Source organism: Sphaerodactylus townsendi, linkage group LG11 (genome assembly GCF_021028975.2).
Source record: "Sphaerodactylus townsendi isolate TG3544 linkage group LG11, MPM_Stown_v2.3, whole genome shotgun sequence".
Lineage (NCBI taxonomy): Eukaryota > Metazoa > Chordata > Lepidosauria > Squamata > Sphaerodactylidae > Sphaerodactylus > Sphaerodactylus townsendi.
In genome coordinates, this window is record NC_059435.1 from 14,710,884 (window position 1) to 14,782,972 (window position 72,089).

The window sequence follows — 72,089 nt, forward strand, 5'->3', positions numbered from 1 at the left end:
CCAGATTTGTTTCCCCATCCTACACATGAAACCCTGGGCAAGTCACAGTTCTCTCAAAACTCTTTCAGCACCATCTACTACACAAAATGCCTGTTGTGGGAAGAAGAAGGGAAGGAGTTTGTAAACTGCTTTGAGACTCCTTATGGTTGAGTAAAGTAGGGTATAAATCCAGACTCTTCTTTTCATCGGAGAGACAAAAATGGAATAAATGAATACTTCACATTTCATCCATTCAAGGAGTTCAGGGCAGGGTCCTGGTTCCCCATTTTATCCTTGCGACAACTCTGGGAACTCCTTTAGCCTATGAGCTGATACCGAGTCACCCGATGGGCTTCAAGGATGAGTGTTCTTGGAAACTCCTTGAGAACAGTAAAGTTTGTCTTGTTTTAGCAACTGAATCAATGGTGCTGTGGCAGCTGACAACACAACAACTATGACAATCTCTGGTTACTCCACTACCCAGCCAATATGTCCTCCTTTACTGATGCCTAGGGAGGTGGCTGAGGTTGTTCTTTGGTTGCTCTGGCAACCACCTGACCCATACCATCCTTTTGGAGTTGGCAGCTTTCCAAATGTCCAGATTGCCATGTTCTCCCTTGTTTCATCCAGACTTCCACAAAAAGCTTGCTTGGATTTATTCCAATAGCTTTGGACCATCATGTTGGCTGTGTCCAGCTCTTACAAAGGAGAACCTTGAGTCTTGAAATGAAACTACCTAGAAAAGGTGTTACAATACTTCTCAGATGTTACCATTTTTGCTCTCCTATTGCAAATAAGATGGACAGATCAGTCTAGATTCAATTTCCTCCATATACATAGTCAGCTTTTGTGTGAACTGGGCAATGAGGTTCGGTACATACCACACTTTCCAGGGGACATATTCATGTATCCAATCCAATCCAAAAACCTTTATTAGGCATAAACCAGAAGTACCATACATTCCAAGTACAAAAACAGGATCATTGTTATATATCATGTAGAACATGGATTAAAAATGTAGCAACTGCTTCAGAAATTTCTACATTAGGGCTGTTCAATAGCTTAGACATTTTTAGTTTGTCTGAGAGAAACATAAATTCTAGAGGTAGTAAAGCTCCCAGATCGGTTCTAATGTCATTATACCTCGAACAGTAAAGCAGGATATGAGGGATTGAGTCCATAGCGTTGGGACAGTACCGACAACAACGCTCACTTTGTGGGATGTTAAGGAAATGACCTTGAAGATAGACAGAGGGGAATGAGTTGCACCTTCATGTATACTAAAAGAAGAAATTGGCCAGCTGACCCAAATGGAAGTCATGCTTATCAAGAGGACCACCTAAAGGCCTGGCTCCTCTTCTGCTCAGTTGGAGTCTCAGAACTGCAGTGTCTGACAAGGACTTGTGTGATAGACAGATGTGTCTAGAAAGCACTACAAATGGAGATGTCTGTGTGAGGAGATGGTGCTCTAGATGCCTGTGTCATCCACCTCTTCTATAGAACAAGAGAGTACACTGTAAGGCAGGTCCTGTGTACTATGCCACTCAAGTTCAAACATGATGTTCACAATGCAGTCTGTAATATTCATGCAGATTATTATTTCTCATGAGGTAGCAGTGCAGCCAGAGGTGGGATCCAGCAGGTTCTCACAGGTTCCTGAGAGTAGGTTACTAATTATTTGTGTGTGCCGAGAGGGGGTTACTAATTGGTGATTTTGCCATGTGATTTTTGCCTTAGTTATGCCTCTCCTCGCAGCAGTAGCACGCAGAACTTGAAGTAGTCTAGCAGGAGGTGCACCGGCATGCGTCTAGCAGGAGGTGCACCTTGCCACAGCCCCGCCCAGGGATGCCCCGCCCCCGGAATGCCCAGCCCAGCCCCATTGGCGCTACGCCACAGTTTGAATCCCACCACCATGGGAACCTGTTACTAACATTTTTGGATCCCACCACTGAGTGCGGCTGAAGTGCGTAATCACTGCACAGACAATTCTTTATTTCCAGTAAGAAAACAGGGGCAAATCGTATTCTCTGAGAGAGCTATAAATTACATGGACAAATTGAAAGGCACAGCCATTCCTTTTTGTGGCTATTTAATCTCCCTTCCTTTTGTGACTATTTAATTGCCATATCTTCCAAAGTATTCCTTGTTTTCCCTGTACTGGAGAAGACTAACCACCAGTTAAAATTCTCTTAGACATCCCATTTTTTTTATTAGTGTCTCTTTCTGTCACTCCATTAATTTCTGTGAAGGTTGGGCATTGTGTTTCAATTTTGTTGGCGACCCAGAATTGCCCAGAGTTGGCACCTGCAGAGTCTGTGAATGAGTCAAATATCTTCTAACCAGTGGTGGGATCCAAAAATTTTAGTAACAGGTTCCCATGGTGGTGGGATTCAAACTGTGGCGTAGAGCCAATTGGGCTGGGCAGGGCACGATGGGGGCGTGGCTGGGCATTCCGGGGGTGGGGCATTCCTGGGCGGGGCTGTGGCAAGGACGCAGCCACTGCGCCAGACCTTGAACAGGAAATGAATGTTCGCAGGGGCAGGCTGCCATACACGCCAGTGCACCTCCTGCTAGACTGCTTCAAGTTCTGCGCGCTACTGCTGAGAGGAGGGGCGTAACTAAGGCAAAAATCACGTGGCAAAATCACCAATTCGTAACCCCCTCTCGGCACACACAAATAATTAGTAACCTACTCTCAGGAACCTGTGAGAACCTGCTGGATCCCACCTCTGCTTCTAACACTCCCAAGTAAGTGTCCACAAATTCCTTTCTCACATGCTGAAACTTTAGCTTCCTGAGCTGGCAAACTTTGGTAGCTACAAGAAGGGTAATTTATTAACTGCGCTATAAAACAAAGAGGAGGAAAAGAAGGAGATTGACTAGCTTGTCAGGTACGGGTTTTTTTTTATTTTTTGAAAGTGGCATTTATAATTTTCCAATGGTACCTTGCTGATCTGGACGAGATTTGCTATTCTGTCAGAACAGCAAGATTTTATTGTTAACTTACTTCCCCCTGAAGGAAGTCTCCATTCGGCTTCTGAATCTGTTGGAAGAGGCTGCGTCAAGCATGGCAGCCCCACTGGGTAATTTAATACCTGTTACATTTGTCAATCACACATGTCATTTTCATTATGTTTCCCCACCCCCCACAGATTACAGAAATGAGCCAGAAAAATGGTTCCACGTTTCCCCCTCTAAATAATTCAGAATTCAGCACTGAACTGTGAACCTTCTTGTTGTAAATCTATTTTTGTTATTTGAACAATAGGCCGTGCACGCAAGAGAATATCTTTACACAAAACGAGCTAACATAATTATAATTGGGTATAAATACAATGGTTGTAAATGAAAACAAACCACAGACAGATTAGATTATACACAAACACACATAATGCTTAAATTGACCAATCTCGGAATTGGAAAGAAAGGTGCTACTCAAATGGTATAGAACCCCAATACAACTAGCCTACATGATCAAAGGATTAAGCCCAAAAGGTTGGCACTGTGGAGAAAAAGGAGCATATTATACTCATATGTGGATAGAATGCAAAGTGGTAAAAAAGTTTTGGGAGAATATTTTGAAATATGTAGAACAATTAGTAAAAGTAAAAATTGATGTAAACAATGATTTATTAATTGTGGGGATAATAGATGATATAAGAGTGGATAGAAATTTGGAACCAATGTATAAAATAATGATTAGAACAGCACACGCAGTGTTGGCGTGGGGCTGGAAAGATAACAAGAAATGGACAGTCTCAAAATGGTTGGAATATATTTGGGAACAAATACAGTTAGAGATTTTTGAGAGACTGGCAAAAAAATACACTATGGCAAGAGAAACTAGAAGATATGATGAAGCTATGGACATTGTATGAAAAATGGGTGGAAGAAGCTGGATTTAACGAAGAACTATGGAACAAGAGAATAAGAAGAATGAACCTTCTGCTGCTTGCTTGAAATAATCAGTGGAAAAGAGGGGGGGAGGGGGGTGAAAAAGGAAAAATGTACAGTTGGAACAAACATATTGAATGTAACAAATATAATGATATTCTATACAATAAAAAATTATTTTTTTAAAAAAAGATAAATTGACCAATCTCTTTGCGGATAACCAAAACTTCACACTGGGGTTACGTACAACCACTAAAGACATCTCTGCATGCTGAAGCAACCCCCAGGTAAGCAGAGAAATATTTGCATCACCAATGGATCCCCCCAAAGCAGCAAAGAGGACTATGAATGCACAAGCATGTCGCTTTGGCAAGTCAGCAATGTAAAACTGATGCAAGGGTGCAAAGCTATGCTGAGGAGGAACAGAAAACTGGCACATACTGCAGCAGAATGCCACAAACTGGCTGACCAGCTTCCTCCCTTCTCATAACCTCCCACAATGTACAAGAAGCCACCCCCTGAAAAGAGCAGGTACTTCCCTGAGACCCAGCGGCATCCAGCTTGAGAGCTAGAAGAAGAAGAAGAAGAAAAGTTTGGATTTATATCCCCCTTTTCTCTCCTGCAGGAGACTCAAAGGGGCTTACAATCTCCTTGCCCTTCCCCCCTCACAACAAACACCCTGTGAGGTAGGTGGGGCTGAGAGAGCTCCGAGAAGCTGTGACTAGCCCAAGGTCACCCAGCTGGCGTGTGTGGGAGTGCACAGGCTAATCTGAATTCCCCAGATAAGCCTCCACAGCTCAGGCGGCAGAGCGGAGAATCAAACCCGGTTCCTCCAGATTAGATACACGAGCTCTTAACCTCCTACGCCACTGCTGCTCCTCTGCCCTCGCCACACAAAACTGAGCAATCCTGATGGAGGGACAGGGGTCCAACACATCTTGCACTTCAAATCCCAGCTGTTGCTGATACTTATAGGCCCTCTCTGCACAAACCTTCTAAAATATTTTGAGGCAGGGAAAAAAAATCGTTTCCTCCATGGAGTTCCACATTGTCCCCCCCCCCCTTTATGTTTCCAAAAGGTTTTATTTCCAGCCTCATAACATTTTAAATGAATTCCCCTTTTAAACAATTCTGTAGCCTGAAACATTTTCAAAACATTTTCACTGTGCAATCAGTTTATTACGTTTTCTGTTGCCCCCAAACTTCCTCCTCAGCTCCATTTGATTGTGTCACTGAGCTGACTCCGTTCCCTCTCATCTGTTTATTTTAATAATTTCTGTGTATTTTTTTTTTGTGGGAGCGGGGGGGGGGGAGGTTAAATTTTCAATTATACAAGCTATAGAGAATCACAGCAAGAAGCATTGAAACACTGAAGCATTGTTTCAATGAATAACTCAAAAAGGGGGGGAACCTTTTATAAATCTAATAAATAATATTAAATCTAATAAATAATAAATCTAATAAATACATTAATAAAATAATAAAATAAATAGTAAATCTAATAAATAATAAATAATAATAATAACCCCTCATGGCAGTCATGAGGGGGTTAGTGCAAACACGGTAGGAGGAGGATTGAAAGCGTTTTACAAATGTTTTAGGTGATTTGTGTGGAAAGGGCTGCAGTTATGTTACTGCTGCTTGCTGTTGTCAAAATGAATTGACTGTAAGTCATGTTCCCCCTTCAAAGGATGTTTCCCCACTCAGCATGATTCCCCCTATGTTTCCCCACTCAGCATGATCCCTGGCGTGCGCCCAGGTGTCCCCATGACCCCGCACTCAGCGTGGGGTCATCAAAAGGCGCCCTTTGCAAGAGTGCCAGGGATGCTGTGCGCTGAGGGGGCGCGACAGCGGCAGCGTCTTGGTGGCTGCGCTGTCACTGCCCCTCTTGTGGGGAGTGCCGGGGGACCCCGCGCTACTCTCCTCAAGTAGCGCGGGGCTTAAGGTAAGTGGGGAAAGGCCCCAAGTGCCTCCCCCCATTGAAGACCATTTCCTTCTCTTCAGTCCGGTAGGAACTCAAGTCCCTGAGTGATAGCATCTACTTGGCAGGCTGACAGAGAAGCACCTGTCCCTTACTCACTTATGTAAAACTTACAGCAGCCAATCACATTGACGAGCTACAAGGATCTGACACACCTTGCACTTTAATGACAGATATTGCTGCTATTTGTGATTAATTATCAGCTTGCTTGGTTTTTATTGCTGTTGCTGCTATCTGCATTAACAGTAGAAGAGACGGCAGGCCTATAATAAAGAAGGTGTATTAAGTGGTGTTTATTTATCAATGTATTTGTTTGGTATATAAGCCACCCTTCTCCATTTAGGCAAGACATTACTTAAGAAGAAGAAGAAGAAGAAGAAGAAGAAGAAGAAGAAGAAGAAGAAGAAGAAGAAGAAGAAGAAGAAGAAGAAGAAGGAGGAGGAGGAGGAGGAGGAGGAGGAGGAGGAGGAGGAGAAGAAGAAGAAGGAGAAGAAGAAGAAGCAGCAGCAGCAGCAGCAGCAGCAGCACAGTTTGGATTTATATCTGCCCTTTCTCTCCTGTAAGGAGACTCAAAGGGGCCAACAATCTCCTTTCCCTTCCCCCTCCCACAAACACCCTGTGAGGTAGGTGGGGCTGAGAGAGCTCCAAAAACCTGTGTGTTGGAGTGCATAAGCTTCTCTGGTTCCCCAGATAAGCCTCCACAGCTCAAGTGGCAGATCGGGGAATCAAACTCGGTTCCCCAGATTAGAATGCACCTGCTGTTAACCACTACACCAAATTGTCTGCAAAGTATTTTCTAAACTGTTTAATCTCTTCCCTTCTTGAAGCCTTTCATATTTTTTCGATGCAATGAAGGAATGGAAAGTCTGAAGATGCCGATTGCGTGAGGAGGGAGCCACAATCCTAAACTGGCTTACTCAAAATCTTACTCAGGTGCATTCATTGAGGCTTACTCCCAAGATTTCAGTTATTTATCCCAAAGTAGCAAACATCCATACCGGTATTAATTTTCCAATCAAAGTCAAGTAATGCCATATTTTAGCTCAAAACCGTTTTTTTAACCCCATACAGTTGAAACACAGCAGTTGAGAAAATTGTATGCTTCTGCATTAGAATATAGTCCCAAACTAATATGAGAATTATCATTCATTTTTAAGAACATAAGAACAAGCCAGCTGGATCAGACCAGAGTCCATCTAGTCCAGCTCTCTGCTACTCGCAGTGGCCCACCAGGTGCCTTTGGGAACTCACAGGCAGGATGTGAAAGCAATGGCCTTCTGCGGCTGTTGCTCCCGAGCACCTGGTCTGTTAAGGCATTTGCAATCTCAGATCAAGGAGGATCAAGATTGGTAGCCAGAGATTGACTTCTCCTCCAGAAATCTGTCTAAGCCCCTTTTAAAGCTATCCAGGTTAGTGGCCATCACCACCTCCTGGGGCAGCATGTTCCAAACACCTCGCTGCCTTTGTCAAAACCGTAATTTGTGCGCTATTGAACATGGTATTTTGATACATGAGCATTTATACTTCATTGTATTTTTACTTTCAAACTATCAAACAGGGGGAGAGCAGGACTAGGCAGGCACTAGGACCCAGGCGTCCGACAACAAAAAAAGGTCCGGCATGTTGACATCTGTGGTGGAGGAATATACAACCCTACTAACATATTTTTCTGAGACAGAGTATGATCAGCAAACCTCAAGCTGAATCAGCAAACCTCCAACATTCTTTCTTTTCAGTGGTTGGGGGTTCCACATAGATTAGTGGTGGTGAACCTATGGCACGGGTGCCAGAGGTGGCACTCAGAGCCCTCTCTGTGGGCACGCACAAACAGAGTCACCCCCCCCCCCACACACACAATTAGGCTGGCCTGGACCGCTGGGCTCAATTATTAGCATTAAACCTAAGACCTAGTTTTGGGGAAGCAGTGTAGGTAACCCTGTTAAGCGCTGTTAAACATGATTTTCATGTAAAGAACTAAAGCATGATCCTTTACCTGGGAGTAAGCTCGGATGCTGCCAATGGGGCTTGCTTCTGAGTAAACCCTCCTAGGGTCGTGATTCATCCGTTGGAAGAGTTGCATGGTTGATTCAAAGCAAAGCCACCGACTACCACCAAGCTTACTCCCGAGTAACGCACGCCTCGGAGCCAACTGTTTTTTCTGAACTAAAACCTCAGTATTCGGGTTAAATTGCCGTGTTGGCACTTTGCGCTAAATAAGTTTGTTTTGGGTTGCAATTTGGGCACTCGGTCTTGAAAAAGTTCGCCATCACTGACATAGATACACCCCAGCTATGTTGCAGAGTAGCCCCTAAATTTCAGGTCAATGAGAAAAATGTCTTGTGCATGATCTATAAAATAAACCTGGAGTACTTGCAAGGGTATGGATCAGAAACAGCTTCTATAACTCCAGCGAACTCACTCTCATGACCATCACAATATTTTTATCCCAGTTATGGACAATAAAACTAATTTTCTTCACGATCTGTAAAGAAAAATATTTGGCCATGAACACTAAAAGGCTTTGTGCAGCCACCTCTGATGGCAGAATGTGTCCTTCAGAGCCCTCCCGCCCTGGATTTTTAGTTTTTAATTTCTTTCTTTGTCCCCTCCGCCCCTTTTAATCTGTCACCCGTTCTTTGGAACCCTCCCTTTCAAATATTTTTTCCATGCTACAAATTGTAGTGGGGCTTGTTCGATGAGAAAAAGGACACAAAATGTGGTTTAAGAGAAAAAACCTAATAGTAAATGAGTAGCAAAGTATAAAACCGAGTAGCAAATGAGGATAACGTCCTACGACCATATGGAAAACCTCATCTATTCAGATAAACAATAGCCTATTCAAGTTGGAATGGAGGAGCTGTCGGACTTTATTCCCATGGGACCAAGCCCCAGCAAGTAGAGGTGAGATGCAAGAAAAAAAATCACTGTAATTGTAGATCCAGGATTTTGGGAGTGAGATTTTTTATCATGACTGTTGATTTTGTGGCAAGACATTATCAGTTTGGGATTTAAATCCATGTGGTTTCTCAGATTCCAGAGTTTTGGAACCATTGTTTTCAACACGGAATGTATTGGAGGATCTGAGGCAGCTGTTTTTAAAGATGACACCAAATTTATCAGCATCTCTCTGGTACCTTCTGTTGCCTCCAACAAATCTAGAAGGGTATCTCCTATTAATAGTACCTTTGGGGCTCTTTAGTTTGGAGAGGAGACGTCTGAGAGGGGATATGATTGAAGTCTATAAAATTATGCAAAGGGTAGAAAATGTTGTGGTGAAGAAGAAGAAAAAGAGGAGGAGGAGGAGGAGGAGGAGGAGGAGGAGGAGGAGTTTGGATTTATATCTTCCCTTTCTAGCCTGCAAGGAGACTCAAAGAGGTTTACAAACTCCTTTCCCTTCCCCTCTCACAACAAACACCCTGTGAGGTAGGTGGGGCTGAGAGAGCTCAGAAGAACTGTGACTAGCCCAAGGTCACCCAGCTGGCGTGTGTGGGAGTGTACAAGCTAACCTGAATTCCCCAGATAAGCCTCCACAGCTCAGGTGGCAGAGCGGGGAATCAAACCCGGTTCCTCCAGGTTGGAGTACACCTGCGCTTAACCACTCCGCCACTGCTGCTCCCTTTTGGAAGGTCTGGTCTCTTTTGAGGGCTCACAAATTAATCCTTTTCACTAATGGATTATTTTCATGTGTGAATCAGCCTGAATCCATTTGCACACCTACTGAAATTAAAATTCCATACCATCAACTTAAACAGAATTTCAGTAAAAGTTCACAGGGTCAGCTGGGAGTTGATCACTCAAAATGATGGGCAAACAGTAGTTGTGCTTTGGGAGATAGAGCAGTCAGCTCTTAACTCTTCACCAGGCAGGGGCAGGTTGAAGGAGGACTGCAACAACTTCAGCAATAGAATAGAGAATGGTTTCCAGTATATCACATACTTTAGATCTGTTTTTCTTTGGCCCCTTCTGCACAGCACAGGTAGAGTGGGTTGCAGTCGGGATAAAGTCACCTGTTCTCCTGTTTTCACATTCACATGCCTCCGTGCAGGCAGCAACCGGATCCCGTGGAAGCAATGCTGGTTGCCATCGCACCTTTGCATGGAGGTGCATTTTTTAAAAAACTTACCTCCCTGCTGCGTGGCTACGTGGGCAGGCAGGCAGGCAGGCAGGCAGGCATGGACCCCCACAGCCAAATTGACGTCTTGTGGTGCTGCGAGAAATCCCTGTGACCTCACATGGCTACGCAGCTGTAAGGCAAGGACTTTTAAAAAATAGGAAACGCAGCCCAGTAAAATGCCTCCCAGGCAGCTGTTTCCTCGCAAGCGGCTGCAACCTGGGTTAAAACAAAATAATCGCAGATAGCGCAATTCTAAAAAAAGGTTCTGGGCAGCCTCACTTTAAGGGCCTTTTCCTGCCCCCAACCCGGGTTTATTGGCCCGTGCAGAAGGGGCCTGACTGTTCCAGCCAGTGTAATAATTGCTAACCAAAGTAGTTAGCATTGAAATCACTGATGAGCATATTAGACAGCCAAACTGCAAGCAGGAATCTTTGCATCACCACTGGTACCCAATGGTACACTTTAACAGGCTAATGGAACACTTTAACACAGTGATTCCCAAACTTATTTGGCCTACCGCCCCCTTTCCAGAAAAAATATTACTTAGCGCCCCCTGGAAATTATTTTTTTTAAATTTTAATAGCAATTAAACAGAAAGATATATGTATTAATGTTTCTACCTGTGGCCATCACCGCCCCCCTGGATCGCTGCAGCACCCACCAGGGGGCGGTGGCGCCCACTTTGGGAATCACTGCTTTAACATAATCCAGTGTGGCATACTTAGCAAGTTGGGCCTGGCATCTGGACCTGGTCCACCCACCCTAGTGGAGGGAGGGGGAGGGAAGGGAGGGGTGGCATGCAAGGGATGGGGGAGGGGTCCTGCATCTGGATATGGCCCACCCACCCTAGTGGAGGGAGGGGGAGGGGAGGGAGGGGTGGCATGCAAGGGGAGATGATGCTTCAAGTCCTCACTTTTTGCCAGGGAAACTTTGTTGGGTGACGTTGGGCCAGTCACAACTCTCAGTCTAACCTACACCACAGGATTGTTTGAAGATAAAATGGAGGTGAGAGATAATAATGTAAGCCATTTTAGGTTCCCAACGGGGAAAAAGGAGAGATAGATATGACGCAAATGAATGAAACCTTCATGAAGAATCAGCCAAGGCCATAACAAAATGCTTTCTGAAACAGACTGAGAAGCTCTCTGGGAAAATAACTGCTGATCCTGTACTCTTTTTGGAAAGTCTCTGCAAGATTAACAAATTTCCCCGAAGAAGCCTCTTGGCAAAATGCATGGGGAATTTAGGGAATTTTCGCTGAGTATAGTTTTACCTTATTTTGCACCATCTGCCTTAACCTTATTATTATTTTTTAAAATCTTCTGTGGCCCTTTAAACTTCCTAGAACAGCGATGGCAAACCTTTTCGAGACCGAGTGCCCAAATTGCAACCCCAAAACCACTTATTTATTGCAAAGTGCCAACACGGTAATTTAACCTGAATACTGAGGTTTTCGCTTAGAAAAAACGGCTGGCTCCAAGGCATGCGTTACTCAGGAGTAAGCTTGGTGGTAGCCGATGGCTTTGCTTCGAAGCAACCCTGCAACTCTTCCAACGAGTGAATCACGACCCTAGGAGGGTTTACTCAGAAACAAGCCTTATTGCCAGCAACTGAGCTTACTCCCAGGTAAAGAATGGCGCTTCAGTTTAACAGCGCTTAACAAGGTTACCTACACTACTTCCCCAGAACTAGGTCTTAGGTTTAATGCTAATAATTGAGCCCAGTAGCCCAGACCAGCCTAGATGTGTGTGTGTGGGGGGCACTCTGTTTGCACATGCCCACAGAGATGGCTCTGGGTGCCACCTCTGGCACCCATGCCGTAGGTTCACCATCACTGTCCTAGAATGTACCAGTTCTGAAAGCAGGAGGCGAAAAATCACATGCTTGAATATTCCTTTCCCTGTTTTCAAAACGTTAGATGGAGTTTGACATCCACGGAACAATAACAGAGAAAGTTCTGCTGTGGATCATCGGGGAATATTTAACATCTATTCTTTCCTCCGCTGTGCAGTCTTCTGGGTTAGCAAACGAGAAAACATCCAACATGCCGCTGCTTGCCCAAATCTGTTCGTGGGCTGAACTGATCCTGAACACATTCTGCCCGACATTTTTGAGGGAATGGATGAAATCTTGGTAAAGACTGGATCTTGCCTTGACATCCCAAATGGTGAGAGGCTCCAATAGGAAGAAAGGGCTTTTTAAAGCCGCTTTCCTCTATTAATTTATTAGCAGCTTATTAGAAAGCTCTTGTAATTTAATCTGGACATAAAAAGGGAAAAGGACCTCATTTCTCATCTCATTTTCTAATCTAACAAAGCCACTGGGGGCCTGGTTTGAGAAGAAACCTACCTTTGAGTCTTTTTAGCCTCTTTTTAGCCTGTGAATAATGAGACAGAGGCCAGCTCTGAAAAACAATGGAAGTCATTAAAAATACATTAACACTAAAATAATCCTGAGTAAGGAAGGCCTTGGCGTGCGGTTTCCCTCCCTTTCCTTTCTTCTTAAAACAGGCCAGAGGAATTTTAAATGTGCCCTTGTGGGGTTCCATAAGGTCAGTCGCTCATTTAATTCAGATTTCCATCTCCTGTTCCTGTAAAACCGCCATTTCAGAGATTCATGGCTTGAGTAGGCCTCGGCATCCAATCACTGAACACATATATAGGATGGCCAGACAGGAAATAGGGTTGCCAATTTCCAGGTGAGGCCTGAAGGTGTTCCAGAATTACAACTGATCTCCAGGCTATTGGGTAGGCTGACCAGCCGTCCCGCTTTTGGCGGGACCATCACGCCTTTAAACAATTTGTCCCGCGTCCCGCGGGTTCTACAAATTGTCCCGATTTTTGGGAGGCTGCTGCACTGCCTTCTGGGGCACAAGGCAGTGCGGCAGCCTCCCGTGCGCCCGGCCGCAGGAGCGCATGGCCTTCTGGGGCTTGCTGTTTGCCGCTCTGTCACAGGGCGGCAAACGGCAACCCCCAGAAGCCTGTGCGCTTCTGCGGTTGCGCGCGCTTCCCCATCCCGGATCACAAAGGTGACCATCTGGTCACCTTACTATTGGGGTCAGTTCCCCTAGAGCAGTGATGGTGAACCTTCTCGAGACCGAGTGCCCAAATTGCAACACAAAACCCACTTATTTATCGCAGAGTGCCCACATGACAATTTAACCTGAATACTGAGGTTTTAGTTTAGAAAAAACGGTTGACTCCAAGGTGTGCGTTACTCGGGAGTAAGCTTGGTAGTCGGTGGCTTTGCTTTGAAGCAACTGTGCAACTCTTCCAATGGGTGAATCGTGACCCTAGGAGGGTTTACTCAAAAGCAAGCCCCATTGCCAGCAACCGAGCTTACTCCCAGGTAAAGGATCACGCTTTAGTTCTTCACATGAAAATCAGTGGGGTTTAACAGCGCTTAACAGGGTTACCTACACTGCTTCCCCAAAACTAGGTCTTAGGTTTAATGCTAATAATCGAGCCCAGTAATCGAGCCTCCTCCATGCTATCATCATGACAGCCTTGTAAGGAAGGTTAGGATGAGAGAATAGCTGGCTCAAGGTCACAGACAGACCTGCGGGTTTGAATCTGGTGCTGCCAGATCTCAGTTTGGCATGCTAACTGCTACACCAAAGTAGCTCTATGCCACATTGTATTGCCACCCTTTCTGCAGCAGTTGGATGCCCCCCCTTTTGAAACCTGTTCCTGGAGGTCTCTCTCTTCCAATAATATGATTGGAGGGGGAATTTCATGCTGCTTTGGGAGGGGGAAATTGAAGATGCTCTTGTATCTGGAGAAACTTTATTAGGGATTCAATTCTACATGGTGGGCGGCTGTGTTATAAGTTTGTTACCTGTCCAACAGAAAGGATCCTCTTTCTGTCCTTATGGATCTAGTGGGAAAACTTTCTGACCCTGCCTCCAACAGCTAAAGACAAAGGTCGTTTCCGCACGGTCAAAATATCCTGGGTTGAGCAAGAAAAATATTGCTGTGCAGTCGAGAATTCCACACGGTTCCCGGTGCTAAAGCGGGCCTGCCTTGGTGTAGCCCCATGATATTTCCCTTATCCCAGGATTTTCAAAAATTGCTAGTATGGAGGTTCTTTTTAAAAAATCCCGATGTGACCTTGCTTGTGCCTGCTACTGTGCAAAAAGCAATCAGGAGCAGGATCAGTTTATTTTTCCTACCCAGCCACCTGCTCTCTCTGCTTGACATTCATTCAAGCTGTCACTCAAACACAACAGCCAATCAGAATGCGGGACACCGGGCATGCTCAAAAATGCTTCCAAAATTAACAAAGAAGTCCCAGGCTCTTGCAAAATAAATTGGAGTATTTCCTCCCAGTTTTCAATGGATTCCTTCAAAAAGCAGGAAGCCATGTGGATGGCACCCCCGGATAAAATAGACCCAGGTTAAAAAAAAACCAGTGGTGCACAGATATAATTATCTTATGATTGCATAGATGGGAAATTCTCAAAATTTATCTAGTGCCTTTTTAACCTACCCTTCGTACAAGGGAAGCATATTGAATTCTCCCTCCCCCCTGGACTTTCACAACATCCCTGCAGGGTAAATGGGAGGGCAAGAGAGTGGTTGGCTTGTGGTTTACTCAGAGGAGAAGCGAGGGAAACTCCACCCGGGGCATGCCCGTCCGCTGTGCCCCTGCTGCGGTGCCACCCCCCAGAACGCCCCCACCAAGCCCCCTCCACAGCCTGGCCACACCTTCGCCATGGTTCCGCCCAGGGCGTCACTCCCCATCCCACCCCATTGGTGCTATGCCTCTGTGTTTACCCATGCCACCTTCTGTCAAGCAGTGGGTGAAAAAAAAGATTGGCTGAGGAGAAAAGCCATGCAATTCTTAAACCCATAACAGTTAGTAATTCAGCTATGAGAGCTGAGGCTTCTGATAACCCTCATTATTCCCTTAATTGTTTTGTTTATTTCTTGGTGTGATAAATATGAAATTGTAATAGGGGAGGGGGAAAAATCAAATTACCTCTCCAAAAACACAAGCATCGGTTGTTTTGGCCCTGAACTCCCTCCCTTAATTTTCCTCAGCAGGTATGTGCTGTTTATATGCTATTGTTCTTGGAGAATAATTGACTCAAGGATTTGATTATATTGTGTTGTTAAAGGTATACTCATTCATCCTCTAAGCCATGTCAGGAGACATAGCTTGAGATGATCCGTGCAGCCCCCTCTTCCTCCTGCAATCCAAGCAAGGACAAAAATGACACTATTAGGGATGTCATTTAAATATAATTTAATTCACATTTTCCCAGTTAATTCTGTGTGTCTAAAAATAAACACCTTGATTGGGCTTTGTTGAAGCAGTTATTCATGCCGTTTGTTTCAGCTGTTCCTTTTTCACTTGTGCTGATTTTTTTTTGGGGGGGGAGAGAAGCTTTCCCAGCTGTTGCTCTCCCCTCCCATACAGTTGGGATGAGATTATGCAAGGCCCCATTTCACATCAAGAATCCATCCTGGCAAACTTCAGACGGAAAGGAGAAGATATCTCCATTTTATAAGGCAATGCATTCTCACTTGCAGAGCAGTCGTAAGGTGACATTTATACACTGGTGTCTAAAATGGGACTGGGGAGGTCTACTTTTGAACTAGAATTTATACTTGAGACACCCTCAGCGTCCACTGGCTGTAAATTCCACAATTTAATTACTTGTTGATTAAAAAGTGCTTCCTTTTGTTTGTTCTGAATCTGCTTTATATCAATTTCACTGGGTGCCCCCAAGTTTTGGTAGCATTTAAAGGGACAATCCCTCTAACCAGTGGTGGGATCCAAAAATTTTAGTAACAGGTTCCCATGGTGGTGGGATTCAAACTGTGGCATAGCGCCAGTGGGGCTGGGCTGGGCACGACGGGAGCATGGCCGGGCATTCTGGGGCATTCCTGGGCGGGGCTGTGGCAAGGACGCAGCCGCTGCACCGGTCCTTGGGCGGGAAATGAATGCACGCAGGTGCAGGCTGCCACGCACGCCAGTGCACCTCCTGCTAGACTGATTCAAGTTCTGCGTGCTACTGCTGAGAGGAGGGGGGGTAACCAAAATCACGTGGCAAAATCACCAATTAGTAACCCCTTCTCGGCACACACAAATAATTAGTAACCTACTCTCGGGAACCTGTGAGAACCTGCTGGATCCCACCTCTGCCTCTAACTACTTTCTCCACCCCATATATTACTTCCAAAATCTCTATCATGTCCCCTGCCTCTTTAGTCATCTTTTTGAACTAAAAAGTGCCAGGTACTTCAAGCCTTTCCTCACAGGGAAGGTGCTCCAACCTCTTGATCATCATGGTTGTGTTCTTCTGTACCTTTTCCAGATCTGCAATTTACTTTTGAGATACAGTGACTGTAACTGCACCCTGCATTCCACTCCTACAGTACACATGAAGTCTGCTGGTTTACCTTGGGCTAGAGATAGGTCAGGAATTCGAGCCCTTTGTGGGTCAGATATCCTGGCAGCTGGCTCATGGTCAACTCACCCATCCATCCATCAATTTCTTGGTCGGTAAATGAGTATTTAGCTCATAGCTAGGGGGTAAAGAAAAGCTGGGGAAAGCAATGGCAAACTACCCCACAAAAGCAGCTTGCCTATAAAATCACTGCTTGCAGTGGTACCCCAGGGTCGGATACGACTGAAGGGGAAACGTTACCTTTTTTTAGAGACAGGTCAGAAGGAGGAGGAGGAGGAGGAGGAGGAGTTTGGATTTATACCCCACCTTTCTCTCTTGTAAGGAGACTCAAGGTGGCTTACAAGGTCCTTTCCCTTCCTTGCCACACAACAACCTTGTGAGGTAGGTGGGGCTGAGAGAGTTCCAAAGAAATGTGACTAGCCCAAGGTCAATCAGCAGGAATGTAGGAGTGTGGAAACACATCTGGTTCACCAGATAAGCATCTGCCACTCAGGTGGAAAAGTAAGTAACCCAACGCAGCTCTCCCAATTAGAATCTACCTTCTCTTAACCACCCCATCACACTGGGGTTTAACTTTGATTGGCTAATACCTTGAAGAACATTCTGGTGGCCACCCATCTGCCTCCAGGACTTTTCTGGGACGGGCCACTGCTTGATATTTACAAAGCATCCCAAGTTTGTCTACAAAAGGCTAGAGGGCAAAACACATAAATCCCAGGTTAGGGACAGAGACAGAGTATACAAGTGTCTCTATGCTAATAGTAGAAGCATTCGACCTAAAATGGGGGAGCTGGAGTACAGAGTTTTGAAGGAGGACATTGATATAGTGGGCATCACAGAGACATGGTGGAATGAGGAGAACCAGTGGGATGCTGTTATCCCAGGTTACAGGCTCTACAGGAAGGATAGGACAGGGCGTATTGGGGGTGGGGTGGCCCTCTACATCAAAGAGAGCATAGTGTCACATAAAATAGACAATGCAGGGGGAGCTGATTCCTCTACAGAAGCACTGTGGATATCAATACCAGGGGTGAAGCATAGTTTAACATTAGGAATATATTATCGTCCCCCTGACCAAAGCACACAAGAGGATTCTGAGATGGAAAAAGAATTTAGAGAGGCCAACAAAAGCAAAAATATTGTGGTAATGGGCGATTTTAACTATCCCCATATAAACTGGAAAAATGCATGTTCAGGTCATAGTAAGGAGAGAACATTCCTGGATATGCTAAATGACTGTGGCTTAGAGCAGATGGTTGTAGAACCAAACAGGGGAGATGTGATCCTAGATCTAATTCTATGTGGGACCCAGGACCTGGTGCGGGAAGTCAGTGTTGTTGAGCCGATAGGGAACAGCGACCACAATGCTGTCAGATTCAGTATCTCTGCATGCGAACAAGTGACAACTACTAATGTAGTTACATTCGCCTTCAGAAAGGGAAATTTCTCAAAGATGAGGGGGATAGTGCGCAGGAAGCTGAAAGGGAAAATCAAGAGAGTCAAAAAATGTCCAAGATGCTTGGAGGTTATTTAAAAACACAGTCTTAAAAGCTCAACTGGAATGTGTTCCACAGGTTAGGAAAGGCAGCCAGTCCAAAGAAAGCCACCATGGTTAACAAAGGGACGTCGCGGAAATTATTAGGGGAAAAAAGATGTCTTTTAGAAAATGGAAGTCCAACTTAACTGATAAAGAATACCAGAGAGAACACAAATGGTGGCAAACGACAACCAAGTTAGCTGTAAGGGAGGCAAAAGGATTATGAGGAACGCATGGCTGTGAACATCAAAACCAGCAACAAACAGTTCTTCAAGTACATCAAAAGCAGGCAGCCAGCAAGGGAAGCGGTAGGCCCGTTAGATGACAAAGGAACAAAGGGTGTATAAAAGATGACAGGGAGATTGCAGAAAAGCTGAATGAATTCTTTGCATCTGTCTTCACCCAAGAGGAGGTGAGGAAAATTCCTGCACCTGAACCAAGCTTCTTAGGAGGCGGATCCGAGGAACTAACGAAGATAGTGGTAGACAAGGAAGAAGTTCTGGCAGCCATTGATAAACTAAATGCTACCAAATCCCCTGGCCCAGATTGCATTCACCCAAGAGTTCTTAAAGAGCTCCAGCATGAAATTGCTGATGTTCTCACTTTAATATGCAACTTATCCTTGAAATCAGGCTCCATCCCTGAAGACTGGAAGATGGCTAATGTCACACCAATCTTTAAGAAAGGATCTAGGGGGGACCCGGGAAATTACAGGCCAGTCAGTTTGACATCTGTTCCTGGTAAATTAGTAGAATCTGTCATTAAAGATAAAATTATAAAACATGTACAAAAGCAAAACCTGCTGAGAAAGAGTCAGCATGGCTTTGCAGAGGCAAATCCTGTCTTACAAACTTACTAGAGTTCTTTGAGGATGTAAATAGGCATGTGGATAAGGGGGAACCAGTGGACATTGTCTACTGGTTTCCAAAAGGCTTTTGACAAAGTTCCTCACCAGAGACTATTGAGAAAACTCAGCAATGAAGGAATAAGAGGGGAAGTCCTCCTATGGATTAAAAACTGGTTGAGAAACAGGAAGCAAAGAGTGGGTGTAAATGGGAAATTCTCACAATGGAGAGATGTGGGGAGTGGTGTCCCCCAAGGATCCGTATTGGGACCAGTGCTCTTTAACCTATTCATAAATGACCTGGAAGTAGGGGTGGGTAGCGTGGTGGCCAAGTTTGCAGATGATACCAAATTATGTAGGGTGGTGAGAACCACAAAGGATTGCGAGGAGCTCCAAGCGGACCTTGATAAATTAGATGAGTGGGCTAAGAAATGGCAAATGCAGTTCAATGTAGCAAAATGCAAAGTGATGCACATAGGGGCAAAAAATCCAAACTTCACATACACGCTACAGGGGTCAGTGCTATCAGTCACAGACCAGGAAAGGGATTTGGGCGTCTTAGTTGATAGTTCCATGGGAATGCCAACTCAATGTCTGGCAGCTGTGAAAAAGGCAAACTCTATGCTGGGGATAATCAGGAAAGGAATTGATAATAAAACTGCAAAGATTGTCATGCCCTTATATAAAGCCGTGGTGCGACCACACTTGGAGTACTGTGTTCAGTTCTGGTCACCACATCTCAAAAAGGATATTGAAGAGATAGAAAAAGTGCAGAGAAGGGCAACGAGGATGATTGAGGGACTAGAGCACCTTCCTTATGAGGAAAGGCTGCAGCGTTTGGGACTCTTTAGTTTGGAGAGGAGACGTCTGAGGGGGGATATGATTGAAGTCTATAAAATTATGCATTGGGTAGAAAATGTTGACAGAGAGAAATTTTTCTTTCTCACAATACTAGAACCAGGGGGCATTCATTGAAAATGCTGGGGGGAAGAATTAGAACTAATAAAAAGAAACACTTCTTCACGCAACGTGTGATTGGTGTTTGGAATATGCTGCCACAGGAGGTGGTGATGGCCACTAACCTGGATAGCTTTAAAAGGGGCTTGGACAGATTTATGGAGGAGAAGTCAATTTATGGCTACCAATCTTGATCCTCTTTGATCTGAGATTGCAAATGCCTTAACAGTCCAGGTGCTCGGGAGCAACAGCCGCAGAAGGCCATTGCTTTCACATCCTACATGTGAACTCCCAAAGGCACCTGGTGGGCCACTGCGAGTAGCAGAGAGCTGGACTAGATGGACTCTGGTCTGATCCAGCTGGCTTGTTCTTATGTTCTTATGTTCTTAAGTTCCCCAGTCTGCCCAGTTAACTGATGTCTACTAGCAAGGCTGAAAAAAAAATCCAAACCAGGAGAGCCATTGCTGGTTGGTGAAGACAGCTGGGCCAGTCGTATGACTTAGCACGAGGCATCTCAATTTGTCGATAGATGTTTTCTTTAAAAAGAAAGGAGTGAGATGGGGACAGGGCTCTCCTTGCTCGCTCCAGCTCAACCCAGTAGGGTCGGCATTGCTATGAGTGGTGGCAGCTGACTTTATTTAATCTGGGGGAAATCGTTCCTAAGAATGTTTTCTTGGCTGCTCTGAATAGTAGCATTCAGTTTTGGAGAGCAGAAGACTTTCCCAGTGGTAAAAGAGCTCTGAGCAGGCAGGACAGATCCACGGAATTCAGAACAGCAACCAAGATATACCACTAGTCACGTCACCAATGACTGGTCCCAGATGGGCGCCTTGGGCTGACGGTGTGCCACAAAAAGAAGAAGAAGAAGAAGAAGAAGAAGAAGAAGAAGAAGAAGAAGAAGAAGAAGAAGAAGAAGAAGAAGAAGAAGAAGAAGAGGAGGAGGAGGAGGAGGAGGAGTTTGGATTTATACCCCCCCTTTCTCTCCTGCAGGAGACTCCAAGGGGCTTACAATCTCCTTGCCCTTCCCCCCTCACAACAAACACCCTGTGAGGTAGGTGGGGCTGAGAGAGCTCCGAGAAGCTGTGACTAGCCCAAGGTCACCCAGCTGGCGTGTGTGGGAGTGTACAGGCTAATCTGAATTCCCCAGATAACCTCCTTCGCCACTGCTGGTTTTAGTGATATCTGAGGGAGTTTCATGCAGACCCTCCCCCTCCTCCCAAACACGTTCTGTTTTCAACCTGATTTTGGGCTTTACTGATCACCTCTGCTTAAAATGAACCCATTTAGGCTGAAGAGCCCATGCTGCATGAAGAAAGGAATGAAATCGGGTACAGCCCTTTAAAAGCCATTCTGAAATTATGGTGGTCCTTATCTCTTTGTAGTAAAGGCACTGTTGACTGTAACTCAAGCAATGACGGAGACAAACAAATAAATAAATAAATAACCCAGCTCTGACATAGAAGAGCTGTGACACTCATGTTACAACGGGGTAACGAGTTAAGAAATGTAAGCCCAAAAAGCTCAAGCCGACAGAGAATAAAATTATAGAAGTATTTTATTTGGCCAACAACGGGCAAGACAGCATCAGAGGAGCCACACTAAAATGGCAGCGGGTTCTTACTTTTATAGGGTAAAAACAGGTTACATCAAAATGGCAGAAAAGAATACACCCCAAAATGCCCACATCATCAATCAATCATGTAGAAAGGTGGAGATTCTTCCTTTCCCCAAAACATTTGGGGCTGGCTAAAATCCTTATTAGAAGATGTCGGTATTTCACCCTTTGACGTTTGGTAAACTAAGGCCCTGTCTCACCTTATCAGTATTGTTCTTTGTTGCCCTACTTTTCAGACAAAGAGTCTAAACATTTTCTATGTTCCTTACTCTGTATCAGAAAAGGGCAACTTCAAAGTACTATTAGAGACATTGAGACCTCAAAAACAGTTTAGCACACATATTTCTTTGGAATTAAGAACAAGGGGCATTTTTCAGGGTTGCTACAAATCTAGTTAGCAACAATAAAAGAACAATAAGCATTAAGCAGTGGTGGCGAACCTTTGGCACTCCAGATGTTATGGACTACAATTCCCATCAGCCCCTGCCAGCATGGCCAATTGGCTGGGGCTGATGGGAATTGTAGTCCATAACATCTGGAGTGCCAAAGGTTCACCACCAGGGCATTAAGGCCTGCATGAATTCTTTGGTCAGCAGCTTTATGGTTGCCATCTCCCCATTATAGGAAAGCTAATGGGGGGAAAGAAGAAACAGCCTTACTTATAGATGAAATTAAAACCCCTTTCCCTTTCTCTGCGCCTACACTCATATCAGATATTTATTTAAACAACGATCTTTGGTGGGGGAGCTTAAATAAAGAAAAAACATTGACAAGAAAATGAAACAACGAAGTCAAAGCCTAAAAATAGTTATTTTTTTGAATCGTTTGCACAGTAAAAGTTGGCATTAACAAGGGATCCTATCAATTGAGGGTTGGATCTGGCCACTATTTGGAATGGAGGTTACAGAAAAGGATGGAGTCAGGCAAGACTGTGTAAAAAAGCGGGCAAAATTCAACTCCGTAAGCTGCTAGGAAATCAATAATCAGATCTTCTGTGTTCCTACTTTTTAATGCACAGCAAGTGTCAGGGTGGGAAGATGAATTGAATCAGCCTCATGGTGGCTCAGGAGAAGGGATTTTGGATCCCTTCTCTATTTTCCTCATCTTAATGCTTCCCCCAGGCTGCTGTTTGGGACCTTTATGATTTCCCCAGCAGGGGAAATAACAGGTTGGACACAACCAGATTAGGAAAACAATATAAAAGGACTAAAAAACTCCCCCTGTGGCCCCACTTTCCTGGAATGACTTTAGAGCAATCTCTCTCTCTCCCTCAGTCTAACCGACCTTGCAAGGTTGTTGTGAGCATACAATGGGGATGGGGAGGCCACGAGAGTTTTGATGGAAGGATGGAATAAAAATGTAATGGGTCGATTTAGTCTATTCATTTACATTTTGTTCAACGGCTTTAGTTCTCTGCTTTTCATGTTTGGTTTTATGGAGCCATTTGTACTGTGCATGCCTCTTATCCAGTCTCTATCTGCAACTCATATTGCATTTATGTGTACAATATATGTCACATACACATCTATAACACTGATTCACTGGCACTGAAATCAGGTTGAAAACAGAACATGCTTGGGAGGAGGGGGAGGGGCTGCATGAAACTCCCTCAGATATCACTAAAACCAGCAGTGGCGTAGGAGGTTAAGAGCTCATGTATCTAATCTGGAGGAACAGGGTTTGATTCCCAGCTCTGCCACCTGAGCTGTGGAGGCTTATCTGGGGAATTCAGATTAGCCCGTACACTCCCACACACGCCAGCTGGGTGACTTTGGGCTAGTCACAGCTTCTCGGAACTCTCTCAGCCCCACCTAACTCACAGGGTGTTTGTTGTGAGTGGGGAAGGGCAAGGAGATTGTAAGCCCCTTTGAGTCTCCTATAGGAGAGAAAGGGGGGGGGGGGAATATAAATCCAAACTTTCAAAAATGTCTGGCAACACTCTAGAACCTATTTTTAAATGCCAAATAAAGGTGGTTGTTGTTGTTAATAAATCCAAACTCTTCTTCTAAAATAAATAATTTTCCAGGTTTGAATGGCGCAAAGGCTAAAGCAAAGTTGAAACAGGGATGGGGCAGGGGGTTCAAAAGAGCAGATCAGCAAACCGAAACCCTGCTATGAAATAGGAATGGCAACTAGAATAGACTTGATTGGCTCTATGGCCATTCTTCATTCATCCTCAAGTTTCGGATGCTCTTTAACTCCAGTCGCATAATCGGGACGACAAGGAAGGACAAGACAGCATCCGGATTAATACTGCCACCACTCAATAAATAAACAATTGGTGATTTGGATCCCACAGATCCATTCCATTAACAGAGCTTATTCCTCTGGTGGAAGGAGATTTCCACATATATTATATGTATTACATTAAGAAAAAACTTTCCTTTGAATCAGGTTGCTCTTCAGTTATGTATCAAGGCTATTTCTGGCCTTCCCCCTTTAAAAAATGTGTCCAACTGGAGCAGTTAATCTTGCTCTCCAAAATTCAAATGGTTTATTAATTATACAGTCCAGAGAGGCTTTTCTACAAAGAGGTGAGACCACAATAATTTCAGAGTAGCTGTCAAAGGGCTTCGCCCGATTTTGTTCCTTTCTCCATGTGGCATGGGCTCGGTTAATAAATGCCCCCCGCCTTTTCTCATGCAAAAACTCATTAAAATAACAGTTAACTGGCAGTGGAGGAGAATTCACAGGACCTATAATGAATACTGGTTTGAAACAGAGTGAATAACTTCAATATTAGCAATTTAAATTTATAGTTTGAAAACAGATGCATTGCTTCAAATAAATTACCCTATGAGACTGCAAAATCACCAATTATCAGCTCCCTTCCTTGGGTAAATCAATGTGGTGGGGGTGGGAAAACAGAAAGCAGGCAAAATGACGAATTGTCAGAATTAGAGCCAATATTTATCACACTTTCTAATACTTTTAAAAGGCTAATGCGATGTTATCACTCACTCCTCCCAATCTCTTTGAACTCTTCAAGCTTCCAAAATCAATCTTAGGCCTCGGTAACAGGCATGTCTTATTCGGCACAGTGGCATATATAGGGGAAAGGTCTTAGAAGCCAATGGCGGATTCTGCATGGGCCCCTACAGCAGCGACCCATTGGCATATTATTATTATTTATTATTATTTATTCAATTTCTATACCGCCCGATCCCCAAATGCTGGTGGAGTCCCGGGGCCATTTGCACGCTGAGGTGCGAGAGGCCCCAGAGCGGCCGTGGCCAGTGAGGGCACCTCTTCATAGAGGTGCCTCCATTTTCTTTCCTCACACTTACCTTCTCTCCCTGCGGAGCTCCACAGGGACAGGGAGACATGCCCACTCTGCCCTCGCTCAGACCCCGTGGGTCGAAGGGCAGCGAGGGCATGCCTTCCTGTCCCTGCGGAGCTCTGCAGGGAGAGAAGGTAAGTGTGGGAAAAAATGGAGGTGCCAAAAGCAGCGCCTCCAACCTGGTGCTGTTCCTACGGCACCAGCAGGGAAACACTGTTTCCCAAGAGCCTCACTCATTTGGCAGGTCAGCATTTCTGCCCCAAAGTGCTGGCAAAGCGCATTTTCATCGGAGCCTTATTTTATTTATTTATTTATTTATTTATTTATTCATTCATTCATTCATTCATTCATTCATTCATTCATTCATTCATTCATTCATTCATTCATTCATTATCATACTTATATACTGCCCCATCCCCTGAGGGCTCTGGGCGGTGAACAACAAAATAGTGCTACATAAACAACAATAGCAATAAATAGATAATATAGGCTTATTGAGCCAGAACATCATTAAAACATAAAATTACAGCGTTCCACATAAACCGCTTAAACCACTTGGCGTCAAGCATTAAAACTATCAATAGTATGGAGGTGGCAGCCATGCGAACATCACCCCTGGAATGGTGTTTTTACCATTCCAGGGGTGTTGTTTTTGGGCCATGCGGACTCTGCCATCGACTGCCCAGAGAGGGTCAACAAGATATTTGTGGTCACCAGCTGAGAGTTTCATTGCCAGAACAGTGGAAAAGGGTAACAGCTTCTTCCCAACCCACTTCAGAACCAGCATACTGCAGTGGTTAAAAGCAGAAGTGTCGTGGCCAGCCCTCCATCCTCATCAGAGAGCGAAGATGAAAGCAGCAACTTGTCTCCTGTCCTTCCTTGGCAGCCAGCCTGTGACAAGCAGACTCTAATCTGGAGAACCGCCGGATTCCCCACTTCCTTCACATTACCCTGTTCTGGTGCGATCCCGTTAAACGGAATGCGCTCCAGGAACTCTCTCAGCCCCATTTACCCCACATAGAGTTGCTCGCCAGCTTGGGAATCGCCTGGAGATTTCAGGGGTGGAGCCTGAGGAGGCGGGGTTTGGAGATGGGTGGGACTTCAATGGGACATAATGCCATTCAGTCCACCTTCCAAAATTGACCAACGTCCAGGCATCTCTCTTTCCTGAAGCCATTTTACGTAATCCTTGTCTCTCCAAACCGAGCGCTAGATATTGACAGCCCTATGCCCAGAGACCCAGCAATGTGGGTGACTGCTTTGCTGCTTGAATAACGTCCGTTCATGTATCGCGGATTCCTGTCTGCTCTATTTGGTAGCTGCAACTTCATTCCATCGTTGCTCCTGTTCGTCTCATTCTTCCCAAAGTACCAAGAAATGACGTACCTTTGAATGCGACGCAGCTCATCTTAAAAGTGCATTGTTATGTTTTAATGGAATGTTACAAACTACCGAAGAAATAAGTTAGATATCAGAACGAGGTAATGCACATACAAGCACTTTTACCGAATGTCTGTCATCAGTTTTGCTGCCCAACCATTTTCAGCACAATAATTGTCCTTCTCCGCACTGAATGCTGTCAACAAACAGTGCTGCACCCTTTTTTTCAGATACTGTTTTTTGTTTCAATGGTTTCATTCATTTTTACTTCAGTGTTGTTATTTTTCCATCCATCCTAGGAATATTCTTTTTTTTAAATAGATTTTTCCACACAAACACACAATGATCATAATACAAAAAAAGAGAAAACATTAAATAGAACTACATGAAATCTTGCGGTAGATCCAATTTAAAAACTTTAAAAAACCCAGCTATATAAAGAAAAGTTGTAAGGAGAAAACTAAAGTAGGAAATTGATAAGAAAAGAGGGTGAGAAGGCTGTTTCTTCTGCCAAACAGCATGCTAAAGCTTACTGTCCCTGGTTGTTACCAGAGCTAGTGGGTCAAAAAAAACAACCCAATCTAGTTCCCATGTTGAATTAGAGGTCTTCAGAACTTCTCAAGAGGCCAGATCAGACCCAGTCTGTTCTAATACTAGCCTAGCTCCGCAGCACAATGCAGCTTACGAGCTTCTGTCCGCTCTGTTCAGTCAAGAGTGCTATTTTCTCAGGATATCCCCCTGTTGTGGGAATATTCCTGTTCCCTCCTCCTTCATTGAATTTACTGGGTTGGTGGCAGCTGTTGCTCACCAGTTTCTTGGCCAGCAGGTACAAAGCTGATTGTTTCCCCAACAGGTAGACCAACAGGTACATGTAGCATAAGATCATTTCTCTCACACAAGTCTAGTGTAGTGGTTAAGAGTGGTGGACGCTAATCTGGAGAACCAGGTTTGATTCCCCACTCCTCCACGTGAGCGGTAGACTCTAACCTGATGAACCAGGTTTGCTTCCCCACTCCTCCACATGAAAACTGTTGGGTGTCAGGCCCCGCCATTCTGGGCCCACCAAAATGCACAAGACATGCCTTAAGGGCATAAGCCTGGCTGGAGTTTCGGACTCATTGTTCGCACGATTGCCTGCTGGCCAGAGGCCCTGCCTTTTGTTACTGCAGTCATGTAGTGAATGGAGTCTGATTATCCTCAAACGCTTCTTCCCGGGGAGAAGTTCTGCGTCATCCGTGAAACAATATCCACCGCAACTGCCTTAAACTGTCCTTCCTCATGCTGATATGCGGGGGGGGGAAGCAACAATTAATCAACTGCAACCGCAAGGTTTATACTGCAGCCAGAGATTAGCTTAAAATGCACTTCAGCCCCAGCCACCTGGTCATAGGGCTGGGGACACAGTTCTAATAAAGTTCTGGAAGCCAGCCTTCGCAGTCTTGTTATTCACTGGAATACCAAACCGCATATTCTGGGGCCTCTTTCCTGCATTTTACCGTTTGCTGCATGCTACTCTCGAAATAGCGCTGGGATCTAGTGGTGTTTCCCACGAATCCGGGCGGCGATAACGTTAGGGTTGCTCTGATTCTGCTTCGCCCTCGCGTCCCTTCAGCGCGCGTCATTTCTTTGGCGCTGAAAAAGCGGCACCTTTTGATGACCCTGCGCAGAGCGCGGGGCAGTGGGGAACACGACCCCGCACCAGAAATGACTCGCGCTGAGAGTAGCGCGCCACAAACGGTAAGTGGGGAAAGGGCCTGGGTGAGCAAGGGCCAGTCATGCTTCTCTCAGAATTCCCTCAGCCCCACCTACCTCACAGCGTTCCTGCCGGTCCGGCTAAAGAGATGCTTATGAGTTCTTAAGCCATTTTGAGAGATTCCCAAGTACTCCAGGCGAGGCTACAAGTCCAAACTTCTCTTCTTTTCAACATGTCCAAGGCACCATCCCGAATTACGCTTCAGGAAAAATAAGTGTTCAGGGTGGCCTGCCTGCCATTATCCTTCAGTGAAAGAAGATGTATTCCTGTCGAGCTGCTTTTGGAGACTGGACAAAGAAATGTATCATTGTCTATAGGTTCCTTTTTTTCCCCGCACAAAAGAAGAAATGTTTCCAAAGAATTAAAAAAAACAGAAGTGATTCCTGCTGGGATGGACCAAAGTGCATTTTCATAATATCTTAGGCCAAGGCCAAAGAAGTCCTTTGTCATGCACAATAATCACTTCAAACGCCGTCCTGGGGAGCTGCCGTCCTTTCTGTCCCCTGGCAAAAGAATTCTCTTTTGGATCTTACACTTTCTTCATTTTGGAACGGCAGTTCACGACAGTCACCGGATGAACCAGCCTGCATAAGAATCCAATTTCTTTGCCTTGGGACAAAAAGAATATTAGACCTTTACAGTGATGGCTGCTGATTATTCCATAGAACCAGCCTTGCGTATAGTGGTATTTTCATGACTGAAAGGCATCCGCCATAAAGAAATTCTTATTGGCTGCAAAGGGAAAAACAAACAAACACCGTGCCTTTTTGGCATCAGATTCTGCAAAACCGGTCGCAGAAGGAGCAAGATGATAACCTTCTTCCTGCTGTTTCTTATGAGAACAGCAGCGGGAGGAAAAAATTATATGTTACATCATGCAAATAAAACCTGGGAATTGTCAAGCTATTCACGACACAAGATCAAACCAAAAGTGACAGCCGAACAGAAAAACTTTGTGCTAAGGCGAAGACGGAGTGACTGCACTTGTTATTTAGTTCTGAACATAGCACCATCTGTTCCTGGAACAGCAACATTGCTCAGTTAAAGGTCTCCATGATTTGCCCACCAGCATAGCCTACTAATATTTACCTTCAACAGTTAAGGTAGCTAAGATTATATTCTGGGCTGCAATGGTCAGCCCCCTCAGCCTCTTGGGAGGGGCCAATTCTACCCCGCTGCCCTTTTCCCGGCAACCCATCCTTACTCCCAGTGTTGGGTGAGCTGTCAGAGGAGAGAATCTTCTACCCCAAGCCTTTGCTTTTGGTTTAGCCTGGCTAGTCCTGTCTTCCCATTACCTCCTCGCTTCTCTCTCTTCCAGTAATGTCTTCTCCTCCTCCGCAGGGTGGTGGGATCACTCTAGGGGACATTGGGTACAAGAGGTCCCAGGGCGCCTCGGCCTCTGTGGAGGGCGCAAAAAATTCAGGTTCGTTTGTGTGTGTTTTGTATTTTTTTTTAGTGTTTTTCAGTTTTCGGTCTGCAGGGGACACAGTTTTTAGGCTAGCAGCACCCAAATATCAGGGATCTTTCAGGAAACCCTCCTGATGATACCTCCAAAGCTCAGGCTTGGTTCAGAGTGTCCAAAGTTTCATAAGTCTCCCAAAAGGGGTGCCCCGTCAAGCCCCACCAGCCTCCACCTGGAGCTACTAGTAGATGTGTTGAGCACCTCTGAGGGTCCAAGAATTTTAACTCCTTGAATCCAAACTTTAATAAACTCTGGGTGGTATCATCAGGAGTCTCCCCTACCCTGAAATTTTGGTGCCATTAACACCACCAGAATTTCTGATAGCATGCATCCTCCAAATTTCCCCAGATTCTCCTTTTAAATCCACCCTCTTCGGCATGGATTTAAAGGGAGAATCTGAGGTCCCCAGTTTAAACATTGAAAGTGATGCTGTTTCAGGGTGGGGAAGAATTCACCCCAAAACAGCAACACTTTCAATGTTGCTTTAACTGGGGACCCCAGGTTCTCCCTTTAAGGTAGATTTAAAAGAAGAATCTGGGCTGCCAAGTTTAAACACCGCTGAAAGTGATGCTGTTTGCGGGTGGATTCCACTGGAGGTGTTTTGTAAGATATGATGCTGACATTTGTTTGGTAAATGTTTTGCTGGGGGTGGGAGGTGTTTTGTGAGCTGGTGCAAAAATCATTGTTTGGTCGTGGTGGGGGAGGGCTTGTGTGTTTGGCCCATGGGGGGGGCGCCAAACTCAGGTTTTGTCCCTGGACTCCAGTTTGCCTAGATATGCCTCTGCCTCCTCCCGAACCTCTCAGTGTCTGCTGGTTCCTTCTTTGCTGTTTTCCTCCTCTCTTCTCCTTCCTCTCTGCTTTGCTCTTTCTCTCTTCCAGCTCTCCTTCTTTCTCCTTCCACACACCCACCACCCGTGCTTCCATCTGCCCTTCTTTTATCCCTGGCTACACCCCACCTGGCTCGTTTCAGGCCCACCCTTCAGTCATTGCTCCGCCCCCTCTCTGTTCCCCTTGCCCAGCTTGTTGCTGTACTGGCTGGGCTCCCCAGGGCCTAAGGTGACCAGATGTCCCGCTTTTGGCAGGACAGTCCCGCCTTAAACCAATCTGTCCCGCATCCCGCGGGGTTTTTTAACTGACCCGATTTTGCCTTCTGGGGCGCTGCCCTTTCCCCACCCTGTCACAGGGTGGGAAACAAAGGAACTCCCCAGAAGGCAGTGCAGCAGCCTCCTGCGCACACGGCCGCAGGAGCGCACTGCCTTTTGGGGCGCTCCCCAGTTTTCCACCCTGTTACAGGGCAGGAAACAGGGGAGCGCTCTAGCTGGCAGTGCAGGCAGCCTCCTGGGCGCATTGATTGAAGCTCGGCCAAGATTCTCCGCCTTTTGGGGCGCTGCCTCTCAAAAAGGCAGTGCGCCTTCCTGCAGCTCGCAAGACGCATGTGCAGCTCAGTCCTGCCTTAAAAAGGTGACAATCTGGTCACCTTACCAGGGCCCCATCTCTTTCCTGCTCAGGCTGGGGCCCCTGTGAGGTACTCACCCCCTCGCACGGTACCGCCACATTGAGCTAAAAGGCATTCCTGGCCTCTCCCTCCTTTTGCCCAGCCCATCTGTTCTCACTGGGGCTGTCGGGGCTTTAGGCAACTGCTGCACTGGCTTCTGGGGCAGGTTGGGTCATTTCTACTGGGAGCAGTCATCTCCGGCTCCTCTCCTCCTCTGGTGGGGGGCTCCCTGGCCTCAGGTGAGTCTCGTTTGGTCTTGCAGGCCCCCCGGGTGAGGGCCGGTGTGGGGTGGCTGCTCCAAGCCCATGACACAGACTTTGTGGCTTTATGAGAGCCAGTGTGATGTAGTTGCTAAGAGTGATGGATTCTAATCTGGTGGACCCGGTTTGATCCTTCACTCCTGCACATCGGCAGAAGATTCTAATCTGGAGAACTGAGTTTGATCTTCTACTCCTCCACATGGACAGAAGACTGTAATCTGCAGAACTGATTTTGTTTCTCCACTCCTCCACATGAGCAGCAGACTAATCTGGTGAACCAGGTTTGTTTCCCAGCCCTACACAGGAAGCCTGCTGGGTGACCTCGGGTCAGTCAAAGTTCTCTCAGAACTGTCTCAGCCCCACCTACCTCACAAAGTGCTTGTTTTGGGGAAAGGAAGGGAAAGACATGTATCAGCTAATTTGAGGCTGCTTACGGTTGTGAGAAGTGGAGTATAAATCCAAACTTGTACTCCTCTTCTCTTCCCTTTTACATGATGCCTTTCAAATGCAAACAAAAGACCAATGAACTTGCCTCATTCCATCCCTCTGCCTCCACGATAGAGCAAGGAAGGTGTAAAAAACCATCCTGAGTTTATAGCCGGGCTGTGGAGATGGCAGAGAATGACAGTGGTATCCCCCAGGAAGAGCAGCATTCTCTGCAAGGTGATAGCCCCATCCTGGATGCTGCTTCGTGTGGTGGTCCATGGCCAAGTTCACTGCTGCCCAGGAGAGGTCTGGCTTGGTGCCTTTCCAGTTGCGGTGAAGAATGATGCCCCGGGTGATCACTCTGTATCCAGCCCTAGCAGGTGCTGGAAAGCCCCCAGGTGCTGGAGGTTGGCTATTGGACCAGCCTGGCACACCGAGTTTAGATTATTGACAGCTGCAGGGATGCATTCCAATCTGCAGGATGCTGCAGTAGGGGCAGAAGTTGTATCTGAGAAAAGCACCTGAAGAAATTCATGATGGAATTAGTTGACATGGTTTATGTTCAGATTTTAGCCATGTCCTGTTCATGTACTAGGTCTGTGTGTTCTCACATGTTTGTTACCTGCCTGTGAAAACACATTTCCCTTTCTTGCCACTACTTCAAGATATAAATCCCAGGTTCTCAGTAACCAGAGCCCTAAAATACACTGGTAAGGCTGTTTCTGAGCAAGTACAAGGGGCGAGCTTCCAGTTACTTCAGCTCCCCTCCCCGTGAGGATCTGTCCTTTGTGGGTATAAGGCGTCTTAGCCTGTGGGATTTCAGGCACAGTCTACTTTCATTCATAACATGCCATTCATTCCGCACCTCCCAGTATAAAATGAGTGCTCATTTAGACTTTTTGAATGTGGGGCTGTGAGCATCTGCTCTGGAAACAGCTCAGCCTTCAAGCCCATTGATGCTTTTGGTCTAAGACAGTGGTTAGCTTTTGTTATATTGAAACACACTCGGGTACAAATGCAGTCCAGCAGAGCATTAACTGCCGAAAAAAAAATCAGTACTAAAAACAATGTCAAGAATGTTAGTGGTTGGGAAAACATGTTGAAAGGCAAATGGGGGCGGGGGGGAAGACAACTGAAAAAGAGGCACTATTTTAATGGATCGAAAAAAGCAAAGCTGAAAAAAAAAACCCACATTTTTTCCAGATTTTTAAAAAAACTTTTACAGGTCTATTATATTGGGGGGGATGTCCTGGGGGGATTTTTTTTGAAGCAGTACCACTAAATTTACAGCACAGCTGCTGGTGTCTTTGCTGACAAGAACCCCCAAGTTTTGTGAAAATTGGATCAGAGGGCCCAATTTTATGGGCCCCCAAATCACCACATAGAGGATCCTTTTTGGGGGCCCATAACATTGGACTGTGATCCCATCTTCACCAAACATGGAGGTTCTTGTCAGGAGAGTCACTTGCAGCTATGCTGAAAATTTGATGGCTCTACCTTTAAACACATGCACACACACACAAACTCCACAAATATTTCCAACAGGGTTTAATGGACTCCCAAATGTTCAGATATTCAGGAAAAAAACACGCCCAAAATATATATCTGTATGGGGTTTGGCCTTTTTTTTTTTCAGATTTTTTGAAATTTTTTGGCTTTATTAAACCTTAATCTGAAAGTGTTGAAAAAATGGTGCATACCCCTACCCATCAATGTAGACTTTATGGAAAACATATAGGAATGTTGCTACAGAGCAGCTGATACTCCTTTGGGAAAACAAATGATTACACTTTCATAATCATAGCTGAATTTTTGATCTGAACACATGGTACGCCCGTAGTTTATTGACAAATCAATGACAAGTCTAAACTCCGTCTGGCTTCGCGAGTTTGACATCTGACCTCCAGATCGTTCCTGGTTTATCTGTTATCGTTCAGTTAACGCTGACTAACTGACCTACCAGCCTATGAAATTTCTGACAATTTCTGCTGATAGCCGAGCCTTTTTTCTAGCTTGGATGAATGCGCTCCCTTAAGCCATTCTGAGGGGCCCTCTTGCAGATATAGGCAGAAAGAGTTTGAGACACTGAATCATACTTTCTTGTTTTGACTGTGGTCACTCTGATCAATATAGAGCAAAATCTTTGGATTCAATTCTGAGGAATTTAGGATCTATTGATAGAACTAAGATTGTGACATTTAATTTTTAATTAAAGGATTAGGATCTGAGGATTGCTTTACCCATGGCAAAATTATTCTTGGTGCTGTCCACGCCAGGAAAAGCGCCAACTTCGCATCGTTCGGCGATTAAGAAAATTGATAAGATGAATCTCAAATTTTAAATCAAGTGAAAATTTCAAATAGTGATTCAGCGCAAACACGTCGTTCACTGGAAGATCTCAGCACGCCGACACCCATACCTCCTGTCCCTGCTTCGAAAAGTAAACTTCTAGAACAGGAACATCATATCTGGTTGGGGCAAAGTAGCTAAGCTTCTATGAAGTTTCACCCCTGGTCGGAATTTCATTACCGGAACAGGGGCATATAGTAGCCAAATATCTTGAATTATTAACTGAACCTCTAATAGAGATGTGGATTTTATCATTGGCGCTGATCCAATACCTTCCTATCGGCTATTAAGGGCGGTCGCTGGATTTATCCACGAATTTCCAGCATATCGGGTTAATCCACACTGTACTAAAATCAAGTGGCGACTCTTGCTCACGTTATTCTTGACTGTCCGACATACGTGGGCACAAGGAATTTCTCTCCCAGGCTGGCCTGCTCCACAAATCCGCCACCCACAACGTCTGTTCTGTTGTGGAGCTTCTGTTAAACTACACAGATGTCATGCTCTTGGAAAAAGTAGCAAAATTTATTTTACAAGTGACAGAACTTTCTAAGTAATGTATACTGCTATATAGTCTTCCTGTCTGCGCTCTGAATGTACTCTTGATTTGTTATTTCAAAAATGTCTGGCAGTGCTCTAGAACCTACTTTTAAATGCCAAATAAAGGTTGTTGTTGTTGTTATAAACAAATATATACAAATAGATGTAGTAGTAATAGTAGTAAACAATGTAAAAACTACAAATATGTGAAGCTGGCCTGACTTGAATCCTTACTTCAAACAAGTCAACCATCACAAAGAAAGGAGAGGACAAGGCTAACTACACTATCCCTGATTTAAGAAGAAAAAACATTCAACAGGAAAATCCAACAGAATGCTACTGTGTCCTCTATGACATTGTAGGTCTTTGCTTGACTTCCAATCACTTCTTTAAGTGTTTTTAATGGGGCTGATCTTAAACCATAGTTCAGGTTTACAGCAATCAGAGATCTCTGGTCACTTATGAGGGCTTAGAAAGATTCAATTATTGAACTGGACTTGGCTTGCGAGGCAAAACTACACAAGTCTCCCTATGCCTTTTGTAAACTTGTCTCAGAATCTAGATCTCCTCAGAAGCGTATTGTCCAGCTATCACCTGAACTGACGGTTGTGAGACTCAAATGTCACTCATCACCCTTCAAAGACAGAAAAGCAAATGCATTTCACCCCACCAATTCTCTGGGCTTTCTTCTTTTACTGAGCACAGATTGGCTGAACGCCTTCCAGGATCATTAAAAGGAGACTGACTTTCTAATTTGTGGCTAAAAGAAAATGGATGTGGAAAGAATAATTAAAGAGTACTTCCAGCCAGCACGTCTTTAGCTTTCAAAGTTTCCATAGCCATATTGAAACCTTTCTCATTGCCCTTTCCCGGTAGCCTTAAGTTCAAGACCTTTGATCTTCCAACCTTCCGTGTGTGTGTGTGTGTGTGTGTGTGTGTGTGTGTGTGTGTGTGTGTGTGTGTGTGTGTGTGTGTGTGTGTGTGTGTGTGTGTGTGTGTGTGTGTGTGTGTGTGTGTGTTAACTATCATCAAGTCACTTCAAACTTATGACCCAATAGCTCCCAATAGCTGCCGACATCACTCCTTCATTATGGCAGAAACACTACGTGGGGGAAGGGGGGGGTTGGGGGGGGGGGCGGTTGGGGGGGGGGGGGGTGGGGGGGGGGGGGGTTGGGGGGGGGGGGGGGTTGGGGGGGGGGGGGGTGGGGGGGGGGGGGGGTGGGGGGGGGGTGGGGGGAGGGGGGGGGAGGGTGGGGGGGGGGCTGGGGAGGTGGGGGGGGACGGGGGTGGGGGGGTGGTGGGGGGGGTGGGGGGGGGGGGGGGTGGGGGGGGGGGGGGGGGGGGGGGGGGGGGGGGGGGGGGGGGGGGGGGGGGGGGGGTGGGGGTGTGGGGGGGTGGGGGGGTGGGGGGGGGGGGGGGTGGGGGTGGGGGTGGGGGGGGGGGGGGGGGGGGGGGGGTGGGGGGGGGGGGGTGGTGGGGGGGGGGGGGGGTGGGGGGGGGGGGGTTCTACTAACTCTGTAGTTTATAATGCCAATAAAGGCTTTGGAATTGAATAAGTTTTCACGTCACTTATGACCCTATGAATTAACGACTTCCAAAGCATCTTCTCATTAACAGCCTTGCCCAACTGAGGGCTGTGGTTTCCTTGACTGAGTCAATTCATCCTATGCTGGGTCTTCGTCTTTCCTGTTGTCTCCTACTTTTCCTAGCATTATTGTTTTTTCCAGCTACTCTTGACTTCTCGTACTGTGACTGAAGCTTCTAGGGGCAGTTTAGGCTTGATTTGATCTAGAACCCACTGATTTGTCTTTTTGGTGGCCCACTGTATCCATAAAACTCTCCTCCAACACCGCTTTTCAAAGGAATGAACTTTCTTCCTGTTGGCTTTCTTCATTATCCAACTTTCTCACCCATACATTATGGCATGAATTAACTTGGCCTTGACCCCTGAACTTAAGGGGTGCCAAGCTGGACAACTTGAGCTAGCTAATCCCCTCTGTATCACCCTAAGATGATTCAATCAGTTCTCCAAGCAGACCATTACTTACCCTATCTCAGTGGTGGCGAACCTTTGGCACTCCAGATGTTATGGACTACAATTCCCATCAGCCCCTGCCATCATGACCAGTTGGCCCTATCTGCACCTATTCCAGCAATCAATCAGTATTCAGCAGAATACTATCTGCTGCACCTATTCCAGCAATCAATCAGTATTCAGCAGAATAGTCCTGGAATTCTTTTGGGCCCTGACAACTCAGCAAGCTTTTCCTACTCTTTTGTTGGATCTCCAGAAAAATAATTAGTTCTTCGTCTCTGGCTTTCCTACCAGCTTACCTCATACTGCCTCAGGACCCATTTGCCTCAGGACCCATACACTGTGTGTATTCTGGGTCCATATGCACACCCTTATGTGTGTTTTGGCTCTTTCTTTTGCTGCTGGGAATGCTGGCTGTTTTCCTCTTCAGTGCTGCATACCCTGGATATCCCATCAAGACTCAAAGGTGTAGCCCCCATCTCCTATTAGCTCCCATTGGAAACAATGGGGGAAGGGGGCACCCCTTTTGGACCCCCCTGAACCAAACCTCACCAAACCTGGGATGTATCATTAGGAGGGCCTCCTGAAAGATCCCTGAAATGTTGGTGCTGCTAGCTAGCCTAAAAACAGCACCCCCTGCAGGCCAAAAACTGAAAAACACTAATAAATACAAAACACACACAAAGAAACTTGAAATTTTTGCACCCTCCACTGGGAGGCAGATGTCCGGGGACATAGGGTACCCCATGTCCCTTAGGCAAATATGCCACTGAGTTGCCTGTCCCTGAAGTGATACCACCCTGAACAAGTGTGAACGGACAAGGAATTATTTGGTTTGAAAACCTGACAGGATTCTTCAGTACTTAGCAGCAGATTTTATTCTCAGAAGATTAAATATTTTTATGAGGCTGTTTTAAATATGTAATATGCGCATTCTCTGAGTGATCCACCACGTATTCACCAAACTACTATAAATGCTCTAAAATGTTTATTACAATGGTGTGATAAATTTGAATATATATGGGTGATGGGCTATTCAGATGAATATTTCATTATGCCATATGAACCCAGATCACAGTTCTGTGGATTGGCCTGCAGCCTGTTGGTTAGTGTTTCACCCTCACAAGCCTAAAACTATTTTTAGAAAACAGTGAGGTGAAATATGTACAGAATTAGACAGCTGTAAAGCTTTAAAAACATGGTTCCCACCTTGTAAGATAACAGAGGCTGTGGTGTGATGAACACTGTTAAAATTAATGTTTGGTATTGAAGCACTTGTCAAACATGTCTTTGCCAAAACTCAATATACCAGCAAATATATATATATGAAAATCAGAATGAACACAGTACCTCTAAATCTCTCAAAATTACATTAAAATTCACAAAGGATAATATAATATAGTAGTATATAGAAAGGATGACTCAGAAAATCTGATTCATGACAGTCTGATCTCTAATAGAATTTGCCAGAAGGGCAGAAGTAGCCACCAACTCAATAATATGTTTTGCTATATTTCCCACAAGAAAATTAAGTTTTCTTTCTATGGTAAGATGGAGATGCTCATCACTTTGAAGGAGAGGACAGATTCATCTTTGGGATGGAGAGGGATATCAATGTTTCTGAGGAAAGGCCTCCTTAGGTGGTCTGAAAACCCTGGATAGATTTGTTGGCAAGTTCACAAACATAGTCGCGGCGAGCAAGCCAGCATAGTGCTTAAGAGCAGGTGTATTCCGAATCACGCACCAACTGGGTCTGATTCCTTACTCCCAGTCGCACCCAAGAATGGCAGAAACATCTGGTGAACCAGACGAAGCCCCACTCCCGGTTCCTGCTGGGTGATTCAAATGCCATGTTCTTTAAATCTCTCTCAAACCGCCTACGCCCCACGGTGTCTGTTGTGGAGCAGCCAGCCCCTTTGAGTTTCCTTACAGGAGAGAAAGGAGGGATCATGGAATCGGCAGGCCGCGGTCCAAGCACGGGCCACAGTAAGTGCTTGGGTCGGGTATTACATGATGCTTCGACTCAGTTTCTCCTCTGGGACCGTTCGCATGAATGGTCCCAGAACCTACCAGGACGACGGGCATCTGGCGTTGCGCCGTCGTTCGGTTGATTTGAAGCCACTTCTGCGGCCCTCTGAGGCATTATGCTGAGGTTGGGGACATGCCCCCCTGCCCTGCGCGACCGCTCCGGAGTCGCAGGGCAGAGGGGGCGTGTCCCCAAGCCTCGGTGACACGCCGGAGGGCCGCAGAGCAGGTAGGTTGACCGGACATGGGGGGAGGGAAGGCACCTTCGAGCCGCTGCCGTTTGCACGGCAGTGGCTTGAAACCGCCATTTTCCGTAAACCTCGCTTGGGGAGCGAGGTAGGAAACTGGCGGCTTTGTGCCGCTTGGGCGGAGTGAGGGTGGCGTGACTGCAAAGCAGCTACGCTCCCTGTGCTACGCCGCTTATTAGGCCCGTGCGGAAAGGGCCATAGAGTTGGAAGAGACCACAAGGGTCACCAAGCCCAAACCCCTGTCATGCAGGAACATACAGTGAAAGCACTCCTGACAGATGGCCATCCAGCCTCGGTTTAAAAACTTCCAAAGAAGGAGACTCCACCACACTCTGAGGCAATGTATTCCACAGTTAAATAGCCCTTACTATCAAGAAGTTCTTCCTAATGTTTAGGTGGAATCTCTTTTCCTGTAAATTGAATCCATTACTCCTTGGCCTATTCTCTGGAGCCACAGAAAACAAGCTTGCTCACTCTTCAACTTGACATCCCTTCAGATGTTTAAACATGACTATCATGTCACCCCTTAATCTTCTCTTCTACAGACATCATCAAACCGCCTAAAAACATGGCTTGAATCTCAACATAAGAAACTCTTCAGATATATAGAAGAATATATATTTTGTATGTCAGCTAAAAAGGGAGAAACACTAAAAGAACCTGAGGAGGACTAAAAATGCCCCAGGAGCAAGGAATGTTAACAGCCACTGAGAAACAGTTTTTAAAAATGGGGTGGGGCACACAAGTCGGTGGCCCTTTCCCCACTTACCAAATAGCGCAGGGTCCAGCGGTGCTCCCCACGAGTCCAGGCGGCGACAACGCAGCCGCCCCGACTCTGCCGCTCTCGCGTCCCCTCAGCGTGCGTCATTTCTGGCGCTGAAAAAACGGCACCTTTTGATGACCCCGCGCAGAGCGCAGGGCAGTGGGGAACATGACCCCACGCCAGAAATGACTCGCGCTGAGAGTAGCGTGCTGCAAACGGTAAGTGGGGAAAGGGCCACTGAATCCCCCCTTTTTTCCCTCTGAGGAAAGACACTCCAAGCAAACATGAATAACTCATCCTGTAGTCATGCCTTTGTCTTAGGTGTTACATTTTATTTTTTGCTGTGAAGTCACAGCTGACCTATGGGGACTCCATAAGGCTTTCGAAGTAAGATACATTTGGTGGTGATTTGCCATTGCCTGCCTCTATGTCATGCCCCTAATATTCCTTGGAGGTCTCCTATCCAAATACTTGTCAAGGTCAAGGTGGAGAGTGTGTGGCTGGTGCAGGGCACCCAGCTAGTTTCTATGGTAGGGTGGAGATTTAGACTAGGGTTTCCCAGATCTTAGTCTGACATTTTAAACCCCGTGCCATGCTGGAGTTCATACCAAAACATTAAACTGTCTTCTGATGGCAACATCCAGTCATGACCTGTACAAGTACAGCCATTATCACCGGCCAAATCACACAGGAAGCTTCCCCTCCCTCAATCTGCCTTGACTCAGATACACTTCCTAATGAATATAGCAAAAACATTCAAATTAGATATCATACCTGTTTTGTATCGTAGTTGACTCCAAATTCTTAGGATAGTACAGTTTTTAGGGGAAAAATATTGTTCATATATGCTGAAAGTCAGGGCAAGAGGCAAGCTATCCAGAAAATTTATTTTCAATTGGAAATTTGCTTTATAAAGAAACACTTTTAATCAAAATAATGCTCACTCTAACAAACAAAGTAGAAAATCAATACACATATCTGAAATCACATTAACTTCAGAGAGCACTTGCTACCTGGTCTCAGTTGTTTAGAAAGATATACAAATCTTGATGCATCAGACAATGGAGTCTTTATTGATGGCCAATTATCTGACATCCAGTCAAATTATTCTCGAGATGGGAAAGTCATATCGAATTACACACCACGTCGATCCATTTTACAGCTGTTTATCTACTCTTCAGTTTTTTAAAACCAATTCTACTAGAGGATACATATTTCAGAAATAATATTTCTGTATAAGCAGGGAGGGGGAAAGTATCATGGTATAGCACAGTCTTGTCAGATATTAAAAGCCAAGCAAGATTGGTGTTTGGATGTGCGACTACCAGTGAAAACTCTGCAGAGGAAAGCAATGACAAACCACCTTGGCTTCTCATTTACCTTGAAAGCCTCTTGCTGGGGTTGCCATTTTTTTTTTTGTCTGTGTCCAGCGGCACTTTTAAGACCAACAAAGTTTTGTTCTCGGTGTAATTTTTCATGTGCAGACACATTTCTTCAGATGCCCAGGCATCGACACGGGCCAGCCTGGTGGAACACACTCCCCAATGACATCCAGGCCCTGCAGAGTCTATCTCAATTCTGCAGGGCCTGTAAGATGGCGTTTTTATCGAAACCAAACCAAGGTTAGTTCAAATTGTCTGAGGCAGGCATGAAATAAAGGTGATTTCCTCACTGGCGATTAATCCTGGGATAGTCACTCAAAATATCCAGGTTCCCTCGAGATTTCCTGCCTGCTTTTGTTAGCTCAGCAAGTAGGAGACGTCTTCCCCGGTTGGGGAAATTTTTTTTAGTGATTTTTGAAAAAGTTGGGTTGAGAGAAATAAAAACTCCTGAGGATGTTTTTTTTTGGGGGGGGGAGAGAGAGCTGTGCAAAAGTCTTCCCCAAAACACCTTTTAAAACATCCTCAAGGTATTATATTTCTGCTGTGGGGAAAAGACCATTGATAACCCTTCAAATCCTTCCAAGACAGTATGGCACCATTGAATTCAGGTCTGCGTGCAATCTATTTTCTACGCTCAGTTCATAAAGCAGCCGGCTGATTAACCTGTTCCTGTCAACCTGCATACATTTTGATTTCAACCATCTCATACAAATGATATTTCTGCAGTGTGGCCCCTCCCCAGGTATGATAAAGAATGGATTTCTGAGGGTGATTAGCGGCTAAAGATGTAACTTTATGACGCTGGAAGTCTGATGAAGTGTCAAGAAGAGAACATTGGGCAGAGGGGGAGTTGAATTGAGGAATAAAAGAAAAATCAGATACAATAGGCATAAAACCCTGGATAAGCTTTATCAGAGATGGAAGAACTGTTTGAAGTCATTTCAATAAGAGAAGCCATAAACTGCAGACCTGGCTTTGCTGCAAAATTTATTTCCCCTTTCTTACCTCCCTCTCTGCGTTTTTATTTCCTTTTCCTACTTAAAAAAAAGTAAGTGGACTATTGTCGCAGGGTGGGTTTAGGGGTCCAATGAAAGAGACCACTTAGATTAGATCTGAATATTTTATGAGTGATTGTTTTGTAAAATTCTGAGCATCAGTGAAAGGAACAATGGCCACAGAAATCCCTGCAACACAGCAAGGGAGGCATGCAGTTTTTGCTTCATATTTTAAATGGTGGTATTGTTTGAGAGAACACTGGCTTCCCAAACACCAACTAGTAAACTCACAACTTAGGTTAGATTTGAACCTGGGACTTCCTGCTTCAAAGTTCAGCCTCTCACCTATGGGCATTTTCCCACTTACCTTAAGTCACGCGCTACTCTCCTCAAGTAGCGCGGGGTCCCCCAGGACTCCCCACTACAGGGCAGCGACAACGCAGTCGCCCCGATGCTGCCGCTGTCACGCCCCCTCAGCGCGCATCCTTCCTAGCGCCAGGGGCGTAACGAGGCAAACTGTAGCCCTGGGCAAAACCTGAGTTGGATGCCCCCCCCCCCCATGGGCGGCCACTCTACCACAACCACATTTTTTTGCACCAGGACATTGGTGTGTGCAGGGGGTGCATTTTTAGACATATCAGCACTAAAATGTCAGCGTATCATCAGGAGACTGTCCTTATGCTCCCCCCCAAGTTTGGTGAGGTTTTGTTTAAGGAGTCCAAAGTTATGGACTCCCAAAGGGGGTGCACCATCCCTCATTGTTTCCAATGGGAGCTAATCCCCAAATTGTGTGCCCTATGCAGCCTTTTGTCTGGAGGAGTTAGGTCAAAACTCCTTGGAATCAGCCGCTTGGCTGAGGGCTTTTAGATTCTGGCTGCGAATTCATTTTCTTTCGGACTGTAATTCCCTGGTCCACCGGCTCGCTGCTCTCTCTGACACCCATTCCAACCCCTGGTTTTCCACAATTGAAGAAAAAATGGCCTCCATTGGACTGTCAGTGGATTCACTTTGCCCTTTGTCCTATTCAGAAGCTTATAGAAAATTAAAAGGTCAACTATTGGATAGAGAGTTCTCTACCCTAATCACCGCAGCCAAGAAAACATGCTCCCCCCTGTATTTTTCTCTGCCATTTGAACGGGGCCACTTGGCACATTACCTGTATTGCTTAATAAACCCTGCTCAAAGGAGAATCATAATGCTTGCCAGGTTTAATGTTATGCCTTCTGCCTTGTTACATGGCAGATTTAATAAGCAAGAAAAGGCTAAAAGATTGTGCCCATGTAATGATGACTCCATTGAATCTCTGGCCCACCTATTACTACACTGTCTCAGATTCAAGGAAATCAGATCCAAGTATGTGAATCTTACTCCTTTACATTTGCCCGATCTCCCCGATCTATTTAGATTACACTACTTGTTGGACAATCCTGATCCTTCTCTCTGTATGATAGTGGCAGACTTTCTCCTGGAAATTACTAAACACCAGTAGATTTCCTTCGACCTAACATTTATTTTCTGTATTGTATATGCTTTTAAATCCATTTTTATTATTGTTGTACTGTTGTCTATAATAATAGAACAACCACTACTGTTGCACTCCGGCTATAACTAATATTTCAAATACGTATATCTATATACATGAGTTTATATAATTGTTCATATTTTTTATATATTTCATTGGTTGTAAATACAATCATTTCTTGTCGACTACATCCAACCGGTAAGTTCAACTTATTTTTAACAATTATAACAAATAAACCGTATTAATTCAGGTAAGTATTTAGTTCATACTCTCCCATCAATTCAGCATCCTTAAGGTAAGTCTGTATGTATTCAATGATAAGTCCAAAATTGTGCACAGACAGAAGTCCAAATTCTTTTAAACACTTTTAAACACAAGGAGGAAAAATGCATCATAAGCCTTAATCACAAGCTGATGGCTTCATCAGCCTCACAGGTTGTAGATATAATTATATTGGCTTCATATGGGTACTCTGTAAAGGTAAATTCAAATAAATCTATCATTATTATAATGACAGCAATACAGAAAACTCAATGCAGAACAAAGATTCTTGGGCAAATTTCTGGGATGTTCCTGAAGGGGGCGCATTTTTGGATGTATTGGCACCAAAATTTCAGGGTATCATCTGGAAACTGCCTTGATGGGACCCCCCCAAGTTTGGTGCAGTTTGGTTTAGGGGTCCAAAGTTATGGATCCTCAAAGGGGGTACCCCATCCCACATTCTTTGCTAAGGAGATGGGGGCTACCCTTTGAGGGTCCATAACTTTGGACCGCCTGAACCAAACTTCACCAAACCTTGGGGGTGCCATAATGACAGTCTCCAGATGATGCCCTGGAATTTTGGTGCCAATACGTCCAAGAATGCCCTCCCTGCAAGAACATCCTGAAATTTGCCCAAGAATCTTTGTTCTGCATTGAGTTTTCTGCATTGCTGTCGATGGGGGTTGCAGGCTGGGGGGCACATTTCTGAAGGCACCATCTCAAAACTTTCAGGGTCTCATCAGGAGACTGCCCTAATGATACCCTCCAGGTTTGGTGCAGTTTGGTTCAGGGGGGCCAAAGCTATGGACACTCAAAACTGTAGCCCCCATCTCCTAGTAGCTCCCATTGGAAACCATGGGGGATAGGGGCACCCCCTTTGGGAGTCCATAACTTTGGCCTCCCTGAACCAAACCTCACCAAACCTGGGGGGTAGCATAAGGACAGTCTTCTGATTTTGGTGCCCCTAGCCTAAAAACTGCGCCCCCTGCAGGCCAAAAAATGGAAAACCACTAAAAATATCCAAAAAAGAACCAAGCATTTTGATGCCCCCCACAAGGTGATGCCCTGGGCAGCTGCCCACCTTGCCCAATGGGCATTACACCAGTGCCTGGTGCCTTTTGATGACTTCGCGCAGAGCACAGAGCACGGGGTCGTGGGGAAGCTCGGGCGCGCGCCAGAAATGGCGCGCTGGGAGTTGCGCTCAGCAACCTTTGGACCAAGGTAAGTGGGGAAATGCCCTATATTAGGAGTACAAAGAGATCAGATGGCAGGAAGCTATGTTTGGATCATCCATCCAAATCAACTGCTCTAAATAACAGTGTTTTCATGCATATTCTTCTGCATGTGGAGCTTTGAGAGAAATTTGGACTGGGATTAGGTTTGCCACCCTCATGGTAGGATAGGGTTGCCAGTCCTGAGATGGCAGATGCTGGGAGATTTTCAGGCTGATGTCTGGGGAGGGGGGAATCTTGGGGGAATGTGACGTCAGTGCTAGGTGACACTCTAGGAATTTCTCTGATCTCTTTAGGCAAGAGAATGGGAACATTCCTAGAACATCCTGGAGGATATGATATCACTTCTGAGTGAAGGGTTGATGGCTGTGGCGTCACTCCAGGGACCCCTTCCCTGTCTTTAGGGTCTTTACCATGGTGGGGACCAACCCTAGGATGTCTCCATCAATCCCATTCCCCTTCCATTTTTCTCTCCCACACTTCAAATTATAATGGTAGGAGACTGAAGTGGAAGCAAAAATCTGCCTGTAGCCACTCGGCAAATGGTAAATCTAAGGTGGGACCTGGAATTCTGCCACAAATTATACCTGATCTCCAGAATACAGATCAATTCCCTTGAAGGAAAGGACATTTTTAGAGGATGGATCATAGAGTCTAGGAGAAATAGAAGTCCTAGAATTACATCAGGTCCTCACCGAGCTCCCTTGTTTCTCTAGGCACTACTCACAAATTTCTCTTATGCAAAAAACTGGACTTTGCAACAAGCCCAAGAGGAGGGAGGGAATGCCTCTCCTTCTCTAAAGTTCTCCATCATTTATATTTAGTAGATCAGGGGCGGCATACAACTCAAGGACTAATGAGAATGAAAAATGGTTCCCTCAGAGAAACGTTTGACAACTTTAAATGTAATTGTGCAATTCTAAACAGAGTTGCACCCTTCTCAGCTCACTGAATTCAACTGGACCTATAAGGGTATTACTCTGCTTAGAACTGCACTGTAACATAGTTAATTTATTACAGAGTGTTGCATGGCTGCTATTTAATGTGTCTCTCTCTGTGTGTACACACAACATAAGCATATAAAATTCCAAAGTGTGTGTGTGTGTAATTCCAATTCCAAAGTGCACCTTCTGCCTGCAATTCTGAAGATTAGGGGGAACATTCGCCCCAAGTAGATCTTTCTGCAGACCTGGGAAACCCTCTAGGCTTGCCTTCCCCCCAAAAAATCTGAGGTGGTTTCCGCACAGCCAAGGAAGAGACCCTGCATCAGCATTAATCACGCCAATGCAGGTTATGGGGCCGTTCGCACAAACGGCCCCATGGGATGTGCAGCTGTGGGATCAAGCTCCGCACAGCCGCGTATTCCCCTCCCCGGCCCCAAACGCCTCGTTACCTTCTGCTGGCAGCCGCATCACTCTATCGTCGCTCTAAGGAGGGAAGGGGACACGCCCCCATGGCCACAGCAATGGCTGAAGCACCGGAGACCAGGGGGCATGTCTCCTTCCCTCCTCAGAGCGACGATAGAGCGACGTGGCTGCCAGCAGAAGGTAACGAGGTGTTTGGGGCCGGGGAGGGGAAAACGCCGGCTTCCACCTGCTGCCGTTCGCATGGCAGCGGATGGAAGCCGGCGTTTGCAGGAAAACTCACTCCCCAAGTGAGTTTTGAATACACTGTTTTGGCGGGCACAGAGCGCTGCTGCATCGATTTAGCAGTGGCGCCTGTGCGAAGGGTCCCCGCCAAAATTGTGTTTTACCGGGCTGAAGCCATTGCTTTCAGCCCGTGCAAAAACCGCCTGACATTTTTAAAAAGTCTGACATTTTAGTGGTGATGTAACGTGGAAACTGTTCTGCATCTGGTGGCAGCTCTTAGCGAAACCCACAGCCTGCCTGCCTGGAGCAGTTCATGTGAGTTGAGAAAGGGTTTTTGGGGGGAAGCCCCTCAGGCTGTTTTGAGAGAGATGCGGGAAGTGAAGGGGAGCCTCAGGGTACCACTGAGAGGGAGGGAGGGTGTGTGGGGGGCACATTTCTGCACATTTCTTGCGGGTCTTCACTTGTATACATATATTGCCAGCCACTTGTTTTTGAATCCACCTTCCTGCTCATGGTTCTTTTCAAATATTCATGCTTATTTGTCTGAAATGCCTTGTTTGCAGTAATCAATTCACCAGTCTAAGATTGCATGATTGTTGACTTGTGAAATGATTGTTGCTAAGTAAGGCAGGATGGAGTACAGAGGGAACACTTGAATATTGCCAGGAACCTGTTATGTTGCAGTGTGTACATGGAAAGGGCCTGCACTCCATTACGAGAGGTCAATGAAGACTATGCCTTTATCAAATGTCAGTGCCGAAAGACAAGTTTTTTGCTTATACTACAACATGGACCTCAATATTTCACTTTTCCTGGAAGGCCCGATTCCAAATCATTTGCTTACCTGATCATTTAGATCAATATAATACTGAAGTAATCAGGTTAAAAACAGGTTTAAAAAGTGAATGCTAATTTTCCTTGGTGACCTCGGCCCATAATAGTCCAGAAGGTAAACCACGGAGATAGATTTGGGGAAAGCAGAACAACACAGGTGGTTTTAGATGTGTTTGAATTTAGCAGCCACTCCATTTGCACCTCCAAGAGCTGGTATTTCACAAAGATAAACTGTCTTGCAGTTTTCAAACTAATTACCTACAGAATAATAAAAGATCCTCCAAGGCTTGCTATGTCTTACAAATCATTAGCTAGTTCAATGAGAGCAGGATATGTCAGGCAACAAGAGTACAAAGAGAGACCCATTTTCAACAAACTACTGTGCAAGGTGCGATCATGTTGGCCCTGGAATCCTATTATAGAAAAGGCTAGCTGTGATGGTGACAACTCACTTCCAGACAATCGCCACACATGACTCAGTTCCAGCCAATTGCCATGCACACACGACTTGGGGGGGAGGGGCTTATACAGAACAGATAAAAACAACACCAAAAACAGTGGAATGCGGTGGTTACTCACTCTCTCATGCGCCTGCCCATCTCCCCTACTGTTGAATAATTACACTTGCTGTATTGTCTGCAGCTGCCTGAGAAGGAGCAAACACAGGTATCACCATGGGATGGTCATGACTGCTGGTGGCTGCAACCACACTGTTAACTGTTGAAGGTGCTACAGGTGTCCAGGAAGAGGAGCAGGCATCAGGGGAAAGGAAGAAAGAAAAAGGGAGTTGGTGGCATGGGCCCAAGAGGGGAGGAAAGGCAGGAGATCTGAAGTGATGTGTCCAATAAAATTCCAGAGTCCACCACCTTTTCTCCACCATGATCTCTTGTGTCAGTAGAAGGGATTGCCATTAGCTGAGTGGAGTTGTAGAACCCACAGAGTGCAGACACTCCGCCCCAGCAGAGCAGCCATGAAGCAAGGATGGAGAACTCTCATCGGACTTTGCAAAAAGCTGCTTGCCTGGTGCTGTTAGGAAGGAATGCATTGAAGCCACATGCTGAACAGCTGCAAGTCCACAAGCAGATGAGCGGAGTGTGAAAAAAAACCCCAGCTGCTTGATTGGGACTGGCAACCTCTTGAAGCATCCATAATTAAGGCATGGAAACAGTGGTGGGATCCAAAAAATTTAGTAACAGGTTCCCTTGGTGGAGGGATTCAAACAGTGGCGTAGCACCAATGGGGCTGGGTGGGGCACGACGGGGGCGGGGCATTAATAATCTCTCTGTTACTGTAAAAAACTCTTACTGTAAAAAAAGTTCCTAATTTCCAGCTGGTATCTTTATGTCCATAATTTAAACTCATTATAGCAAGTCCTATCATCTACTGCCAACAGAAACAACCACTTCTCCTCTAATTGACTGCCTGTCAAATACTTAATACTTTCAAATGCTTAATTTTGTTTCTAGAAATCAAAAGAAGGATACTTTCCTTAAACAAGGAACTTTACCATATTTCTAAAACATGTTTTTAAAACAGCCCAACGAGGAGAATTATCCCGTTTTCTACCTTCGCTAACCAGCCACATAGGAAACAACAGGACTTTATGATTTTTGGACCTAATGGAATTTCTAATGGAAAAGCAGACCCAAATAGTAACCCCCTCTCGGCACACACAAATAATTAGTAACCCACTCTCGGGAACTGGTGAGAACCTGCTGGATCCCACCTCTGCATGGAAACCGTCTTAGTCTGACTTTTCTTTTTTTTTTCCCAAGTCTCATCAAATAAATAAGTTGGCTCTTTAATAGAACAAGTGTGAGATAAGCATTTGTCTCTGGGGAGCTGTTCAGGAAATCTACTTCCTTCAGGCTGGGCTAGAGTACAATGGGTGTTGGTAACGTTAATGAAAAAGAAGAGACGGTTTTTATAATCCACTTTTCTCTACCTCACGGAGTCTCAAAGTACCTTTCAATCACACTCTCCTTCCTTTCCCCACAACAGGCACCCTTGGGAGGTTGGTGGGGCTGAGATAGTTCTGTGCCGGGCCCAAGGGCACCCAGGAAGTTTCACGTAAAGGAGCAGGGAATTAAGTCTGCTGCTCTTAACCACCAGACCACACTGACTCTCCCTTGTGTTTTCTTTCAAGATCCTTAGATATCTTGCCTAGGAAAAACACGGTCATTTTCCTTTCAGCAAAATCCAGTCACATGCTGAGAACATATGAAAGTTCTTTGAGAAATTCCACCTATTGTAGTGTGGGAGGGTGAAGCTTCGTTCAAAATTGCTCAGACTTTTTAAACACACATTCCAGCCTTATCCACAAGAAGAAGAAGAAGAAGAAGAAGAAGAAGAAGAAGAAGAAGAAGAAGAAGAAGAAGAAGAAGAGGAGGAGGAGGAGGAGGAGGAGGAGGAGGAGGAGGAGGAGGAGGGAGGGAGGAGAGAGGGAGTTTGATTTATATCCCCTTTCTCTCCTGCAGGAGACTCAAAGGGGCTTACCATAACTTCCCTGCCCTTCCCCCCCCCTCACAACAAACACCCTGTGAGGTAGGTGGGGCTGAGAGAGCTCCGAGAAGCTGTGACTAGCCCAAGGTCACCCAGCTGGCGTGTGTGGGAGTGTACAGGCGAATCTGAATTCCCCAGATAAGCCTCCACAGCTCAGGCGGCAAAGCAGGGAATCAAACCCGGTTCCTCCAGATTAGATACACAAGCTCTTAACCTCCTACGCCACTGCTGCTCCTACGCCACATATGCCTGACTTATACTGAATCAGAATACTGGTTTATCAAGGTCAGTATTGTCTGTTCTAACTGGCAAGGACAGGTCTTTCGCATCATTTACTGGCTGATGTTTTTTTTATTGGAGATGCTGGGGATTGAACATGGCATATCTCTGCATGCAAAGTAGATGCTCCATCCCTGAACCACAACTCCTACCCACACAACCCCTTTCCAGCATTTAAAAAATAGCAATAGAAACCACACATGGCCTGGTACAGCTTGGAACTGACAACAGAAAGCGGAGATTTAGCCCTTTCTCCTCAAGAGCAATATTGATCAAAACCAACACACCAGACCCATGGAGCTTTAAGGCTTCAAAAGAAAAATAAATCCTTCTCTACGTGTTCCTGTTTCTTTTCCCTTATAGGGCTAACAAAAGCATGGGGAAGACTGTTTTGGTTCCTCTCCTCATCACACACAACCCCAAACTGAATCAGGGATGCTCATGCTTGAAATTTACATCCAAATAACATTGAGCAATCCATTATCTGAAGTCCTGTCTGAATTCTCTGTGTAGCAATTCCATATGCAGTGGATTGTATCCAGTCACCTTTCCTATCTGAAACAGTGCTTGTTCCCAGTGGCGTAGTGCTAAAGGGACGGGGGGCACACTACGCCCCAGGTGGAGCTGCGGCAGAGGCATGGCCGGGCCATGGAGGGGGCATTCTGGGGTGGGGTTGGGGGGTGGGTGGGTGGGTGGGCGGGCGGGCGGGCAGGCAGGCGGGCAGGTGGCATTGTGGCAGGGGCGCAGGGTGTGCGTGCATCCCGGGCACAGTTTTCCCTTGCTCCTCCTCTGGCCTGTTGCACACGGCTTTTGTACATGCAGGTCCCATCCTTTTCAGCATAGCCCCTCCTCTTTTGGCATGGTCTAAGAGGAACCCTCCATCCTTCACCAAAAAAAAAAACCTGGTTGGGCCTAACTCAAGTCCCTTACACAACACATCCTCCGCCAATGGTGAGAGATTTGGAGGGTGTGGGGTTATGGCTGGGAAGGGTGGGATTTGGGGAGGATGTGTTGGGAATCATAGAAATTATTGGAAATTCCTAGAGCATCCCAAGGGAAGCCACTTTCCCTTCCCACTTTTCAAGGTCTTAAGGGTAGGACCTTGGGCTGAAGCAGAGAATTCACCGTCAGGCCTAGGCAATCGGGAAGCCTATGAAAGCTGGTGTAGGATACTGTAACTGTATATTGTTGTAACTTCAGCACCCTCCACATGGACTGAACTCAGGGCCTTCTTTGTTGGATGCACCCAAACAGGAGACATAATATTTCAGCTAGCCTTTCTCTGGTTCTCCGCTGTGGCTTGCAAAAGGCATCCCCAGTAGGGTTGGTCAATACTAAAAAAATTCGGTAAAATTCGGATTTGGGTATTTTGGAGCATAAAATGATTTGTATGCCCGAATCCGAATCATAGCCAATTCGGATATACCCGAAAATTCGGGTAAATCCGAAAAATTCGGGTCCGTTTTATTATTTTTTTGAATTTTGGGTGTTTTTACACGTTTTGGCCTGCAGGGGACGCAATTTTGAAGCTAGTGGCACCAAAATTTCCGGATATCATCTGGAGACTGTCCTGATGCTTCTCCCCAAGTTTGGTGCAGTTTGGTTCAAGGGGGTGTAAAGTTATTGACCCTCAAAAGGGGTGCCCTTTCCCCATTGTTTCCAATGGAAGCTAACAGGAGTGGTGGGGGCTACACTTTTGAAGGTCCATAACGTTTGACCCCTGAACTAAACTTTACCAAACTTGGGGAGTATCATATGGATAGTACATTTTTGATACCCTTCAAAATTTTGAGTGACAGTTAGCCTCTAAGAAACTGCACCCCTCACCCAGTCACCCAAAGAAATTTCCCCCAGACTCTGCCAGTAGCTCTGCTTGGTGGTTGGTTGAGCTCCATTAGCAGCCAATGGGAAATTTCTTCACAATGGGAGGGCTGTGGAGTGCACATTTCTCATGGTAAACCCACAAAACTTTCAGAATTGTCTTCAGGAGAGTCTCTTCATAATTGACCATCCAGGTTTGCGAGGCCGTTAGCGTATCAAGGGGTTCAACATGTTATGGGTAGGGTCCATCTCCCCATTGCCCCCATAAGCAAAGTTCCTCAAACCTGGATGAGTGTCACTCCAAAGGAACTCTCCTGAAGATACCCTGAACATTTTGTGAGTGTACCTTGATAAATGTGCACCCCACAGCCCTCCACCAGAAATTCCACATTGACAGCAATGCAGGAAGTCACTGCAAGAAAAAAAAGAACCTTGGGCAAATTTTTTGGGGGTGCCTTCGCAGGGGCACATTTTAGAACATATCGAAGCACCAAAATATCAGGGTATCATCAGGAGACTATCCTGATGACACCCCCACGCTTGGTGCAGTTTGGTTTAGGGGGCCAAAGTTATGGACCCTCAAAATGGTAGCCACCATCTCCTTAGCTGTCATTGGAAACAATGGGGGATAGAGGCCCCCCTTTGAGGGTCCATAACTTTGGCCCCCCCCTGAGACCAAAGCTGCCACTAAACTTGGGGGGTGCTCATCAAGGACAGTCTCTCCTGATGATGACCCCTCGAAAATTTGGTGCTGATATGTTTAAAAATGTCTCCCCTGCAGGCCGAAATGTGAAAAAAACACCAAAAAATAAAAACGCAATTCGGCTGGTAATCCGAATCCCATGGATTCGGATCTGTTAGGATTCGGACAGCTCAGATTCGGCCCCTGCTCGTCCGAATCCATCCGAATCCGTGCAGATTCGGTAAAAATTCGGATTTGGACTGTCCGAATCTCCAACCCTAATCCCCAGCATTTGTCTAAGTTCTGGTGTTTTGGCTGTGGTCGATTAACCAACACACCAGCCGCTGAGCTTTTGTTCTCTCGCTGTGGTCTTTAATTGAGACCCCAGCCACTTACTCTTCAGTGTTCTCTGAGCTGTCTGTCTGTAAAAGACATCCAGCGCGCGTCGCTCATTCGCTTCTGTCTGCGTTAGGGCAACATCAGCAACAAAATGTCTGCTACTACAGCTTCCAGCAATGACAAGAGTGTGTAACCTCTATCTGTGGGTTCTGTGGGGCAGAACTTGGAATGAGTTTGCAACAACAAATTTTAAAAAACAAAACAAAATGGTTTACTTTCTTGACATATAACATCAACATTTAACATCACACTTCAAGATCCTGTTCAGGTTGCATTTTCAAGTCCTTATATTTACAGTCTACTGATACTGCCAAGTCCAATTCTTCTTTGCAAGTGGGTTGGCTCCTGAAGACTCCAAGGGCTTGATGAACAGGATTCAACATGATGAAGGTTTCCAGAAGAACTCTCACCCATTACAACCCTGAAACAATAAATTCCAACATTTACAACATAGCAAAAATAAACAACTACCTTCCCAGTAGTTCCCAACAACATTGCAGTTACCTTAACAAAGTGTTAAGGGCTTATATAAATCAAGGTCCGAGTCTGGTAGCCTTGTCTCCTCCAAACTACATGAGCTCTGCAGCCTTCTGCTGCTTTGAGTCTCCACCCCTTCCTGGGTCAACCCATTCTGAGCATGAGGGTTACAAGTGCCCTTAAGGAAGAATTGTATTTTAGCACCAAAACTCACAAATGGGTCGCGAAACAAGGAGCACACCCTTGGGCAGCAGATGCCTTCGATGGCCCTGACCCATTCACAACTTCCATAGAAAATTTCGCTACCCAGTGCAAATCCAAGAAATGGGGGTGCTTGAACAAGGCCCAGAACCCGTTTTTGTTGCTCCCTGTCTGGTTTCCCTCAACAAGCATTTCAAGAATCTTTCCAATAGAGTCAGAGCTCCTTTTAGACCAAAGAAATCCGAGAAACATTTGCATCCCACAATCCAGGCACCTCATGTTTACAAATTTGTTTTCCTCCCTTGTGAAATTTCATCAAGGAATTTGCCAGATTGGAGGGTGTTGTTGTTTTTTTTTAATGACATGAAGCATAGATTTTCATATAATCATCTATTCCCAGGAGCTGAAACCTTCAATAAGATAAGGTACCAAATATCACAAGACTAATAATAAAGCCACAAGAGTCAGCAAATGCTATATTCCGGATGATTATCCTCCGCTTCTAAAAATCCCCTTGAGCTTATCGTTTGATTTATGAACATGCCCTGCTCAAGCTCAAAAAAAGAGAGGCAAGATAAACTTATATGTTGCTTTTTCGGTGCCTTTGATGTACGGCTTGCTATAAATAGACGGTGAGGAAATGTTTTAGGTAGCCAGGTGTCACGACAGGACTCATCTTCCTTCTCAGGTATCATGCCCACTCATGAACCATTTAAATGACACTGACTTTTGTTATGACCAATTAGATACTATGGTTAGTCTGGATGCTGGCTTAGCACAGACTCAGTTCACAAATACATGTTTGTCATTTGAGGAGTACAACTAAAATGAATGTCTGGCTCATTCCGCCCATGCAGAATAATGCACTTTCAAACTGCTTTCAGTGCTCTTTGAAGCTGTGTGGAATGGCAAAATCCACTTGCAAACAATTGTGAAAGTGGTTTGAAAACGCATTATTTTGCGTGTGCGGAAGGGGCCTCCGAATGGGTTGTCTCGAGGGTGGCCTTGGATCTGGAAAACACGGAAACTGTAGATTTGTTCTAAAGCCTTTAATTCAAAGCTTAGGTAACATCGTAAAAGAGGAATCTGGCGATTCCTGCGCAAATCCCTTACCTATATCCCGTTGCCCCCTCCCACCAAGCCAAATGGCTTCAGCTCCCCCCTACAAACGACAAAGCATTTATTACAATGCATCGCAAGCCTGGGGACAGTTCACACCTTCCTTTGACAAGAACTGTGTCCCGGATACCCTGGGGCGCCGAGGGGAAGACCATTTGGCATTGCCAGGCTCAGTCCTGACACCAGGTCCCCCTGGCCACTGGCAGAGGATGGGGGTGTGGGGCAGTGCTGACCTCAAACAGTGGAGCCTCAAACATAGAACTGGGGCAGTGCTGACCAAAGCATGTGGGTCGCCACAGCCAATTGGGCAGACAAGGCGTAGGAGGACACAAGGAAGTGGAGAAGAATCATGGCGAAGTGGCAGGAACATGCTTTCAACAAATGCTTAACACCTCCCCCCCCCCCCCGAAGATAAAAAGCGAAGACACTTTTTGACATCTTGGAAAATAGCACAGAAAATGTTTGGGCTCGTTTCCAGTTCTGTGAAGGGAAGTGCACCAAAAGTGAGATTTCAAAGGGGACAGTGCTGTGGTTTCCATCAGATCCATGCTAATTACCCTCATTACTGCGTCCCACAGCTCTTAGCACCTGCCAGGTAGGTGTGAAATGTTCACTGGAAGGAATTATCACATTTGTCTTCTAAGAGATCAAAGCAGAAGCTACTTCCATTGTCTGACAGGGAGAAGAGAGTAGCTCTCTCTCTCTCAGTAGTTCCCGATTGAGCCGGAAGAAGGGCTAGAATTACTATATCCAGTGCATCCTGACAATTTAAAGAGGTCAGTTAAAATTATAGAAGCAGGGAATAAAACATCATTCCTCTTAGTCATCTTCCTCCCTCCAGCATCGCTCTGCATCCATACGAGGAAGTAATGGTCGCATACGGCCTATGCGTACACAGTGCGATGTGCATAGACTCAGCTCACATGACCAGTTCCTGGACCAGCCTTAGGTTTGACACAATGGCTGTCACCCTAAAAAGAGTTTTCCGGGAGCAAACCCCATTGAATAAAATGGGAGTTATTGCTGAGTTGCTCCCAATGAACTCCTGTATCAAAAGCAGCTCATTTGTGTGTAGTCATCAATCACTGGCCACCATTTACTCAACCTTTCCTTAGAAAAACATTTTGACATGAGTGATAGTGTTCCTAAATATGTTGGGAGGGCTGAGCATCTGGTGTTTGATCCTGTGGATCTATTCCACTGGTGCCAGCCCCTTCCCATGATGTCAGAGAAGGCTCTTTCATCAAGAGCAGTGGTTCTCAACCTTGGGGTCGGGACCCCTTTGGGGGTCGAACGACCCTTTCACAGGGGTTGCTTAAGACTCTCTGCATCAGTGTTCTCCATCTGTAAAATGGATAAATGTTAGGGTTGGGGGTCACCACAACATGAGGAACTGTATTAAAGGGTCGTGGCATTATTCATTCATTCATTCATTCATTCATTCATTCTTTGAACTTTTATACCACCCTATCCCCGAAGGGCTCCGGTTAGGAAGGTTAAGGAAGGTTAAGAGCCACTGATCAAGAGGATGGCCCTTGTTAAATTATTTGAACCCCACCACCAGAACCGGTTGTTAAATTATTTGAATCCCCCCACTGATTCCACCTATACACCACACAGGAGAATAGGTCCAGTTTCATTGTTATATAGAATGAGCAAGACAGTCTTACCTATACACACCGGCTACTTCGTCTCCCCCCCCCCCCACTTTATCCCTACTCAACAGTGGCCCATCTTATGCTATCCTAGTGAGAGAAAGCACAATGCCTCTATGATTACCTACCAGAACCAATCACTACCTTCAACTTTACACAAAGTGCATGCATAATCACCATTATGGGCTAATGGTTGTTGATGTCACAAAGTCCTGGTGCTCCCTTAACTAACAGGACCCCAAGGACATTATAACTCAACAGCAATGAAGGAGAGAGAGGTTGGAGACAGGTGTCTAATGTAAAAATGGACAGAAGACATGGATTAAGACTAGGCAGAGGTAAGACCAAATCCCATAGGCTGGAGCAAAGATCACAACAGCTCTACCTGGGAAAGGATACAATGTAACCAATGATGGCTCTATTTCCAGACATATCTCCAACATACGAAGGTCATCTTCCTACATTTTCTTCTTCAACTCATAACATAGTACCTTATGGAAGCCAAACTAGCATTGAAAATAGACTTGGTCTTCATGTTCAGTTTCACAAACAGCAAGTTATATGTTTACACTTATTCCATTAATACCCTGCCTTTCTTCCATCATGTGTCTCAGGGTGACATTGATGATGTTTCCAGGACATCAACCATCCAGGCACCAGCAGATTCAGACCTCCTTAATCAGAGCATGGCTGGCCAGCCTGTTAAAAATACGCAAGATTAATCAACCAGTATAACATTTACATGGGAGCACTGGGAAGCCAAACCAGCCCTGATGCAAATGCAGCATATGCTTTTCACACTCAGTTTTACAGACAGCAATCAGACAGCAGCCTAAATAGCCCAAACAAATCCAGTGTTATTAAGAGCTGGGGAGCAAGGTTAGTTCTTGAGTAGAAGACCAACAAGGGAGACTAGTGTTGCTATGTGGAATAAGGCAAAGCGAAACCATCTCTGCTCCATATTTGACTTGAAAATCGCGTGGTTTTGTGGTCACCATGAGTTGGTTGCCCCTTGACTGCACAATTTACCTACTCATGGTCAAACGTGTGCTGTCAGATTATTGGTCCACCTAGCTGAACATGGACACCCTGAGCGGCAAGCCTGCCAGGCCACCTGTTTGTCTAGGCCTGGTAGCTGATGTCCTTCTACCGGGAGATGCTACAGAAAAGCTTCTGAACTGAAGGGTTAAGGGCTGAAGCTGGGATTCCAGAATGCTGTTCTGGTAGAATGTGGAATTAGAGGAAATTGTAGCTCCAGTATCCTGCTCAAAAAACCCCAAAACAAAATATATGGATACTGTCTGCTGCCTGAAGCCTTACGCTTGCACCCACTTCTGCTTGGAGTTTTACAAGGGTAAGTAAGAAGACGCTTCCTTGTGCTATTTAAAGTCTCGACCTTCATTTTCTTCCACCCCCTCAGCTGCCTATTCTCTTTTTCCTCATGTGAACTTTGACCTCCTCCTCCTCTGCTGCTGCATAAGGTTTACTCTGGTTTTCCATTATTAGATTTGCACTTCAGATTGTTTTATTCAACAACTCGATGCCTTTTGCGTAGCATCTCTCAAGACGTCGCGGCAGGATTGCCGGCCTGCAAATCACAGCTGCGGCTGTTTTTACATCACAAGGAGCCATGTGAGAACTTATTAAGAAGCTGCACATGATTACGCTGAGAAGAACAATCTTGGGACTGGGAACGAAGGCCCATTTAGAGATTTTCTGCAGAATCCTCAGTTTCTTGAACAAGCACCGTGCAATTTGTTATGACCGGCCACAACCGCGCAGTGCAGTGTGCAAGCTGTCCAGGCCTCTGCAGTTTCTCAACAGACTGTTTAAAGTAGGGGTGGCCAACCTATGGTGATCCAGATGTTTATGGACTACAATTCCCATCAGCCATGGCAGGGGCTGATGGGAATTGTAGTCCATGAACATCTGGAGCACCATAGGTTGGCCACCCCTACTTTAAGCGGTCTGCTGAGAAACTGCAAAGGCCCTGATAGCTTGCAATCCCAATTGAAAAGCCCCACCCCCCATTTCCCCACCTGCCACCCCCCCAAGACAAGCCCAGCTTGTGGGACAGCAGCACCTTGCCAGCTGTTGCCCTACCAAATCCATCATTGGCCTCTCCATCCCCCACCCTCTCTTTCACCCCTCAAAGAAAAGCCAGATTGGTGGGGCAGTGGTACTTTGCTGCCCACTGCCCTGTTGAGCCTGCCACTGGCCTCCCCATTCCCTTACCCACCATGTCCCACCATCTCCAACCCCCCAAAGGCCAAGCTGGGCCCTGAGGGGCATTGGCATTAGTCTGGCAGAAGCCCCCTTCCCCCACCTATCATCTCCCACCTCCCCAAATGCAAACTCGGGCACAAGCCACCTCATTCCATTCTCCCCCACCCCAAAAAGCAAGCTGGGCAGGAGGAACAGCAGTGGTTTGCTGACCTCTGCCTTTCCAGGCAGTACAAACCTCCCCATTGCACCCTCCCCCCCACTCCAAACAGCAAGTCAAGCTGGTGGGGAGGGGGAAGTGGGGAGCTGCCCTCACCCCTAGGCCTGCCACCCCCCTCCCCATTGCCCCCCCTTCATCTGCCCCAAACAGAAAGCAGGACGTACATGGCAAGGACAAAGAGAAAATGCCTTGGTTATGTCTGGCTGGGGCAGAGGCTGGTGTGGGGGTGCTCTCCTGTGGGAGAATTGGGAGGGGGTTTCTCACTGTCCTCCCCCCCCCAATCTGGACCCCATCTTATTTCATTTTTTAAATGAGCTTTACTCGCAATCAGAAATATTTCTCCATGCTGGTCCTGTGGTCTCTGGAAGTGGGTTGCCATCCTCCAGGCGGTGGCTGGCGATCTCCTGCTGTTACAACTGATCTCCAGGTGAGAGAGATCAGTTCACCTGGAGAGAATGGCTGCTTTGGAAAGTGGACACTATGGCATGGGGAAGGTCCCGGATTCAATCCCCAGCCTTTCCAGTGAAGAAGAAGAAGAAGAAGAAGAAGAAGAAGAAGAAGAAGAAGAAGAAGAAGAAGAAGAAGAAGAAAGAAAGAAAGAAAGAAAGAAAGAAAGAAAGAAAGAAAGAAAGAAAGAAAGAAAGAAAGAAAGAAAGAAGAGGAGGAGGAATACCCCACCTTTCTCTCCTGTAAGGAGACTCAAGGTAGTTTACAAGCTCCTTTCCCTTCCTCTCCCCACAACAGACACCCTGTGAGGTTGGTGGGGCTGAGAGAGTTTCGAAGAACTGTGACTAGCCCAAGGTCCCCCAGCAGGAATGTAGGAGTGTGGAAACACATCTGGTTCACCAGATAAGCCTGTGCTACTCAGGTGAAGGAGTGTAAAATCAAACCCGGTTCTCCCGATTAGAGTCCACCTGCTTTTAACCACTACACCATGCTGGATCTCAGATAAAACAGTCAGATGGAGGGTGATGTGAATTTTATCTGTCTGACACCCCGGAGAGCCACTGCCAGTCAGAAGAGAGAATACTCACCAGGAAACCAACAGCACAATCCTAAGCAGGTCTACTCAGACTCCTACTGATGTCCATTTAGAGAGAGTCTTTCCGAAGAAGTGTTATGAAGAGTGCATTTCAAGAATCAGACTCAGCGTAAGGGAGCTTCCTGTATTCAGGTCCTGGTATAGCTGGCACTCAAGCAAAACAACAACTTTGGATCCAATCCAACTCAAGCTGTGCCTGGTTACCACTTCCCATTCTTGCACAACTAAAAAATCAATTTTTGACAGGATTTTGTACGAACTGGCAGATAAATAAGTCAGTTGCTATTTCATTTCCCAAGCTATAGAAAAGGAGCTTCACAAAACAAAGAGCGCAGATTCTCTCTCTCTCTTCACAGTAGCTAACAGCTTTTGGGGGGCCATATCATTGTTATTAAAGTGGTAAGGGGCTTTTGTTTTACATGTAATTGACCACGCTTAAAGTGGTTTAGTCAGAGGTATGCGGTCTTGTCATGTTCATTGGACAGCTGCAAAAATGGATGTGATACATTGAGAATTAAATGCATGCAACTGTTGTTTCAAACACCATTGAACCTGTAGCCCAGACAGTTCCGATTTACTATGCCCAACTTCAGTGGACTCCTCCATTTGGCTGATAAATAATCACAGCTTTCTGCAGGCAGAAGAATTTATGGTGGAATCAAGTGGAAGAAAAGAGTCTGTCCTCATTCCCAGCTTATTTGTTTGCCTAGCAGTCAGTAAATGAACCTCATGCAAACAGAGAGCCAATGCTTCAGTAGCATAAAAAAGTTTCCCAAAGCTGGTGACAGTGTAGTGAAGAGCAGAATGTGAAAAATGGCAGGCATAGAAACACCAGAATGTTCCTATTTGGTGAGAAGACTGGCCAACTGTTCTGGTTGGACAACAGCCCTGACAGAGACATAGTGTGAGAGTCAATTTTCCCCCCCTCATCGCCTCCCCAAGCCCCTCCGCTATCTAGGAAACAGAATTTAGGTGACAAGGCCTCAAAAAAATTGCCACAGCTTCACTTCAGTAATATAGTGTAGACCCTTGTGCTGAGGTAGTAAAGTAAAGGTAAAGTTTCCCCTTCAGTCGTGTCCGACCCTGGGGTACCACTGCGAGCAGTGATTTCAAAGGCAAGCCTCTTTTGTGGGGTAGTTTGCCATTGCTTTCCCCTAGCTATGAGCTAGGTACTTAGCTGCTGCCAAAACAGGTGGTAGCTGCTGCCAAAACAACATTAAAAACATCTATACAGCCAGTCAAATTTCCAGTAGTTAATCAGAAGACGTCACCTTGCCCATTTCCTAAAAACACTTGCCAGGCCCCAGAAATGGTGTCAGCAGTTGCCATGGTGACCATGGGCATCACATTTGGGGATCCTGGCACTGAACAATATTGACTTTTGATATACCAATGAGGAGCGAATAGTAAACTACCCTAACATTGCTGGTCAGGCTAGCTTGATCTTGGCCAATTCCCCACAAGTCTCTTTAGAACATTTCCAGAATGTTTTTGATCCCCCCTTCCCCGCTTTACCACAATGTTTGTCCACACATAAGCATAAGCATAAGCATTTTATTGTCATTGTGCACGCACAACGAAATTTACAGCAGCATTCCTCGATGCACACAATTTCAGACTCATACATCATCTTCACTTTCCCCTTCCTCCACCCATCCCTACACAGCCCCAAATACATCAATATGAAGCAGCGGAGTTTAGCATAGCCACAGCTCTAGAGTAGAAGCTGTCTCTAAGCCTCTTTGTCCTAGTTCTGAGGGCCCTGTATCGTCTGCCAGATGGTAACAGTTTAAAAAGAGAGTGTGCTGGATGAGACGGGTCCCTCAGAATATTTTGGGCTTTATTTAGGCTTCGGGCATTATAGATTTCTTCCAAGGAGGGGAGAGGGCAGCCGATAATCCTTTGTGCAGTGGTGATCACCCTTTGGAGCGCCTTCCTATTCGCCACTGTGCAACTGGAGAACCATACACAGATGCAGTAGGTTAGGACACTCTCTATAGCACAGCGGTAAAAGGACACCAGGAGTTTTCCATCCAGTTGCTGCTTCCTTAAAAGTCTCGGATAGTACAGTCTTTGCTGGGCTTTCTTAACCACCGCGGCAGTCTGTACTCCCCAGGTCAAATCCTCTTTAATCATAACGCCCAGAAATTTAAAACTAGCCACCCGCTCCACTTGATCTCCATTTATAGTCAAGGGCTGAATTTCTGAGCTATTCCTTCTATAGTCCACTATGAGCTCCTTTGTCTTGTTAGTGTAAAGAACCAGGTTATTTTCCCTGCACCATGAGAGCAGTCGGTCCACTTCATTCCGATAGGCAGACTCATCCCCTCCAGAGATGAGCCCCACCACCGTTGTGTCATCAGCAAATTTGATAATGGTGTTACTATGATAGACAGGAGTACAATCATATGTATAAAGGGTGAACAGTAAAGGACTCAACACACAGCCCTGTGGCGTTCCCATATTTGGGAACCTATGGCACGGGTGCCAGAGGTGGCACTCAGAGCCCTCTCTGTGGGCATGCACGGAGTCCCCCCCCCACATCTAGGCTGGGAACGCCACATCTAGAACAGCTCTGTCTTATAGGTCCTTCAGAACCCAGCACCTGGACATGGCCCACCCACCCTAGCAGAGGGAGGGGGGGTGCCATGCAAGGGAAGGAGAGGGAGGGAGGGAGGTGCAGGTGATACATGCTTGATGATAGAACCCAATTGAGCCTGTCCTCTCCTACTTGTTTAGCCAGAACCCTGTCACACACAGAAATAGTGGTTTGTAAATACCACAGGACTGGAAGAAGGTTAAGTACTGGAGTGCTCCGAACCCCAAATCATCTTGTTTGACTTTTTCTGTACTTTTTTCCAGCTTTTTTGAATTTCAATGACCAGCATTGTAGTCAGTATTCCAAATAAGGCCACACTGTTGATTTATACAGGAGCGTTATAATATCTGCCATTTCATTTTCAAGTCCTTTCCTAATAATCACGAACAGACAGGGCCCTCCCACACATGCAGAATAATGCACTTTCAATCCACTTTCACAATTATTTGCAAGTGGATTTGGCTATTCTGAACAGCTGCAAAGTGCATTGAAAGTGGATTGAAAGTGCATTATTCTGCATATGCGGAAGGGGCCACAGTTTGCCTTTTTCATCATAGCAGCAAACTGGACTGGCACTTTCATTGAGCTATCTACTATGAGCCCTATACTTTTTCCTCTCTTAATCTCAGCAAGTTCAGACCCCATTAGCCTGTCCTTGCAGCTGGGATTTTTTTTTTGTCCCAATGAGCATCACCTTACAGTTACAAACAATGGACTTCATTTGCCACACTGTAGCCCCCTCACCCAATTTCTGGAGTTCCTCCTGGAGCTCTTCACAGCCATTCTTGGATTTCCCCATCCTGAATCATTCTCAGTCATCTGCAACTTGGCCATTACACTACTTACCCCTAGTTCCAGATCATTAATGAACAAATTAAATAGTACTGGCCCCAATAGTGATTCTTGTGGGACCCCACTGCTTACTTCACTCCACTGTGAGAGCTGTCCATTTATTCCTACTCTTTGCCTCCTGTCATTTAACAATTTTTTCATCCTTAAGGGAACATGTCCTCTTATCCCATGACTGTTCACTTTCTTGATGAGGCAGGACTTCCCTTTCAGGTCATGCTGATTTCCCCTTAGAAGGTCTTGTTCCTCTCAGTGTCGAATGATTCTATGTTTTATTACCGTTTCTACTAATTTTCATGAGACAGACATTAGGCCAACAGAGCTGTAATTTCCTGGTTCTCATCTGGAACCCTTTATAAAAACTGGTGTAATATTTACTACTCTCCAGTCTTGTAGGACCTTATCTACTCCATCCCTAGATGTCTTTTGTGGGGAGTGTAAAAGCCAGGGCTCAGCAGTAGAGGAACTGCTTGACATGCAGAAAGCCCCAGATTTAATCCCCAACGTTTCTAGTTTAAAGAATCACTTGGTAGGTTATGCTGAAGATTTCTGACTGAAATCCTTGAGAGCTGCCGAGTGACTAATTAAGTTGGTGACATATCAGAAAGCCAGGGTGGTGCGAAGGAAGAGATAGGTAAACAACTATTGCTCCTCTAGATATTGGATTCATAGGTTCCCATCATCCTCTGCCAGCATCATGCTGGCAGGGGATGATGGGAACTGTAGTCCATAACATCTGGAGGGCCATGAGTTTGACACCTGTGGGTTAGAGTGTGGAACTAGGAGACTCAGGTTCAAATCTCTCCTCATGCCATGGAAGTTCACAGAGTGACATTGGGTCAATCACACCCTCCTAAAATATACTGCCCCACAGCGTGGTTGTGAGGAAAAAATGGAGGAAGAATAATAAAAGCCAGTGGTTTTCAACCTTTTTTCACTTGAGTATCTCTTGGCAACCCCATTTCCCTAAACTTGTGCCCCCACATCAGAAAATCCATTACATTATTTTTTGTGTGTACCAAAAATGCTCTGGCACGTACCCCTAGGGGTACGTGTACCCTAGGTTGGGAACCACTAGTATAAGCCATTTTGGTCTCCACTGGTGAGAAAGGGGATATAAATGAAATAAAGTACTTTCTGAGCATTGTGGCTCAAAAGCTGCACAAATGGTGCTCGAGTGTCTTAGGAGATATTTGGCTGGGGTGCTACCACTTTCTTTGACATGCAGGGCAGAAATTGGATGTAGATTGTGGAAATAAGCATAGAATTGCTGGAATATCACACACACACACACATACACATTTTCTAATTTAATATGGGAAATGCATCTTTCTCTGGCTGAGCCGCCTGCTGTATGAAGTCTGTCCTACACCCAACAGTGTAAATATATGTTACAATATTGTGGTTGGAGCTAGCCATGATTGGTGGTACGCACTGTACATTTGATAGTGCAAGGCCACTGCCATGCAGTATTGATGTGATATATGCCATAGTTTGGTGAATGGCACAAAGCCCTAGGTCCATGGTGGCGAACCTATTGGCCATGCTGGCAGGGGCTGATGGGAATTGTAGTCCATGAACATCTGGAGTACTATAGGTTCACCACCACTGCCCTAGGTCCAATTGCTGATTCCTCCACCTAAATGGATGCTGTATGGAAGGGCCAGGGAAGTCCTATGCTTGGGACCTTGGAGAGCTGCCGCTGCTCAGGGTTTTATTATGCTCTGGTGGAATGACCAACAATCTGACTTGGAAGGAGGCAGTTTCATGTATTCCCTAATGCACAAGTTGTGCTTTATTAAACACTATCATATTTGAACTCTATTTCTTTCTTTTTCTTCTTCTTTGTATCGATCTGGCAGATTGACTTGACCTGTTGCCCTTTGCTTCATTACACAACACTGCTGATTTGAATTAAAAGGATATCTTTAAAAAAAACTATACATGCAGATTATTTACCAAAGGGGATGAACAGGGTTTTCGAGAATTGCCCTTTTAGAACAGTTTCTTTCAAATCCCAGAAGTTCAGAAGGAGGCATGGCTCTTCATTCTGAACATACCTAAAAGCCCTTTCCTCTCCACCCAACGGCAAAGTATTGGGACAGGGTCATCTGAACTAGCACAAGCTGGTCAGGTTCGAGAATTGTTCTTCTGAGGCTGTTCCTCTGGAATTAGACTGGTCAGCTTGTCACGTCAAACTTCATGCTTTTTGAGACAGTTGAATGAGAAGCAGATGAAGGATAACATATTTTGCTATGATGCCAAAACTATGGTCGTAGCAAGACGGAACAAACTAGGACTGAGGGCGGATGAATGAATCTGCACACTTCAGGGCAGAGCTGCCACCATGTCCAAACAGGATAAAACAGAGCAGACAAACCCTGTAAGGTTGCATACTCACCTGCTGGGTCCTAAAACAACCTGCTTTGGTAGCTGTGGTCAACTTGGGCCTCCCAAATGCAAGAGCACACCAAAATATAATTAATGTGGTTTATTAAAAGGTTGGTTGTGGTGGGCTTTCCAGGCTGTGTGGCCATGGTCTGGTGGATCTTGTTCCTGGGGACCTGACCATTTATACCCCACTAAAACATTCCCTTCTCACTGGACACTGTGTGTGACAGCAGAAATATAGGTGTGAGGAAACAAATCCAGTTCACCAGACAAGAGTCTGCCGCTCCAAAGGAGGCATGGGGAATCAAACCCTGTTCTCCAGGTTAGACTCCACCTGCTCTCAACCACTGCACTATGCTGGCTCTCAAAGGAAAGAGCTCAAATAGCTTCTCCAGCACAGCTCTGATTGGCTGATCCACCCACGACAGCAAATGGTTCATCCACAACCAACAGCGCTCTTGTGCTTTATTTAAAATCGTGACTGCCACAGAAAAAGCTAAATATGGTATGATTCTGATTTATTGATACAAAAGCATTGAAAATGTGTATTTTATGAGGGGGATAAGCAAAAAAAGGGCCAAAAAAATAAAGCATCACCTGTTCAAGTCACACCAGGAAAAATCGAAGTCAAAATAGGCTTCTCTGGTCAAAACAGCAAGGATGAAACATTCGAAGTCATCCCTACCACAGCAGATTAGATCTTCGCTTGGTGTGAGGCGCTGTAACTCCATCAAGTGGCTAGAAAGGAATTGCTCTCTGAGGTATTCACTGGAAGTAGCAGTGTGAAAGAAAAGAGATGTCATCACATTAGGAAATCTGGGTCTCTGTCTCCTAGTTGCTCATGTGAGTTATGATGAAGATGTTCTTCTGGAAGAAATTATGAATGTCATGGAAATCTCCTACATGCTTGCCAACAATAACATGGAGGGGCCTGTCAACTTCTCGCCCTCTGCTAGAAGCGTAAGAAGCACATGAACTGAATGCCCTATGGAAGGTGACAGTGATAAGCCAAAAGCAGGTTCAAAACCGCGAACGTGAAGGGAAACATGGGAGATATCCAGCAGATAGACAAGTGGCAGCACAAACCAAACTATACCAGAATCCCCAAACTTCTGATAATTGAAGCACACTGTGTGAAACAGACTTCTCTCTGTGATACACCTCTGAAGATGCCAGCCACAGATGCAGGCGAAATGTTAGGAACAAGATCCACCAGACCATGGCCACACAGCCTGGAAAACCCACCACAACCAGTTGAATCTGTCCGTGAAAGCCTTCGACAATATATTAAAAGGTTGTATAGAAATATACAAATGAGAGCAAAGAACGTAACAAAAGCTGAATAGCTAAGCCTAGGTAAATGCAAAACAATGGTTCTCTGGAGGATATTTAACAAGGAAGGGTACAAGATAGTTTCAAAATCCATAATCAACAGGTATCCAGCCATCCTGGCCCACCCCAGTCAAAATGTTCAAAAGCCAGGCCCAGGGTTAAAACAAAACGAAGCTAAGCCCTCAAGCTATGACAACAGCTTCAAGTTATGGCTAATAAACATTTTATTTAAATATATTCAGAGCAGGAAACCAGCTAGAGAAGCAGTTAGGCCTTTGGATGAATAAAAAGATTGCTAAAGGAAGATGGGGAGTTGGCAGAGACATTCAACGAATGTTTTGCTTCTTGTTCATAGTGGAGTGTAGGGCAGGCACCCATGCCACAGTTACTATATTCTCATGAGAAGAGTCTGAAGAACTGAGACATATTGAGGTTATGAGATATGAAATTCTAGACCTATTGGGAAATTAAATCTAAAGGAAATTAAAAACTAATAAGTCTCCAGGTCTTGATTGGATTCACCCAAGAGCTCTAAGGGAACTCAAATGTGAGATAATTCCGATCATTAATTCAGGAGCATGTGTTCTATCACTAAACTCTAGCGGAGCCAGTACTGCCACCCTTTAGTAGGCAGTCTCCACTTTAGCTGGGGGAATTAGAGCATAGGTGTCAAACTCGTGGCCCTCCAGATGTTATGGACTCATAGTTCTAGCGCATCCCTTCTGCCAGTAGCATGATGCTGGCAGGGGATGATGGGAACTGTAGTCCATAACATCTGGAGGGCCATTTAGCCTGGATACACTCCGTGGAGCTTGGGAGGAGAGGGAGAGAGAGAGAGCTACTGGGATCTACAGCCTATGTACACCAGGACAATTCTGAATGAAAACTCTTAAATGAGCAGGCCGTTCTTCATTTAAAATTGGTTTTTATTAAAGGATAAAAATAGTAAAACAAGAAATATATTAAGCAATGAACACACACAAACACACAAAATATACAAGAACTGACTAATAGAAAATGGAGGAAGTTGGATAGGGTTTCAGAGATTGGTGATAGTTGTCAGTCTTGAAGGGATGTCCAGGGAAAGCAGCCCTGAAGAGGTGAACAACTGGCATTTCCAGGGGCAAAGGAAAGAGCCCACACACAAAGGGGGGTGCGCACATGGATCCAGATTGCACACAGTATAAATGGCCAAATAACTGATATTTATTCCTCAAAATGGGTCTTGAGTAGAATGAGATAAGCTGACAGGAAAGAAATGATTGCTTTTCTGGGATCCCAACAAAAAGTTAGGAGAGACTTGATGAGACCCATGAGAATGCCTGCACCATTCTCCTAAATACTGACTGTTTGATGGGATGGATGCAGATAGGATAAGCAATGGTCTGCTTGGAGTACTAATTGAATCACCTTAGGTTGAAACAGTGGGAATTAGCCAGTCACACTTCAGGGTCAGGGGGAAAGTTCAGCTGCCAACCACCTTCTTGTCTAAGCTTGACCTGCAAGATGGATCTTAACATTCTCTGAGAGGCATCCATTTTGTGGGGAGCAGTGTCTTTCTCTTGGACCAGTCTCCTACCGCCTATAGTCTTCATGGTAACTTGATGGGAGTGAAGCGGGGTCTAACTGGCTTACATGTTCCGTGAAATCTTCATCCAGTCTCCTGGGGTTGGTTCATGACAGAGCTGTCCTGCCCTAGACTTAGGTGGATGCTTAACCCTTTCTGACCGGAAAAGCCCAAATTGCAACTCCAAAACCCACTTTATTTATCGCAAAGCGCCAACATCGCAATTTAACCTGAATACTGAGGTTTTAGTTTAGAAAAAACGGTTGGCTCTGAGGCGTGCGTTACTCGCGAGTAAGCTTGGTGGTAGTTGGTGGCTTTGCTTTGAAGCAGCCGTGCAACTCTTCCAACAGGTGAATAACGACCCTAAGAGGGTTTACTCTGTAGCTGCCCTACTGCTAAAGCAACCGGGGAGCTTACTTCCCAGGTAAATCTGATCAAGCGCTTAGTTCTTCACATGTAACCAGTGGCGCTTTTAAATAGCTGTTTTTTTACCAGGGCCACTCTAAGCACTGCTTCCCCAAAATGAAATCTTAGGTTTACTGCTAATGCCAATCGAGCCCAGTGGCCCAGGCCAGCCTAGATGTGGGGGGGGGACTCCGTGCATGCCTAATAGAGAGGGCCTTGAGTGCCACCTTCAAGTAAATCTGCAAGAAGCAGGTCTTACACCACTGCACTAGACCTATGGGCAGCAACATTTTTTCCAACTTAGCTGACCTCCTTTTCTTCTCCCCCTTCTCCTTAGCTTTATTGTAATTGATTATGATTTAATGTGGGCTAAGGGAAAGTCATTGTAATTTTAGTTGTTCCTCTTTCATGGGATATTGTATTTTAAGGTACCATGTTTTTATTGTTACGCTGATGTATTTTAGTCTGTTGAAACTGGTGAAATGTTGATGTTCGCCGCTCCAAGCCTGTCATGTCAGGAGAGAGTGGTCTGAAAGGCCAATAAATAGATAAGGTCCTACAAGACTGGAGAGTAGTAAATATTACACCAGTTTTTATAAAGGGTTCCAGATGAGAACCAGGAAATTACAGCTCTGTTGGCCTAATGTCTGTCTCATGAAAATTAGTAGAAACGGTAATAAAACATAGAATCATTCGACACTGAGAGGAACAAGACCTTCTAAGGGGAAATCAGCATGACCTCAAAGGGAAGTCCTCCCTCATCAAGAAAGTGAACAGTCATGGGATAAGAGGACATGTCTCTTTAAGGGATGAAAAAAAATTGTTAAAATGACAGGAGGTAAAAGAGTAGGAATAAATGGACAGCTCTCACAGTGGAGTGAAGTAAGCAGTGGGGTCCCACAAGAATCACTTCATTAGGGCTAGTACTATTTAATTTGTTCTATTAAATGATCTTGGAACTAGGGGTGCGTAGTGTAATGGCTAAGTTGCAGATGACTGAGAATGATTCAGGATGGGGAAATCCAAGAATGGCCGTGAAGAGCTCCAGGAGGAACTCCTGCAAACAAAGTGAGGGGGCTACAGTGTGGCAAACAGTCCATTGTCGCAAATCTGTGGGCAAGGTGATGCCTTACTGGGACAAAAAAAAAATCCCAGCTGCAAGGACAGGGCTAATAACTGAACTATGCTGACTAAGAGAGGAAAAAGCATAGGCCTCATAGTAGATAGCTCAAATGAAAGTGCTAGTCCAGTTTGCTGCTACATTTAAAAAAAGGTAAACTGTGGCCCCTTCCGCACATGCATAGCCAATGTACCCTCAATCCACTCTCAATGCACTTCTTGCAGCTGTTCAGAAGAAGCAAATCCACGGTAAATAATTGTGAAAGTGGGATTGAAGGGTGCATTATCTCTGCATATGTAGGAGGGCCCTGTCTGTCTAAAATTGGATTATTAGGAAAGGGACTTGAAAATGAAATGGCAGATATTATAACGCTTCCTGTATAAATCAACAATTAATGGCCTTATTTGGGAATACTTGACTACAATGCTGGTGCATTGGAAATTAAAAAAAAGCTGGAAAAAATTACAGAAAAAAGTCAGAAACAAGATGATTTTGGGGTTCAGAGACGCCAGTACTTTTAACCTTCTTCCAGTCCTGTGGTGGTATTTTACAGGCCACTGTTTCTGTAAAAGTAGCAGGCGGTTTCCCAGCATGAAACCATTAGGGGAACAGGCTCAGGAGTGGAAGTTCTTTATCATCAAGCATGTATCGCCTGCACCTCCACTCACTCACCTCTCAGCTTCCCTTGCATGGCACCCCCCCTCCCTCTGCCTGGGGTGGGTGGGGCATGTCCAGGGTGCTTGGGGTTCTGAAGGACCTATGTAAAGACTAGAGCTGTTCCTGAATGGCAGAGGACACAGCCTAGATGTGGGGGGGGAGACTCCGTGCATGCCACCACAGAGAGGACTCTTGAGTGCCCTATCTAGCAACCCAATTACCATGGGTTCCCAAATATAGGAACACCACGAAACATTGTTTAAGTCCTTTCACTGTTGCCTTCATGCATATGATTGTGCTCCTGTCTATCCTTAATTAACACCATTATCAAAATTTGCTTGAAGTGACACAACGGGTGGTTTGACAAATCTCTGGAGGGGATGAGTCTGCCCTATCGGAATGAAGTGGACCAGGCTATCATAGTGTATTTTGAGGAAAATAACCTGGTTGCTTTACACTAACAAGACAAAAGGGAGCTCATAGTGGACTAGTAGGAAGGAATAAACTCTAGAAGAGTTTAAGCGCCATTTGACCATGAAATGGAGATCCAAGTGGAAGCCCGGGTGGCTAGTTTTAAATTTCTGGGCGTTATGGAACAAGAGGATTTGACATAAGAGGTACAGACTGCACCCAGCGGTGGTTAAGAAAGCCCAGCAAAGGAACTGTATCTATCGAGAGGACTTTTAAGGAAAGCTTAGCAAACTGGATGGAAAAACTCCTGGTGTGCTTTTACCGCTGTGCTATAGAGAGTGTCCTAACCTACTGCATGTGGCCAATGGTTCCCTCCCAGTTGTGCCGCAGTGGCGGAATATAGAAGGAGAAACCAGAAAGGGGTGAGTCACCGCCACTGCAAATAAAGGATTATCAGGCTTGCCTCTCCCCTCCTTGGAAGAAATCTTATATAGAAATACTTGAGGCCTAAATATAGGCCAAAATGTTCTGAGGGACAAAGTGTCATCCAGCACACTCTCTTTTTAAAGCTGCTACCATCCCTGGCAGACGATACAGAGACCCCTCCAGAACCTTGCTAGGACTCTGAAGAGGTTTAGAGACAGCTTCTACTCTAGAGCTGTGGCTATGCTAAACTCCGCTGCTTCATATTGATGTATTTGGGGCTGTGTAGGGATGGGTGGAGGATGATGATGTATGAGTCTGAAATTGTGTGCATCGAGGAATGCTGCTGTAAATTTCGTTGTGCGTGCACAATGACAATAAAATGCTTATGCTTATGCTTATGCTTATGCTCCCCTCCTTTGCATGGCACCCCTCCCTCCCTCCCCTCCCTCCCTTGCATGGCACCCCTCCCTCTCCCTCCCTCCACTAGGGTGGGTGGGCCATGTCCAGATGCCATGCCCCTCCCTCCCCTTCTTTGCATGCTGTAG